The sequence below is a fragment of the Miscanthus floridulus genome, chromosome 13 (assembly GCF_019320115.1).
Source record: "Miscanthus floridulus cultivar M001 chromosome 13, ASM1932011v1, whole genome shotgun sequence".
NCBI classification, from domain to species: Eukaryota; Viridiplantae; Streptophyta; class Magnoliopsida; order Poales; family Poaceae; genus Miscanthus; species Miscanthus floridulus.
Window position 1 is genome coordinate 14,785,827 of NC_089592.1, and position 71,735 is coordinate 14,857,561.

The 71,735-nt window shown below is 40.6% G+C and overlaps 4 protein-coding genes and 1 long non-coding RNA gene across 5 annotated transcripts; 2 read left to right on the forward strand and 3 right to left on the reverse strand.

Annotated features, from left to right (window-relative positions):
• Positions 1-1,932: 1,932 nt before the first annotated feature.
• Positions 1,933-7,010, forward strand: LOC136501694 (uncharacterized). Its single transcript, XM_066497218.1, has 4 exons — positions 1,933-2,087; positions 2,277-2,394; positions 3,403-6,393; positions 6,505-7,010. Exons 2-3 carry the CDS (start codon positions 2,371-2,373, stop codon positions 6,343-6,345), a joined length of 2,967 nt encoding a protein of 988 aa, XP_066353315.1. The 5' UTR covers positions 1,933-2,087; positions 2,277-2,370; the 3' UTR covers positions 6,346-6,393; positions 6,505-7,010.
• A 314-nt stretch (positions 7,011-7,324) lies between these two features.
• On the reverse strand, positions 7,325-11,289 carry LOC136500771 (uncharacterized). The gene is made up of 10 exons (XM_066496198.1): positions 11,061-11,289; positions 10,545-10,623; positions 10,329-10,423; positions 9,499-9,603; positions 9,317-9,396; positions 9,030-9,120; positions 8,849-8,956; positions 8,339-8,425; positions 7,960-8,028; positions 7,325-7,848 (listed from the first exon to the last, which is right to left on the reverse strand). Exons 1-10 carry the CDS (start codon positions 11,277-11,279, stop codon positions 7,672-7,674), a joined length of 1,110 nt encoding a protein of 369 aa, XP_066352295.1. The 5' UTR covers positions 11,280-11,289; the 3' UTR covers positions 7,325-7,671.
• Positions 11,290-28,900: 17,611 nt separating this feature from the next.
• Positions 28,901-31,151, forward strand: LOC136500325 (uncharacterized). The gene is made up of 4 exons (XR_010770007.1): positions 28,901-29,032; positions 29,544-29,671; positions 29,764-29,842; positions 30,864-31,151. It is a non-coding gene; the product is annotated as an uncharacterized lncRNA (long non-coding RNA).
• Positions 31,152-37,342: 6,191 nt separating this feature from the next.
• LOC136501381 (uncharacterized) lies at positions 37,343-49,874 on the reverse strand. The gene is made up of 28 exons (XM_066496894.1): positions 49,554-49,874; positions 49,377-49,469; positions 48,881-49,053; positions 47,738-48,014; positions 47,348-47,415; positions 47,192-47,261; positions 46,785-47,102; positions 46,188-46,267; positions 46,057-46,108; positions 45,399-45,552; positions 44,124-44,211; positions 43,947-44,049; positions 43,772-43,862; positions 43,496-43,593; positions 42,686-42,874; positions 41,964-42,215; positions 41,352-41,447; positions 41,159-41,253; positions 40,986-41,048; positions 40,822-40,910; positions 40,665-40,735; positions 40,368-40,453; positions 40,202-40,292; positions 39,796-39,869; positions 39,264-39,370; positions 38,863-38,981; positions 38,706-38,783; positions 37,343-38,058 (listed from the first exon to the last, which is right to left on the reverse strand). The coding sequence occupies exons 1-28, from the start codon at positions 49,737-49,739 to the stop codon at positions 37,828-37,830; spliced, it is 3,492 nt and encodes a 1,163-aa protein (XP_066352991.1). The 5' UTR covers positions 49,740-49,874; the 3' UTR covers positions 37,343-37,827.
• A 3,402-nt stretch (positions 49,875-53,276) lies between these two features.
• Positions 53,277-59,753, reverse strand: LOC136499497 (disease resistance protein PIK6-NP-like). Its single transcript, XM_066495128.1, has 4 exons — positions 59,723-59,753; positions 59,412-59,576; positions 58,889-59,049; positions 53,277-54,923 (listed from the first exon to the last, which is right to left on the reverse strand). The coding sequence occupies exons 1-4, from the start codon at positions 59,751-59,753 to the stop codon at positions 53,277-53,279; spliced, it is 2,004 nt and encodes a 667-aa protein (XP_066351225.1).
• Between the last annotated feature and the right edge of the window lie 11,982 nt (positions 59,754-71,735).

The window sequence follows — 71,735 nt, forward strand, 5'->3', positions numbered from 1 at the left end:
TGTAAAACTGGTATATCAGCCGTGCTCACGGTCACGAGCGGCCTTGGAACCCTTATGGAATAGAGGAATACTAAGTAACTTTTGTTTATGCTATTCATTATTTATGATTACATATGATCATGTGTTCTGCATTGGGAATTGAAACAACTTGTTGCTACTCTTAAGCTAAAATTATGACAACTAAAAGCTGCACGCTGTTAAACCTGTGTCAAGCCTTTTGAGCCTCATGAACCCCGTATTACACTTGTTGAGTACGACATGTACTTACGCTTGTTTATTTTTATTATTTGGATAAAATCCCGGATGGGTAACAGATGACTTTGGGCATGATGATTTCCCTGAGGACTACTAGACTTGGGGTCAACCAGTCGACGTCCCTGTGATATGGAGCTTTCGTGAGGGATCTTTCATTATTCCCGCTATACTTATGTGATAACTCTGTCATATTCGTGATGTAATAAACATTGGTGATGATACTATTCATAATTTGTCGGCTTATGTGCGTGACTGATCTCTGGGCGCATAAGATTTTGCACTCCATTTTATCCTTAAAATTGGGTGTGACAATTTTAACCCATTAGCGGGCATAGATTCAATAGAATGCCAGTAAATGACCTTCCACTGACGTGGCATTTTGTTTTGCAACTATAATTGCTCGCAGATAAAAGAAGTAAAGATTAGGCCGGTTGGCAATACTCACAATGGTTGTGGCGTCGTCGGGGAGCTTCATCATGCAGAGGGGCGGCAAAGCTGAATGGTAGTGCTCCCTGATTCCAGCCGGTTGCTTGGTCCGGATCCTGGTGCTTTCAAGTAGCCACTATCTACCCCCTGTGGCAGTCATTCTATTTGGTTGAGCAGTAGTACCGAGATTGTTGGTTAATGGGAAGCGGGCGAATTTATCTTTGACCACTGTTTTCATATATTTACTGTGAGTTTGTAAATAAGGGTCATAGCCTAGTGCACAAAAGGCGAAGCCTGAGCTGGATGCTATGCTCTTCTTTGTTGTGAAACCTAGCAGGTGCAGAGTTGGGACTGGAATAGGACATTGTAAAGGCCTTGTCATGGCTGCCTTGGTGTCCACTTTATTTATGTAGAATGCACTGACAAAGAGGTAATTCGTGTCTGGTGGGCGAAAAGTGCAGGACCGCAACTCTTCAAATAGCATGGTTGTAGCCTTACCCTTTGTCAAAGATACAGACTTACCGCTGGGATTGGTAAAAGCGTGGGTAGGTGCAAAAATGGAGCCTAGTGATGGTCAAGATTGGTAAAGCAAGATTAAGGCAATGGAACGTGACATACCATTATGTGCATCTCTGCCATGCTGATTTGATGAGCATAGCGAGTGGTACTTGTTACTTTATTAGTCTGGCTCGATACCCTCTCACGTTCCAAATTATAGTTTATTTTTGCTTTATCCTAAGTGAAACTTTCAACTTTGATTAAGTTTATAAAAAATTGTATTAGTATCTATAATATCAAATTAGTTCCCTTAATAAATTCCTTATGAAGTATGTCTATATAGTGTATTTATTTGAATTTATTGATCCAATAAATATAATATTCTCCCTCTAAAAATATGGTCAAGGTAAGAAAATTTTTACTTGGGACAAAGGTGAAGTGAAAATAAGATTTAAAAAGTACAGACATGCATGAATGAGCCAGTAACTCGGGCAAACCAAATATGGGTCATTCTTAAACTGTGGTCAAAACGTTAATTAAGCTTAGACTGTGATCAAAACGTTAATTATGCCGCATTTGAGATATGTCATCTGTGCAAGCTACGTACTTGAGTTTGCACTTTGCAGGACAACGACAGCTATACTTCCATCTTTATTCTTTGGTTCCAGCCCCAAGCAAAGAGCACCCGGCTGCATATTTCTTTTTTCTTGATGCCAATGCCAATAGTTACAAGCTTATCGCAGGCAGAGCACGCATAGTACTACCTCTCCTCTGTCCGCTACCTCTCGCTGATCAGCACACACCTCAGAAAAATATACACAGCAGACAGCACCACCGTTTCTTGCATTGTGTTCTCCGATTCGCAGCTCAGGATTTTGTATATACATACACTGTAGCTTGTTGCCAAGGTACGAACAACGACTTCTATGCTTCTTAATTTCATATATGGTTGTTACTACTATTTGGCACCATTTTTTTTTCTCTCCCTCTATACATGCTTTTGAAGAATATACAGAGAGAGATGTGTGCATGTTCACACCGGCGGACACGCTTATAATTAACTTTAATTTGTTCTTGCAAATGGGCTTGCACATTAGGGAGTGGAGATCCATCTAGAAGCCATGGGGTAGAGATGTTCTAGACCTCTGGAGCTTCTTCATCTTGCTAATCATTCCTATACAGAGACTCATCATGGCAGAGTGGAGAGATGAAAAGGTATCCCCCACCCCCAACACCACACACACACACCCACTCCATTGACCATTGGAAATATAGATTGTGTGCTTTAGGAAAATACACCAGAATAATCACTAATTTTATTATCAGTGGTTTTGTTTTTGCAATAATCACTTTCAAAATAAATCACTAATTTTATTATCAGTGGTTTTGTTTTTGCAATAATCACTTTCAAAATATGAGTGGAGAGATGAGAAACATATCTAGTATAAATATTATCTGTAATTTCGTATTCTACTCTATTTACTCCGGCATTTATTTTTGCTGTACATGATGTAAATAAATAGCCCCAGTTGTGGGCTAGCTGTCCTCAACTCCCCACGCCCTTTCCCATCCATTCTTTCCTCTCGCAAGCTCTCTTGTCTCGCTCCTAGCTCTAGATCAAGTACGGACAGCTAGCAGCCACGACCTAGGCAGGGCAGCAACACGGTGGAATGCAGCTGGATGCGCGGAGGGGGACCGGATCCCCGGCGTCGTGGACCAAAGCTGCGATATGCAGCAGCCGGCCGATTTGGCTGACCGGATCGTGTGCTGTAGCATCGACAAAGGACAGTGCCAATGGCAGCACTCAGGGCCGTGATGGTGGTCACCGTTGCCCTACGTGACGGTACAGCATTGGAGGCCCCATGCGGCAAGCAGGAGCTCGGCGGCACCCATGTGAGACAAGGGTGGCGAGCAGTACCCGTATTCTAAGTAACGTACCTGAATTCTATTTGATTTAGAGTCGGAACTGATAAGATTAGCCGTCCTAGAAAATAAAACACCTTGATTAATTCTTAAAACCTTGTGCACAAATATTTTTCATCACCGATGCAATAATTAACTAAAGATATATTAGTTCATTTGCTTTTGAGCACATGTTAAGTTCCAACCAAAGAAAAAAGAAGAAGAAAAAGGAAGATACTCTGCTGCTCATGCTAGTCATTGTGTTTGTCGCGTGAGAGTGACGTTAACTAGTTAATTGTTGGCTTCAAACAAAAAATACAGGAAATTAGGGCGGTCGACGTCAAGACGGTAGTACAACAAATATCTCCTTACTTAGAGGACACAAGCAACGATGCACCTCAGTTCATCTACTTCGAGGGATGGCTTGGACTGGGCGCTTCTGCGGTGCTTAGAGCTATTGCAGAGCAGCCTCCACCATCTTTACGAGAGAAATTCGACAGGATCATCCACATTGACTGTTCGATGTGGAAGAGCCGAAGAGCATTGCAAAGGGTGATCGCAGACGAGCTCAAGCTCACTCAACAGGTAGTGGCCATTGACGCGCAAGACGAGGAGGACGATTTCAGTGGGGTAGACCATGGCTCCAGAGCTGAGGTTAGAGGCGTCATGGCAGCAATAACTCGTTACCTAGTACAGTACAGATCTTTAGTTGTCTTTCACAATGGAAGTGATGGCATGGTTGACTTGACTAGCTGTGGCATTCCGCAACCTGAAATCTTCAATACTAAGGTATTGTGGACCTTTAGAGGACGGCTTCGTCTCAATGCAGAAATTCATCGAAAGGTAGATAATTCAGACCCTTTTTTTTATGCTATGGCTGACCATCACAGCAGCTGGAATGCATACCTTGAGGAAGATGCTAGAGAAATCGCTTTGCACATGCAAAAGCTTGGCCTTGGTGTTACACCTAAAATAGCCACAGAGTGTTGCTTGTACCTATTGTCATTGAATAACCAAGCTAAGAAGATGATTGACTACAACTGGGCAACCCATGCTTCCTGCTACTGGGTTTGCGATGGGATCATAGGAGGAGGACAGGACAACCAGACATGGGAGGTTGCTCATGCTCTGCAGCAGCATATAAGACTAGAAGACTACTCATCCAATGCAGAGCTTATGGTGTCTGTGGACATGTTGGATCTTTCCTCGAAACAATGGATTTCTATTACTGAATCATATTTCAAAGAGGTTCCTCCAGAGGCAACAACCCTGTTCTATGGATCCAAAAAGTCAAGTCCACAAGCAGTATCACTACCTAGTGACAAGTTCCATAAAGCAGATCAACTCCGGGTGCTGAAGTTATGTGGATGTACCTTCAGCTTTTCATCACCTCCATTCCATTGCTGCCACAACTTAAGATTCCTTGGACTGGATAGATGCATGGATGGACTACAACATGGGGAGGAGGAGGAGGAGGAGGAGAAAACAGGTGAACGAGCGGTGGAAATTTTTCAGCGGCTATGGGTGCTAGATGTATGCCACACGGATTGGCCATTGGCTTTTCCCCTAGAAACAGAAGAGCAAGTGTCTACAAACATTAGAGAGGTTCATATAAACAATGGGAGCATTTGGCGCAGCAACCTTGCATGGAGACGACTGCCAAACCTTCACAAGCTTCAAGTAGTTAAGCCCACAAGCCCTTGGGAGACATATCAAGGACTTCCTTCATCACTGGAATCATTCTCGTTAGACGCAGGAAGGGATCATGAAAATGAAGCAAGAATATCCCGTATCAGCTTGGCTGGTTACACAATATTATCAGACTTTATACTTCGTGGGTCATTGCCAAACCTTGAGGAGCTGGACCTCTCGCACACAGCAATCAAAATCCTTGACCTTGGAGCGGTCGTTGAAGTGAAAAATCTTCAGCGACTCTTCTTGATGGGATGTGGGCAGCTCCGCTCAATTTCATGGCCCAAAACCAAAATGTACAAACTAAGGCTGTTGTGCATTGACACTCGGGCAAGAGGAGGAGAGGTGGACAACAGAAAACCAACATGGTCACGTGATTGTTCTTTGATGGTCTACCAGCAGGACGAAGTAAAGGAGTATTGCCATGCATCTATTGCCGTTGCAGACATGAGGTTCCTTCAGTCCTTGGAGTTTCTTTGGACAAGGGAAACCATTCGATGTGATAAGTGGAATCTCTGCTTGTCATCTACCAGCGATGATGATGGAAGAGGCTGCCACAAGGAAAAGATGGGCAGTCATTATAGCACTGGACAGCTAGCTGCTGCTCTGTCTCTGCCCAAGTCATTAACCTACCATGACATCAGCAATGAACAGATATCTGCAAAGATCGATATCAGCAGTAGCAGCAGCTCAGCGCAATTTCTGCCACTAGACTTGCACATGGACATTGGCGAGGGAATTAGTGACGTCACCGACAAGTCCAGCAAGCGGGCAAGGGATGCAATACGTAGTGTGATGAACAGTGTGCAGTCGTTGCACGTACACGACAGTTCTTCCATCACCAGTGTTGCCCCTGAACACACTTTTGGGACAGATATAATGAATGGGCTCGAGTGGTGCTGCGTGGAGAGATGCCTCAAGTTGGATACTGTCTTCGCCACTAACTATTACTGGGAATGCTTTGCTAATTTGGAAATCTTTTGGGCGGCTCATCTCTTGATGGCCCGTTCTGTTTGGAGCAGACCAAGAAATCGAGGGTTGGTGTATGTGTATGCACGTCAATTATCGTTTACACAACTGCGGGCTATTCATCTGCACTTCTGCCCGAGGCTCAGATATGTCCTCCCGATGGCTTCGAACAATACCTTATCCATAGTGCTGGAGACTCTCCACATACACTGCTGCGGTGATCTCAAGCAGGTCTTCCTCGTGGAGCAAGAGTTTCTGGAGAAAATAGAGGCCTTGCATGAAAAAGGCATGCTGGAATTCTCAAACCTCAAGAGCTTGTACCTGTATGAGCTCCCGAATCTACAACAGATCTGTGAGGCAAAGATGTTTGCTCCCAAGCTCGAGACCATCTATATCAGAGGCTGCTGGGGCCTGAGGCGTCTCCCGGCCACTGACCGTCGCCGCCGTGAAGATGGCCGCCCTGTGGCCGTGGACTGCGAGAAGGATTGGTGGGATAAGCTGGAGTGGGATGGGATGGAGTCTGGCCACCACCCCTCCCTCTTCCAGCAGAGCCATTCCAAGTACTACAAGAGGCGTCACCTGAGGAGCACGGTTCTCCGCTGAGCTAGCCGACGTGATCACCTACTTGCTGCTAGCTTCCTTCTTCTCCTGGTACGTCCACGCATGATCAAGCATCTTCCTCCCCTTAATTATTTGTAGTAATTTATTTCAAGTTAATTTCATTTCTTGTTCCGCGTACTGATGTTGGATCACTCTGTGTAGATTAATCTGGTGTTGGATCGACAGGGATGATGACAGACAGTGCTTTCTTCTGTCATTGGGTGCTTCTTCATATATATCAGTACTGATGCTGCTGCTGCTGCTGCTGTGGTCAACCATGTTGGTTTGTGTTGCTTGGCAAGTCTTCGGTGTGTTTTCTCAAGAATGAATAAATAACTTGGTTTCTGATGCTACCTGCCTACTTGCATCAACCAAGTTTGTTACATCGGTGTTGATGTGTGTGCTTGATACTACAGGAGGTGTGAATTTGTGTGTACATGTCTCTATTGAGTCTTGAGAGACTAACTGATTGATGTATCATTTTGCTTTGGTTTGGTTTGCCTGGTTATCTGTGTGCGTGTGAGCTTGAAAATTGAAATAAGAGGCTGGGTTTGATGCCTCCACAGAACCCAACCCCATGGTGTTCAAGTGTTGCTTTTTCAGTTTCATTGAATGTATTGGACACAATGTATGTATGCTTGTCTGTGATCCATGCAGCAGCATGCTAATGCTGCCAGCAAATTATTAAATGGCTTGGTTTGATCTACATGGAGTGTTAACTGATTATTTGTTTCCAGTATTCATGCGTAGTACATGTTTCGCTAGCTATAATAGCTAGTGTATGGGTGCATTCAGGGGAGATTAAGCAATAGCACTGGCATAACAGATGCCATTCATGGGAAACTGAAGGCGTCAGGGCTGTTCATGCACTCTACATTTCATCATGTACTTCTTGTTCTGATAGACCACAAAGGCGCGGAGTTTTTTCACACAAAACTGTCAAGAGTGCAATGGAAGCGCGCACCAACATACAAGTGGAGAATAAGCAATATAATGCCACAACTTGTATACAACTTCACATGTTTCATTGTGACAAATGTCTGTCTCACAACTATACTGGGAAAATTTTGCTAAGCCTTACAGTCCTAAGTTCATCTAGCCCACTCCATGTTCAGGATAGAAGTATAAACAAACACCAGAAGTTTATTCTCGCTCACCTTCAGCCTAGGACCATCAGCAACCTAGTTGCCTACATGAGTATGAGCTTTGACAGAGACGCCCAGGATTAGGAGCTGATGGCCAAAAAAACACTAATGCTTTACAATGGTATGAACCCTGGTTAAACACGGGCAATGTTCATAGGATAAGCAACTTTTCCTCCTGAACTTTTCATGCTTTGGTTGTTGAATCTGCCGGCGATGAACCTGTTGGTGAGGGGCATGTATCCCGTTTGCCCTTTGATTTCTTCATCTTCGCTTTGAACCGGGACTTAGCCATCAAGGTGTCTACTGTGTTTGCAAAGTTACCAATTGCCATTGCAATCAGCAGGATCCCGCAGACCACAACCTGTGACACAACACAAAGCTTATAACACGGATAAAATACTACAGAATCCTGGTTGCATTAACAACTAAAATACAATGGGATCCTAGTTCATTAACAGCTAAAGTCTCTGACCTGCCACTCAGGGACGACGCCAGTATGAGCTGTGCGAAGAAGTAAAAACCCGACATAACCCTCAAATCCCTAAACAAAAAGGAAAAAGAACAATCAGATATTTCCTCCAGGGGGCATATGTTTATGAGAAGATTGTAACATCATGTTGCATGATGCAATCATGAACCAATCAATAGTAATGATATTCGATATAGAAGACTTGGCACTATCATCAAGAAATTCTCACAAAAGCATCGTTTATTTATTAAAGAATATGCAAAGATAATTTCACGACATTGAATAGGAAAACTAAGTTTGCAATGTATAACCCTAGATGAGGTTATGCAGTAACTGCTGGTTGTCATGTTCGGCAGCATGCAGCTATCAGAAGAAAGAATACCTGCAAGAGAAAAAGGAGAGGGCACAACAGCAACAATTGACCTTCAACGCCAGCAGTCTCTCCCCATACAACATCCATTCTTTTAGCCTGATGGCAAAGCAAAATTCCAGTTACAAAACATTACTTTTACTGAAGTAACTGCGCCTGCAATGTATAGAAAGATGGGTAGGCCATGCCAATTGTGTGCTTCCTCCGATCACAAGTATAAGTCCATTTAGGTTTGCCCTAACTCCTAAGTCAAACTTCTTCAACTTTGACCATCAACATCTAAATTATATAAAGATTGGTAAAGCAAGATTGACATTGTTAGACTCGATATAAGAAACACTTTCATAAATTTTGAACCTTGTGTTTTAAATCTATATAAAAATTTAAGATAGTGATGATCAAAGCTAAACAAAATTTGAGTCCGGACAAACCTAGATTATTTTATATTTGTGATGGAATGAAGTAAATTCTCTCAAGACAAGGGTGAGATACTGAGATCCTCCATTTTTGTCAGAATATTACCTTCCCCAAAGCAATCCTAGTATATAATCTTTGACGCTGATATCTATTCTGCAACATCATAACAAATCCTTGCATTATGGCCCAGCACAGAAAAAGTTCAACGCCTCTCTGTCAAAAGAAGAAACAGGTTAAGCACAGGCATTTGTATACATTGCATAATGGAAAGATCTAAAATGCATACCTGCTTGCGTGCACAATTAGGTTGCCCCTTTATCTCCCATGTGAGACTTATAAGAGACATCAGCATGGCACAGTAGTGATGAAGTATCCACCTTAAGGGAGAAAACAACAAGAAGAGACAGTCACAATATGGAACCGGAAAAAAACAAGGCAAATGGAATAGTGGATAAATAGGTCTTGGAAAACAGAAGTTATCCCACATGCGTTAGCTTAAAAAAGCTTTTACAGGCCACAACACTCTTAGTTTCTGCAGATATGATTATATGCCAGAGCATCAGTGATCCTTACCAAGGACGAATATCACTTCCATTAACTCGCAGTATGTTCTCACGCAAAGCTAAACTAGTATACAGGAATAACAACCAAGCCTGTACAAGGTAAATTGAGATATCAGTGTCTTTTGGCATGGCACGAAACATAGGATTAATTCAACTATTGCTGCATTGACACAAGCAAGCATTAGAGTGTACCTGGTATAGCTGAACTGGCAATGCTGGAAAGCATCCATTCCATAACCATTGTCGAAGAAACAACAGAATCACCGGAAAACCAAGAAACAGCAAGGCAGTTCTGTCCTGGAAACAGGGGAAAAAGGTGGATTATAAACAAAATAAACTTTCTAGCTAGTCTGGATCTATTATCCAAGGATCTAACATTGATAGCTAAACTAAGATTCCTTTTGCAAAAGCAGAGAGTAAAAGGATGCATCTAGTTTCTTGTTTGTATACTTAACGATGATCAAACATAACATAGAACGATCCAATTAATGTTGATGGGCTACTATAGAGGTAGGGGGGGGGGGGGGGGGGGGGGGGGGAGACTATGTTTCACTAGGAAAAAGTGAGGGAATCAAGAGGGATGTTGTCTTAGCTATTTCTGTAAACTTACATAACTCGAACCTACAAGGTTATAGTTTCAGAGGAAAATCAGAGTTACATTAATTTAAATTTATTTACTTCAAAATTTTATATGTGGATAAAAACTCCCACAAGTTAGACCACTATGTTCACTGAATAGCATTAGATACAAACAGAATTATTATAACCTGATGTCTAACAACCTTTTGTGCTAAAGATTAATTACACATTGTGACAGTGCAAGTTTTCACTTAGTGGAAGCTTTGAGTGAACTTAAAATAACATTGTTCCCAAGATACTTGGTTCAAAGAACAAGCCAAATTTCAAAACTCTAAATCAACTAGTGCCTCCAGCACGATTATATGATTCACCCAAAGTCCTCATTTGGAAAACACAACTTGACACCAAGAATACCATGAATACTAGTACAGTTTGACACATACCCTGTAGCTATTGTACTCCTCCTTCACCTTGAGCTGCACCTCCTTCCTTGTTGCCCGCAGATTTACTGGTCCCAAGAACATCTTCAGAAAAGCGCCTGCAAACCCAACAGAAGTACAGGACATTATTACAAATAAAACACAGGCTTCACTCTCGGAAAAAGAAAGATGACAAAACCCAAGAACAAGATGAACGAAGCTTAAAACAACTCAAATAACCTTGCGTCTTGCTCGGGAGCAGCGCGGCAACATCGCCGTCAGCAATGAGGCACGTTGCTCGATCCAAGTCCTCCTCAACCTGGCCAAAACCACACCCACATCAACACGAGCAATCACGCACATTGTGAGGATCAATCACGGAAAATGGCGCAGCGATTCAGGAACCCAAGGAACACCAAGAGTTCCCCCTCAGACACCCAGACTACACAGCGCATTGACGCTACCAAAGCTGGCACTTTTTTACAGCAGGCCGAATCGCAGTTCCACAGAAGCAGACCTCCCCGGCGATCCCGGAGCCACCCACCGCCCAGCGACGCAGCATGCAGAGCCAAGCCAGCAGCGCGCGGAACCCTAGGCGCAGCCGGGGACCCGCGTGGCGAGCGATCTCCTCAAGCGTCTCCGCGCACCGACACGCATCCGCCGCCGGGCGCGCACTCACAAACACACAGGGGGTTCGGGAGGCACGCGCGCGCGCACAGACACACAGAGAGCGGGAGTGCGTCGGGAGGAGCGCACCTTGTCGCTGTCGGCGTGCGCCGCGGCGGCCTCGTGCAGCCACCGGAGCTCCCCCTGGAGCGCGGCGGCGCGGCGGCGCGGCGCCTCCTCCTCCGCCCGCGTCCGCGTCAGCAGCGCCGCCGCCGCGTCCTGCAGATCCCGCGCCTGCTCCGCCGCGCGCGCTGCCGCCACCGCCGCGCCGTCCTCCCCTCCTCCCCCTCCCTTCCTCTCCTCCCCCATCTCTCTCCTCCTCTGCCCGCGTTGCCCCCCCCCCCCCCTCTGTAGAGCGAGCGGCTGCTCTGTCTATAGGGGCCGCGGGAGTGCGAGGCAGACGCATGCGGCTGGAGGCTGACGGCCGGGGCCCACGGCGAGGTGGGTTGGTGTCGTGGTGATTTGGTTTGTGCTGAGCTTTTAGTTTAATGGAGTGTGTGAATGCGATTAGATTTTTGGCAGCATTTAAATCAGGGGATGTAGATGTAGTAGATTTGGATGGGATTCGTGTGATTTTGGCTTCTTGCACTTACTTTTTTTTGGGGGTTTGTTTGGCTTTTAGGGCTTTTTGTAGGCTTTGGTTTACTTGTGGCCTTGTGGGGAACGAGGAGAGTATGGCTCTGTTCGGCTTATCTTATATTCGATTTGTTCGGCTTTTTTTTTAACCGAAATAATGTTTTTCTCTCACAACAATTCAGTCAAAATAGTATTTTTCAGTCAGTTTCAGCCAAGTTTCAGACCAGCGAACAAGGCCTATGTGTGGCCATTTTTTTGGTCCGTTTGTGGGATGTGTCATCAATTCATCATGGTTTAACTTTTATAAGATTGTCGTGTTTTGTGTACGGTATAGTGCACGCCATCATGTAAGTTTCAATACTTTGCGCTTTAGGATGACGTGTTATTTGTGTTTTTCTGATCACACGTGTATCAAATTAATACGAAATTAATTAACAAATCTTTAGGTGGTTTATTACACTTTTATACTGCCGTGGCATTTGTATTCTTCAACTATGGGTAGTAAATTATCATAGGAATTTAATAGAAAATAGTTTTCATTTTTCAAAAAAAATCTCGCATTCCAAAATGGCCCTAAATATAGCTAGGGTCAAATGACATTCCACCGTGTCCATAATAGTTTGATACATCCTTTCATCTCATGCTAGTTGGGATTACTTTTGTTGGTGTGCTCTATTACGGTATTATGATCGCTGACCTGGGTGCCGTGACGGAACCTGGAGTCCCTTGTGGTGTGTGCTGCAGCCATGCGTGGTGCTACTAGGTGCGCACAGGCATCGAGGAATATGTTGTCATGATCCATCATGGACCCAACGCTAGTGAGCTGTCCTAACTTGCATAGCTATTCCAAATTTCCTTGATGACCAACATACATCATTGTATGTCTTGGTCACATCCTTGCATTCTTTTTTAAGACTTGTTGCATTGCTCTTTTCAATAAGATGTTTTATAAATAGTGTGCCTTGCAATGGTATGAACATCTCTCCTTTGAGGATGCAAGGGAACCGAGGCTCCATGTGGATTGTAACCACATGAGTAGCTTATGGATGCCCCCGAGTATCAAAGAAATTGTCACTACCATTGTAACATCTCATCAATGGACATTCTTATTGAAAGTGATGCCCCTCCCAAATACTCTCCTTGCTGCGATAAGTGACTCCGACAAATCCTTCATTGATGTCTAAGGTCCATGCTATCCTTCTTACATGGATGATACGAATTTGCTTGTCAATTCCCATACCAATTCGTGCTTAATGCACTCTCCTTTGAGAGACACCCTTGTCCAACTAAACTCTACTCTTAAAGTCACCTTGTCTAACCTTAGAATTCTTGACCGATGTGTCCTACTCCAAATTACCTTGATGTCTTCCCTCACCTCGGCCTCTTTCAAATCTCGAGGACGAGATTTCTCTAAGGGGGGAGATTTGTAACGACCCAAAAACCGTTACCGTATAGGCAGTCATTTTTTACCATCCAAGTGTGCATGTTTTAATCCAAATTAGGATCTGACTTGTGCCTAGGCCAACCCAAAACCGAGCACTGCTAGTTTTGGTGGATCGTCCGACATCACCATCGGATCATCCATCAAGACATCTCACAAACTTGGGATAATCTTGGCCAACCTGTGCACTGACGGAGTGTCCACGGTATCCCGTGAAGTATCTGATGAATTATAGAGGGCAGTAACCCAGCAACCTGAGAGTGACCAGTTCATACCGGAGTGTCCGTCACTCGCGGTAGAGTGTCCGTCAAAACCGTAGCACACTCAACCAATCTAGCGGAGAGTCCGTCGCAATTGACGGATTGTCCGATAAAACACATCGACACATGTCTCATGTAGTTTGATTCGGTGTCACATACACCACATATGGTCTCACTTGTCATTGGCACCACTCACACACAAAACCCCCACTAGCCTCTCCACTCTCTCCATCTCCCTCATTCTCACATTCACGTTTAGCAACAAAGAAGAGAGAAAAGAGAGAAAGGGAAAGGAGAGAAGAGAAGAAGAGAAGGAAGAAGAAGGGGAAGGGAAGGAAGGAAGAAGTAGGGCGACTAGCCCATGGCTGGAGGACGTCGTCGGCACCGTGCTGCACCTTATCCACGCCGTCAAGTTCACCGGAGTTGGAAGAGAAGGCCACCCCGAGCACCTTCTTCAACCTCGAGTTTCCATGGAACCCAAGCTCGATCTCCTTCCATGCCGCATCCCCGACCGATCTGCTTCATTTGTAGCTTCCCCAAGGCATGGTGAGAACCCCCACAGCGTCCATCTTCATCCTCGCTAACCCTAGCAACTTCCCCCATGAACTCCATGGCCGCCCATTGTGATATTCATCATTTTTGGTGGACGACCTTCCCGCAGCACATTCATGGCACATCCATCACTTGTAGAGGCTTCCCCACATCACTAGTAAGCCATAGAAACAAACTGCACTTGATTTGTAGCCCGGATGCCCCAGGAATCATCTCCAACGTTTTTACACCTGAGCTGTTCGTCGTTTTACCGGATGGTCTGTCATTCTAGCAGACTGTTCGTTGGCGCCAGTGTTCGTCCCAGCAGAACACTCTGGGGCACGTGTTTGTCCCTAGCGGACTGTTCACCACTCGTGGACCGTCCGCTGTACCACAGCAGCATAGCCCCAACTTGTAAAGGTCATAGAAGATGCATTTTAACTTAAAAAATTATGAAACAAGTTTTGTTGTGTTCTTTAGGATATTCTCTATCATCTAGACATGATCTTGACACCAAAAAGTATATCTTAATTTTGATGTAGAATAATGCATTTTTTTAGTGTAATAAATAGACAACTTATTCTCTAGGTCTCTTAAAGTCATAAAACTTGCTTTGTTCACTTGCTTTGAGCATATGATGTTTGTGAGACATGTTTTGTGCACCATCTCATTACGTTCATGAACATAAGATTATCCTTTGTGTCTCACATAATATAATTTGGCGGAGTGTCCGCGCTCACTGCCGAAGTGTCCACCAAATTATAGAGCTTGGTCTCTAAATAACCCGAGAGCCCCTAATTCTTACCGGAGTGTCCGTTGACTATCATGGACCATCCGATGAGGACTAAACACCGAAGATGTTTAAGTCCCAAAACTAACGGAGCATCCATGAGCTATGACGGAGTGTTCGTCAATGCATACTGACAGCACAATAAGGCTATGTTACACACATGTTACACACACCTAGTACCATGTACTTAGTAGTTCACTATTATACTCGTACCTTTCGTAGCCGCGTTATAACCCACACCGCAGTTCAATTTTGGCCTCGGCAGTGAGATGTCAACAGTGATGGCCATAGTCTTCATCGTCGCCATCTAGGACCGACTGTGGTGTACACTAACACTGTCGATTGGCTTATGATCCGTCCGTGATTAGGTCCTTACTTCAGTCGCATTGGAGCACGACCCGGCTATGGATGTACACTAACACCGTCGCATTGGCAAATGATCCGACTATGTCGAGGCTATCAAAACCATCGTGTGGGCACATCAACCGCCTGTGTAGTGGTCACTAGCATCGTCACCTTGTATGTCGACTCGACTATCAGCGATGCGGGTTCACTGTCGGTTCAACAGCCGAGACGCCTGTGTAGAGGTTAACACCACTGTCACTTCAGCATATGATCCACCAGTACAAAGGTCATGGTCACCGTTGCCTTACACCACTATCTGCCTTTGATGATCATTTAGTCGGTGTTGGGTTACTAGAAGATTCGGCGGTGATATACTTTTGATCCCTGCCGCATCATACCTATAGCGACGGTGACAGAATTTCATCCCGTTTCACAATAGTTACTAATTCAGCTAGGCCCTTAATAGCTTAATGAACACAAAGCATATATATATATAATTATTACATCCATAAATCATATTCACAAACAAGAGTACTTTTTACAATAACAATAGACGCTACCATAACATCTTTCTCAATTGATGTCCTAACACAAGCGGTATATAGAGCATACTAAAGGTACTAATCTATATAGACTTACATAACGAAACAACATAGTTGTGCTCCTTATATGTGGCACTCCTGCTTATAAGGCAAAATGAATATAATTAGTTCATCCTTCGGATTGGTAGCCAATGCACCATGGAACCCCTCTTATTCATCTTTGATCCACAACCTGAATAAAGTAGCAGAATTAATAATATTGAATACCATTCCTTTAATTAACAAGCCAAAATTGGCCTGTACGTACATAGAATGAAAACAACTGCCTATCAGAACAAAGATTGTTGTGACGACGAAATACAGGAAATGCACCTTTACCGCTCTGCTAATGACTCCATGAACAAGGGAACATAAGAAAGATAGTAAGGCTTGTTCATATGAAAACGCCCTCTTGATCTACAAAAGCGGATGACATGGGCATGAATGACATGAACCTTTCTGCGATCCATGTCATATGCAATCAATGTTCTATCCTTCCCAACAAGGAAAATGAAATTCCATTCTGGGTGAACTGTAATCACTCTGTACTCCTCATCACAAAACTCAGAACCAACTTTAATATTCATGCATCCAAACAGTTCCTCTGTGTCCACAACATGCTTTAAATTCCAGTTATTAGTACTATAGTCTTCAAGTATCCACACTAAAAGCCAAGACCTATTGCGAAAATCAGCACAGCACACACACAGGTGACCCTGAGCTTGATGGATGGATATTTTAGCACCACCAGGTTTACAAATTATCCTCCATGTCTTTCCCTCCATATCCACAGCAACTATCACAGAGTACTCAACCATGTGCATAAAACCATTAAGAAAAACACTTCTTGATTTTGAACGTAGAACAATACTACCCTCGCCCCATTCAGATTCTTTAAAGGTCCATATTATAGTTTTAGATGAGTAGATCTCCACACCTACGCACGCACCCTCTATCTCAACAAATTCAATCACATGAAAGTGAGAGGACGTTGGTTCAAAACCTAAGTGAGCCTGACCAACAAAATGGATGCTACGTGACAGTACATGCCATTTGTCGATCGCCGGATTGCATACAACATAGCGACGTAATCTATCAGGCCTAGCACACCAACAAAGGACGAGGCCACTGCAACAATCTAAGACTAGGACTTTTTTAAGGGGGAAGGGCAAGAAGGACAAGGAGGGTTGTTCATCGGTGATGCTGGTGAAGTGGCGATTGCCCTTCCACCAGCTGCCATAGAAGAAGCCGACGATAGTCTATGAAAGCTTCTTACGTTGATAGGAGTCAGAGATGATGCACCTCCAGGAGCGATAGACACACTTGCAGCAGCACAAGGACCAGGCGGGGAGGTAGCTAAAGATGTCGGCAAGCACATCGTCTGAGAGGTTGTCCACTGCGTTCCTCATGTTGCGGGCCTCCATCATATGGAAGGACACCACCCACCGAAGAGATAAGGGCACCCTGCCATGGAATTGCATCAATAAACATTAGTAAGGAGATGAGTTTCGAGGAGAAGGGACGGCGATGCAAGTAAGGCCTTATTATACTTGCCTTTGGATCTCGCGGTGGTGAGCACGAGTGGCAACGTCGGTGACAGTAGCAGTTCATGTGCCGATGGATCTGTGCGGGCAAGCCGGCGATGTGCACCGACGCGGAGCAAGAGCGGAGTAGTGGTGATGAGTAGGAGCGGCGATGACAAATAGCAGCAATGAGGACAAGAAAAGCTATGTGTGTGGGAGGAGGGAAGGGGGCGATGGGGGGAGGGGGAGGGTTAGGGGGGATGTTGGGGTAGATGTTGCTTGCTCTCTGCGTAACTTTTATGCCACACAGGAATTGAACTTTCATCAGTTCCGCGTGGGAGGGTTAAAACACGGGATTGGAAATTTTATAACTAAGCGGCGGTGAATGCACAGTACCATCACCAGCGGCTGGGTTCTATTACCACCCAGAGACTGTCATATGATACGGTGGTGAACACTAAGGCACATAATCTTAACGTTTGGCATTGAAACAAAGCGAAACTGTGCACTTAGAAAACTAAGAAAAGCACAATTCCAGTACTCAGATTGAAAGGAAGCCAACTTGAATTCGATGGTGAATAATAAGGCACATAGATTTACATTGAAAGAAAGCCAAACTGCGCACTTAGAAAACATAAGGAAAGCACAATGCTAGTACTCTCGGATTGAAAGGAATCCAACTTAAGTTCCATACATTCATACCGAATAAATAGGTGGACACTACCAAGCTAACAAGCATGCCAAAAGCTAAAATGCAGATACTAATTAGGCCGACACTATGCAAAAGTTAAAAGGCCTTCATATGTACATCATTGGTTGCATAATTAATCATTCTCCATGCAGATCCTAATCGACCTCTATGGGATCATTGTGAATCTCCATAATATCATAAAGATCATTGTCGACCTCCACGGGATCATTGTCAATCTCCATGTCATCCCGAGTCTTGACCACTACAACCCTGTCCACATCCATTGGTACACCTTCATTTAGCTCATTGACTTTGTTCACAAAGTAATGATTTAGAGAACCAATATTGAGGACAATAAGGCTCACAAGCTGCACTCCATGAATATACAAGGCCACAAACACCAGAACAAGAAGATGCATTTTCATCTACAGATCCAACAAAATTACTGTAGCAAGGTTGGAGGTGAAGGAGTAGAGAGCTCGAGAGAGCAATACAATGGAATATAGAATCCGGTGAAGGAGCAGATCCAATGCAGTTACCTTAGATCTAGATGGAGCAGAGAAGCAAGGACAGCGCGCTGAAGATTTGTGCGTCGGCGAGGCTGGAGGTGAAGGAGCAGTGAGCACGCGAGAGGCTGCCTTTCATCCGATGCTAGCTGGGTGAAGCAGAGTGGGGAATGGATGGGAGGGTGTGGTAGGACCATAGGAGTGTATATACACAGTTCAATAAATTGGTTGCCCCTGTACCAGGGCCTAGTATTTAGGGAAGTAGGATGCCTCCAACACATCAATTGATACTTGGATCTACTATCATTTATAGTTCAATAAATTGAACACCTGGTTAATCATCTTGCATTTAGTTCAACAATAGTTGTACAATAGTGATAGATTTCAGTCCGACACATCAATTGATACTTGGATGTACTAGCATTTACATTTCAATAAATTGAACACCTAGATAATCACCTTGTATTTAGTTTAATAATAGTTGTACAAAAGTGACAGATTTCAGTCTGATACATCATAAATTGATACTTGAATCTATTGCGGTAAACTAAGCAACTTGCCAATGAATATGCCAAGAACTAATATAGTACAAAATTGGTGAAAGAAGAATAGGAAGCACATTTCTTTCTCAAAGGCATGAAATCTTCCATCATCTTCGTTGGAACCCTGGTCATTTCTTCAATCTGTGGCATAATCTCTTCCTTCTCCTGTAGATGTTCTTCATTTGTTGTAACATTAGCCTCCGCCTTCAGCTCTCAAATCTTGCTACGTAAATCCAAAATCAAAGTCCTCGGAAATTTTCCATATTGGGGATCGTGCCACTTAAATAACCCGCAATCTAAGCCAGGCAACAAAAAACAAATTACCATAAGTACAGCGAGATTTCAGCATTTGCATTGTGAAAATAGAATGAACAAGAAAGAAATCGAGTTACATTATTTGCCCTGCAGCATCTGTGGTACCGACGTCCTAGGTTTCCATCACTCCATGAAATCCACCGAGGCATCTTCAAGCCACAGCGACACAAAAGTGGTGGCTGGTATGCGTAGGGGTGGTTCTCGACACGACACGCGATGGGCAGCCCCCTCCCATTGTAGCCTCCTCCACTGGAAGCCGGTGTTCTTCTCGCGACAATGCCTTGGGATGGTGCCGACCACTGGGAGGAGTTGGAGCTAGATGCAGCCATGGAGCAGTCAGGGTTCAAAGTGTAGCACACTCTGAGTGAAGAGGTCGACCCAGGTCTTTTGTCTACGCTTTTGTCACTCGCCAAGGCACCAAAACGTCCTTTAAAACCCTCACACTCCCGCCAAGATGAAATGTTGTGTTACCGCCGGTTTAGGGTACTATCCACCTATAGAAGAATGCCTGTTTTGGATCCTCTGTGCTTACATAGAGGTGTACACGTGGACCACAATCAGGACCAACTGATTCAATTAACAGTTCAACCAAAGTAATAGTTCAACGATTATGCAATACTCATACATACTAATCCAGAGGTTTCATCAGTACATATAAACTTCATTAACATAAAAGTTCCATAAATTCTAACACTTAATGTCGGATGGGTAGGCAGTTGCTAAGGCACTCAATTGGTTGATGTGGTCCCAAAAGCCAGAGGTAGTGAACCATAGCGAAGATGACAGCATCTCCGTCCACGGACACATTGTATCTATAAAGTATGTCTACTTCCTATCCAGTCCTGCAAAGCACAGAAATCTCTCCACAAACAGGGTCTTGAACGATTCTTGTCAAATTTTGTGGTCTGAGAAGGTGACGAACAACGGCTTCAACAATCAACAGTCGATCTAGGTGAATGCTCCGTCCCCAAGTAGCAAACAACATCATCTGGGGTCCTGGTGCCACCCCTAGCTACCAAAACGCAAGGTTGCTCGCATTGAAATGGCTTCTTCCGAAGTAAGACATCTGTTGCAATGAACAAATTCCTAATATGAATAAAACTAATACCGAACCCAAAACCAATTGGAACCAAATGCAAACAAGGGGAGTGACCGAATCTATCTGACCTTCACGGGGCGTTGTCCACGATGACAACGCAAGGTGCTCAAGGTAGGTCAAGTACAGGCAACGGGTCAAAATGAAGATGAAGCAACGGGTAGGGAGAATGAAGATGAAGCAACGAGTGGGGAGAATGAAGATGAAGCAACAATGGGTGGGGAGAACTAATGGTTTGGTATTGGGGTTTTTTAGTTGGTCGAACCGCCACCAAGGCGCCGCTAGGACCCGAGGGGAGTTGGGAACCGGCCGGGTGCTTCTAGGTTTCTTGCTAAACGGACGGTCCAAATTGATCGGCAGCGAGAACGGACGACACGGGATAAGTTAAACAGTGTCCGTATTAAGCTGACCATTGCCACGCTAATCCAACGCAATAATACGGCGATTGTCAGCAGTTAAAATACTTTTAGATTCTCCTAGAAATAAATGCAATCGTACATGACAGTTTTTCCCTTTTTATTCACAAAAAATATACAGAAAAACAAAAAAACATTCGTCGAGAGATCAAATTCGTGCACCGTCATTTTGGAAGTAGTATTGGAAAGAACTTACTTTGCATTTCATATAAAAAAGGTGGCAATGAAGAGATCAAAGCTGCACGAATAGAATTTTTTTCCTTGATTCATTATGTATATGTAACATATAGATACAATTTGGACGAGTACAACGGAAGCATAATAACTAACCTAAACTATTAAAACTACTTATACTAACTATAAACTACTTAATCTAAACATATGATCATGCTCGCCTTGCTCGCTTGGGAGGAGGCGAGGCGAAGTCGGAGTCGGAGTCATTGGAGTCATCGTCGTTTCTTCGGTGTCGGCGTTGGCGTCGTCCTCATCCTCGTCCTCCTTCTCCTCTGGGTCCTCCTTCTCAGAGCTCCATGGAGGACTATAGTCAAAAGGCCTCCAGTCGTCGGAGATGACGTTCTCCTCAAAGGATTGGCGGGCTAGCAAGTCGTCCTCGCTAGATGACGGGCAGCGTAGAAACTTGATGGGGTTATCTGACATTTTCTTTGTAGATTGGAAGAGAAGGGGATGATGGTTGAAGAAGAAGGGTGGTTTCAGAGGGCACCAGGCTCGAAGTATATGTACCACAGTGGGTACGGCTCTTAGGCTTCAGACGACGGAAGTAAAGGTGATTTGATGGCCTTGGAAGTTAAGGCAATTCAACACTCACGCTGAATTTTCTACCGCTTGACCAAACGCTAGTTTAGGGCCGGTGGACAAAATGCGTATCCCAGTCGGCCCGGCTTTTCATGCAACGGAGCAAATGCAACCCCAATACCACTGTCGCATCTTACGTTAACCCGTTGGTGGTGGAAGTCTGAACTGCCGGTTTCATTCCCAGGAGGCCTCGCCATCGTTCCAACCAACGGTGGAAGTATCACACGGTCGCTTCTATCGCTAGGATAGTGAAAGTGGCGACAGTGATAAATCATTTTGGCAGGTCTTTCCCTATTCAATGAACTACTAAAATGCTACACCGGGTTAATTAACTACTAAAATGAATGAGGGGATTAACTTGATTCATAGGTAATCAAATATGACTAGGATAATTATAAATCCTTTTGGCAGGCCTTTCCCTATTCAAAAGAGAGGCTCAGTCCTTTCCAAAATCGATTTGTTTCCAAAACAAATTGCGAACGATTTATCAAACAAAAGGCTTGCGTAAATGTTTTGTTTTATAAAGTCTTGATCCCTTCTAGTTTCAAATGTATCGCTTTAGAAAGGCTTTGGGAAAACCAATTTGTTTGCGAAAGCTTTACCTTTCAAAAGGAGAAATGGTTTCAAAGCAAAACAAGTATCAAAACCCTTTGATTTGAACTCGTTTCTAAAAATGATTTGTTTTACTAAACAAAGGTTTTCGAAAAGACTTTAGTCTTTTAAACCTACCTCAAGGGACCCACCTTAACTTAAGATATAATCTGATGGTCACCTTGTTACTTTCTAATCTTGCAAGGGGTAAGGTCACTGTGAGTGTGGGATCTCAAGTGACATAGCTCACGGAGCAGCTAAGGACCGTTCATTGGGATAGTGAGTCCGAGTAACCACTCGTACAGATCACATGTCGCAGATGGGGTCGACAAGCCAAGTAACTAATTATGACCGGTTTATCCGTGAAATTGGCAAATGGATTGGCGTCGGTCGGGAATGTCCGGGACATTGACCGGACAACCGCTCGAACCTTTCGTCAGATATTCTAGCCGGATTAGGGAAAGGTTGGGGAACGTGAGGCAACCCTCACCTGTCGCTCGGGTATGGTGGTTCGTCCCGTTCTCCGTGTGGGTACAGTTGTACCCTCTACACAGAGTCTTTCGAAAGCCTGAAGTCCTTCGGTACAGAACCGGTTGTTCTTACCTCTATACCCATTGTAGTGTTGATGATGGAACTTGATGATGATATGAATTACATATGTTGATTACTTATCTTGCTATCATGAACCTTTAATGCTAATACTTTTAATAATGAATCATGGGCATGTCATTCTTTTAATGAACCTTGCGTTTTTATGCAAATGTACAAATGCCTATTAATTCTCTTGCATCCACCAAATATTTATATGTTGGAATTAAGTCATACGAGTACGCAATGTACTCACGGTGCCGCCGTTAAGTTGTTTTGCAGGTAAAGGACATTGGCGTCATATATACATATATTAGTTTTTCACATTTTGTTGAGCAATCACGTATATATGTGGCCAGATTGAAGGAAAAAACACATCAAAGTATGAGTGTGTGTGTCACATGGTGGATAACCGAACTTATGTACGAGTGTGATGCTCGATCTCCTTTTCTTTTCCATAATAGCTGGTTATATATTTTTATATGCAAAGTTATACTTAGGTCTATTTGTATCCATTAGCACTAAAAATTAGCAGCTAAAATTAGTACTATTAGATGCAAAACCTGCTAATTATTAGCGGGAGAGCTGCTAACTATTAGTTCCATTAGCAAGTTTGGAGTTGCTAAGTAGATGCTAATAGCTCATCCACCTTCAACCCACTATCCAACCACCTATTAGCAGGTGGATCCAAACAGTCTCCTGCTAAAAATTAGCTAGCTAAAAATTAGTAGTTATTAGCTATTACTCCCCCCGTTTTAAATTATAAGTCGCTTTAACTTTTTTGGTACATTTATTTTACTATGTATCTAGATAAATAATATATCTAGAAACATAGTAAAATGAATGAACTAAAAAAGTTAAAACGATTTATAATTTGGAATGGAGGAAATAGCTATCTAATTTCTAGTACTAATGGATCTAAACAGAGCCTTATATTATCTTAGGTTCATAGCCACATATGTGGGGGTTTTTTCATGTTTATTTTTCTGAGAATTGGACAAAGAGTTTTGCCACTGAATGAGGCGAAATGGAGCTAAGCTGCGGGTTTGAGAGCAGCCGACACAAGAAGCGGGTGTGGAGGTTAAACAACCTCTCACCACGACCTTGGCCCATTTAATTGGAGCATGCATGGATATTTTATTTTACACATGTATTATGTTGCCATCAGATATTTGTCGGAAGTCAAAGCAGAAGACACTTTGACCGCTAATATATATACACAAAAGTTTTGATTCGATAATAACATAATAAAAATAAGAAAAGGCATGTTATGTGAGAAGTCAAAGCAGAAGACACTTTGCCTCGCATTAATTTAGGATTTCGTTTACTTAATTTCGAGACAAAAAATGCAGCACGCCGTTTACTTTCGAAAAAAAAACAAAAAAAAAATACAGCATGCCTCGCATTAATTTAGGATTTCGTTTACTTTCCAAACAAAAAAGTACAGAATGCCGTTTACTTTCCAAACAAAACATACAGCATGCCTCACATTAATTTAGGATTTCTAAAAAAAAACAGACGGCTTCGTCGCCTCAAGCTGGCAAGGAGTTCCCCGGTCACCGATGCTGCCGCACATCATAGTCTTGTTTTTTATATGTACACGTCATCATGCAAGTTTTCTTGCTTTGCAGTTTTAAGCTTTCGTGATAATTTTGGTCTTCAATCGCGTGTGTACCAGATTGATATGAATGAAATTGACAAACTTTTTAAGTTATTTATTTGCACTTCATATTGTCGTGGCATTTGTACTTTTCGATTGTGTGGGTACTAAACTGTGAAACGAAATGGATAAATCTTAGACCTTAGTTGCCAAACTTTGGATGTGCAAAATTGGCAAAATGTACTGTAGCACTGTAGCATTTCGTTTGTATTTGATAATAATTGTCCAACCGTTGACTAATTAGGCTCAAAATGTTCGTCTCGCAAAGTACAACCAAACTGTGCAATTAGTTTTTAATTTCGTCTACTTTTAATATTCCATGCATGTACCGTAAGTTTGATGTGACGGGAAATCTTCTTTTTGCATAGTGCCAAAGTTAGGAGTTTGGGAGGAACTAAACAAGGCCTTAGCCTTTATGGCACGACAAGGAACATGTTGGCCATATGATTGTACAGGTAAATCATACAAATTTATAGGTTAATGTCGGAGAGACTAGCGCCCAGACGTCCGGATGCGGCGTTGGTTTGGACATCCGCATCTGCTGCTCACCGTTTTCAATAATGATACCCTCAGGATGTTTATGGATGCAGCTTCACACTCCACTTCGCCTCGTGCTCCGTACGTACTGCCTGCCCATGCATGCAGCTTCACACTCTGCGAGGCGTAAGCAGTGCGAGGTGAGAGCAACGTGTGACACGAGGCACAAGGCACAGGTAGGGGCGCAAGGTGCGAGGCGTGGGTGGGACGCGCAAGGCGCGAGGCCGTGGCTGCGCGAGGCACAAGACGCATGGCGCGCGAGACGTGAGGTGTGGGACAGGCGGGTCCTTCCCGTTCCACCGGACGGACGCTCGATAGAGAGCCAGACCGCAGTCCGTCGTGTGCATCCTCGCCAGGAGTTCCCCGGTCACCGTCTCACCGATGCTGCAGCACATAGTAGTCTTGTTTTTGTATGATATATGGTAAACGTCATCATGTAAGTTTTGTTGCTTTGCACTTTTAAAGCTGTCGTGTTAATTTTGGTCTTCAATCGCGTGTGTACCAAATTGATATGAATGAAATGAAATTGACAAACTTTTTAAGTGATTTATTTAGACTACTTTATATTGTCGTGGCATTTGTACTTTTCGATCGTGGGTACTAAATTGTTACGAAATGGACAAATCTTAGCCTTTGTGGCACGACAAGGAACATGTTGCTTCTGACATGGTCATATGATTGTACGGGTAAATCATACAAATGTTATAGGTCAACAACAAAAGATTTATGTTTATTAGATTCATTATAAGAAATGGTTGCATAATATATAATTCACACGTTGTAAAATCACACGGATTTCTTAAAATTTCATGATCAAAATTATAGAGTTTTTCTCTCACAACAAAACAGCATTAGCCGGCTTATCAGCCGTAGAAACCATCAACCGAACAGCTTGTTAGTACAATGTAAGAAAACAGAGAGCGTGTTAGTTTTTTTTTCATATTTTGTTGAGTAAGCACATATGCGATCGACGAGAAACAAACACATCAGAGTACGAGTGTTTGTGTCACATGGTGGATGACCGAACTTGAGTAGGTACGAGTGCGATGCACTCTCTCTCTCTCTCTCTCTCTCTCTCTCTCTCTCTCTCTCTCTCTCTCTCACCATATATATGGCTAGGGTTTTTTCTGCGAAACTATAATTATTGTAGGTTGAACGGTGTTTGGTTCAAGGAATCGCTCCATCATCTTAGATAAGGTGGTGCATTATGAGTTCATTCCTTAAATTTGTTGGCATGACTCTATTTCTCATACTAGTACTAGTTGTTATTAGCTTATGAGGAATAATGCGTTGATGCATCAACCTGTTCCATCCCATATGCCAAACCAAAAAGTGAGGAACGGGAAGTTGATGAACTAAATTATTCCTCAAGCTAAACACACGCTTAAGTTCATAGCCGCGCGTGTGGTGCCACGAGGAGGCGAGAGAACTGTCCAAGCAAGCGGACACATGCATGTGTTGTTCGTCTGTATTTATTTTTCCGAGAATTCCGAGAATTAGAATGTAGGTATGCCATTGAATGAGGCGAAATGGACAGTGATGTGATGAGCTGGTTTGTGAAACGTGGATTAGATAGAGTGGATTGATCTAACATGGATTAGAGTGTAGCCAAATAAACAAGCGTGCATGCATAATTCTATCGAATTCATACTTCGTTTTACATATTAATAGATGATGATGAGGTACTTGTTCCATGCATAAATAGATAGATGTCATTACATATTTGTAGGGAGTCGAAGCCGGAGAGACTTTTGCGCAGCAGCAGCGATCACTTTACAAAAATTCCACAGAAAGACGTGCGCTGATCTTGAGTTCTTGGCACTGCACGATGACCTGCTACCTGCCAAGAAGGAAAAGCCGAAACGAAACCAAGAGGACGTCACAAATTTTCTTGCCACTCGATCGATGCGAAAGTCACGGAAAGGTGCATCTACCATGTACTCCTATATTCTACGTATGTCCGGACCATACGCAATTGCAACATCGACGCGTCGACAGCACGTCGATAATAAATAAAGAAGAGTGACACCGACCGCACGTACTGCATGACTCACAGATTTTTTTCTTTCTTTCTTTCTTCACAAATATTCAATGTATCTGTCACTCGTAGCGGACCAAGTAGCTAGCAACCACTCTTATGGACGACAGTAGTGTCGGCCGGCCATTCAGTTCAGTGTGGAGCTATGTCAATGACTAGTAGCAGCAGGTGCAGCATGCAGCAGGATCGGAGGAGGGTGATGACAACATGAGGATGGTGTCGTTAGCCGACGGATCACAGCAACAACAAATCAGCATGTGAGTGAGGAGGCCGTTGTTAAACTAAGGGCTTTGGCTTCTAGTACGTACACGTGGAGGATTAATGGAGGTGCTAATATTTCGGCGCCCATATTGCCTAAGTTTGAACCCGAGTGAGTATGGACTCTAGTAAGTGTGAGAGATTAGAACCCTGTTCGCTTGATCGTTTCTATGGCTTATAAGCCGGCTAATGTTGTTTTGTTGTGAGAGAAAAACGCTCAAGCGAACAGGGTTTAGATTAATCTACTGGAATGGAATTCGGGTTGCCGTATTGAATATTGCCACGGATTGATGGCGGCGTTGGTGTGCATGGCTCTCCATTATCTTGCCTGCAGCCTCTGCTTGTTGTTATCCACAAGTTATGTCCTCCTGGCTTCCTCCTGCTGTTCAATGAAAACATGCATCTAGTCTATAAAGCTGATGGAGAATGCATGCATTTAACACATAGTTGATAGGAATTGAATTATCATCATATATAATTGATAAAGTTGCACATTGACTTACTGTACCTTTGACTTTGTTTTCCTGGGCGTTATTATGCATTAACTATTTTTTTTCTTAAAACAATCTTATGTACGAACTTACGAAGCATGGGAGTGAATGTGAAAAAACTTAGATTACTCCTTCTGTTTCAAATTATAATAAGATATCCTGGCTTTTCTAGATACATAGCTTTTGTTATGCACTTAGATATACATTATGTTTAGATAAATATATAATAAAATTAATGTATCTAGAAATGTCAAAAAGTCTTATAATTTTTTGAACAGGGGGGTATTTTACAAAAGAAGCTTCGGTAAAAAAAAAAAATAAGGCCAACCTTGTTTTTGTATTAATAAGTAACCTGAATAAAAGTCAATTTACTTCCTTGTCAAGCAGTACAACCTATCCAACCTAGACAAGCATCTCTTTTATAGGTGCAAGTAACGGTTCGCACACCCTGTACTGGAGGCCTGGAGCAACTAACAACAAACTCCATTAATAAGGTCTTATTTAGTTCATCTCCTTAAAGTTTACTCACTATCACATCGGATATTTAGACACATGCATGCAGTATTAAATATAGACTAAAAAATAATTAATTGCACAGATTGCGACTAATTTGCATGACGAATTTTTTAAGCCTAATTAGTCTATGATTTGACAATGTGGTGTTACAGTAAACATGTGCTAATGACGGATTAATTAAAGGGCGTATCCAGTGCAGAGAGCTCCTGCTCTATGCGGGGTCTGGGGAAGGGTGTTAGTGGCAAGCTGTCACACCCCAAAAATTCCATTTTGGGTTGTGAATAGTTTTCACTGAATAAAATTAATGCTTTTATCATTTTCTAAAGTTTCCAATATTTAATTAGGGTTTTTGCAATTTATAATGTGAAAAATATTGATTTTTAAATAACTTTTATAATATAATGTGAAGGGTGTTGCATTCATGCCAGTTGCATTTGGTGTATATGAGTGCAAATAGTTTTGAAATATGATAGAGCGATGTTTCTTTCTCTCTGGGAATTTTTTTCGATCTTTTTTGGAATTAAATTTCTTTTTCCTTGGGCTTAATATTTTTCCTTGATCTTTGCAACAATCTTTTCGTGAGCTCAAACAACTTTAGTTGAGTTCCTCATCCTTCGATCAATCTATCTCCAGGATTTTTCCAGAGATTTTTCGGAGCTTCTAGCTATTTTTTGTGGCTTAAATAGCAATTCTGGATTTTTTAGAATTATTTTAATTCGCGAAATTAAAATAATCCCAAAACCCTAATTTTTCCACCGACCCAAACCCTGCCTATAAATACATGCCGGTGTTCTGCTCGACGCCCTCATTCCAAAAGTATGATCAGTTTCGCGAGCCGCCAATCTGTTTGCCCTACATCTATCGCCGAAATTGTGACGGCGAAATTTTCCGGCGAAGGTTCGGCGAGCTTTTCCGGCCAACTCCGGCGTCCCCTGCGAATTCCGAGACCATCCAGAGGTAGATCTCTTCGTTCTCTACACCGTGGTATATCCTATTTCACGAATACATCACCGTTTGACACGTTCCCCATCCTTTCTTTTATTTCTCCGGCGAGCATCTCCATTGTTGGCCGCCGCTGCTACTGTATAGTTGCTGTTCGCTGGCAGCCAAGCCGCCCAGGCTCCCTCTGGCCCCTCAGCGCCCCTCTCTGCCCTGGTGACCGCGCGCCCTGCACCCAGCCCCTGCCCTTGTTCTCCCACGGCCAAGCCAGCCTTGCTTCCCCCTGCCCGCGTGAACAGTAACCCGCAAGTCTACTGTATCGATTTCGATCCAAGGAAGAAGAAGGACTATTTCGCGATTATTTATTTTCTGAAATCGCAGATAGGTCCCTGATTCATTTAACTTCTGTCCTTTTCATCTATTATTCATCCGTATGATATCCAAATTCAATTCTTTCAGTTTCATCTCTCCAATATGTATCTCTATCATTGTTTAATCCCGCCAATACTAATTATTTTATTTATTTCAGCGCTTTTCATGTGAAATACCTGAAATGCCCCTCCTTCCGATAAATCTTCTGGAGTCCGTATCTTTTCTGTCCGATCTCCGTTTTCAGCGGTTCTTGCGCTCACGCGATCGTAGAAACAAGACCTACGCGTAAGTAACCTTTTCATAAGTTGTTTTATCATGTTTGGTGTACTGCTTTTATTTATTTGTATATGTTTGCTTGTATGTCTATGCGCCCGAAGATTTGCCGCGACAGAAGAGAAGTCATCGGTGGATCCCGAAGACCCAGAGTTCGAGTTATTATGCGTTTCTAAACCTAAGGCAAGTGTCCTTGACCATACTTGCTCCTACATTTGTTTTGATTTGAGTTAGTTTAGTTAGACCATTAGTTGCATGCTGAGTCATAATTTGAATCCTATCTTAGGGTTTATTAGAACTTGATGTTATCATCCTTGTAACCTGGGTTGGTTGGGTAGCTGTCTTGCTTAGCTTGCAGTCTTGGGTTGGAAAGGTCATCATTAAATATTGATTAATGATTTATGCAACTTGGGTTGGTAATGTTTATAGCAACATGGTGAATAGGAATCCGGCATGATGGTTGGTTTTGGTGGAGGTGTGTGCCAGATTTTGGGTAAATGTTTTTCTGGTGGATTATTGGAATTGGTGGAATGGATTGTGCTCGTTCCTGCTTGGATTCTAAGGACCGGTTCATGGACAAGTAACTCGGCTTAACAGCGCAACCTCGAGGGCTATATGGCTCTGGCCCTAGCCAAGTAATTAGTTTCCTCCAAGTTATGCTACATCAGGTCGGTTTGTGTGGCACAAGAGGGGGCTTCTGCAGTGGTGTTGGTACCCACTGTTAGCGGTTAGAAACCTTAGTGAAGGTGTAAAACAGACTTGGAGAGACTTTATAAAGGCCTTGTAGTGTGACCTCACTGAGCACCTAGGTAGTGTGAAGCGTGATGGGGAAATATGACTCGTGGTGAAAGTGTGCAACCTCTGCAGAGTGTAAAACTAATATATTAGCCGTGCTCACGGTCAAGAGTGGCCTGGACTTCTTGATTAGATGGCTCTGGTTCAGTTGGGAGGCTTGGATGGTATCCAGGTGTGGTGCTCGGATGTGATTCGAGTGTTGGTTACAGTGGTTCTCTGAGGTGAAGGAAGATCTCACCTAGTTAAATAGGTGCTTAAGGTTTAAGGTAATAGGTGTGTTGCTTAAGGGCTTGTGTTAAACCCTGTTAGCCTTTCCTTGTGTTGGCCCGCATGTCATACTTTTCTACACTTGCGGAGTGCATTTCGATGTGCTCACCCTTCTCTTTGTCCCCTTTGCTACCCCACCCAGCGGTTCAGACTAGAAGATGGTGTTTCCTGAAGACGGTGTCGATGCTAGGCTGGTGTACCCCCGGTCAGCTGCCTGAAGGGATGGAGACCCTGCTCTGCTAGAACTTTGATGTAATTTTATGTTTAGACCCTCTGGTCATTTTTTATATATGTAATCGCTTTTGTAATAAACATTGCAATGTATCATTTTGTCGTCGCATGTATGAATAAACAGATCCTGGCATACATGTGACGTGCATTCGGTTTTGTTTTATGAAACCGGGTGTGACAAGGTTCGCCTGTGCAATGTAAGGAGACCGCGACTCGAACCCGGGACCTTCCAGTCACAGGCGATAAGACTCTACCGCTTGCACCAGGCCCGCCATTCTAATGACGGATTATTAGGTTTAATAAATTCGTCTCGTGGATTACCGAGGACTTCTGTAATTTATTTTATTATTACTATCCGAACATTCCCATATGACACCGCGATGTGACACCCGACATGACATCCTAAACTTTACTCCCTGGATTTAAACAGCACCTAAGTAAACCTCGAGTAGCTATTAGTTGGTGAACCCAAAATACACTGCTGCAAACAGCTTACTCCAGGCAGTAGGAATACCCCATTTACACAAGGAATCTCCGAGGAACATTTTTTCTGTGCTAAATTCCAGATGCCGTATCTATCTACCATACCACCTACTCTCTTCCAACCACTACGATGAAATGCAGACCATGCATGTTACATGTATGAAAGCCCATAACTCTTATTATGAGTAGTTATGGCACTTCACCACCTGATGATATGATATGCATCAGTGCATGCATGCATATCAAAATAGTTTCGACAGGATTACCTGAAGTCTGTTAGAACACAGAGTTCTGCTGGAAAGATGAATTTGGCCCGAGAGCAGTAATGAGTACTTGCTAGACGGATGTGCAAGTAAAAAAAATGAAAAATTGAATCCTATGTCCTGCTAGATGAGTGACCATCCACTGCATGGCAATAACTGGCGTATACTCCCTGTCCCAAAAAAAAAGTTACTCTCACTTCAAAAAAGTCAGCAACTTTTAACTTTGACCAAATATATTTAACAAAATATTAATATTTATGGTACATAATTAGTATCATTAGGTAGATCGTTGAATATACTTTTATAATAAACTTATTTAGAGATATAAATGTTGCACGTATTTTCTATGAACCTAATTAAAGTTGAGAAAGTTTGACCAGCATAATTCTCGTAGTGACTCTATTTTTGAGACAGAGGAAGGGAGTAGTATGCAGCAGCTAGCAGCATCCGATCCATTTACGGGGTGTTTGCCGTGTTGCGGTATATATATTGCCCCGTTTTGTGCTAGCAAGCATACGCGGCGTACGTGGCCCTTCATAACTTAAAAAAAACGTACTCAGTGCAGAGAGTTTTCGTTTTGTGTGGGGTCTAGAAAAGGGTGTTAGTGATAAGCCTTATTCTCGCCTATGTAATGTGAGGAGACCGCGACTCGAACCCGGGACCTTCCGGTCATAGGCGATAAGACTCTACCGCTTGCATCAGACCCGCCCTTCCCCTTCATAACTTTTCAATTCAAAAAAAAAAGATGTTGGGCCGGCCTGGACTGGACCATCATCCCTTGTGTACGTACGCTGTCTGCTGGTGAACTATTGATTGTTGCCATTTTGCCAATGCTATTGGATAATAACTTTTGCCATGTTCGTTTAGCTGATAAGCTATGGCTGAAAGTACTGTTAGCCGATTTGTTGTGAGAGAAAAATAATGTTCGTTGGCTGAAAAAGTACGGCTTATAAGCCAAGCGAACATGACGTTTGTATTGCATTGCATTTAATGAGAGCTAAGAATGTGCCAAATCCTATATCCAATCAACCAAGAGAGTGAAAATTAAAAGATTGCATATCACTAAGGATTGCAGTATTTGCTTACTTGGTTATCACTTAACTAATGAAGATGTTCTTGGAGATAGTACTAGTGCTTGGGAAGCCTGCTTTCAGGAACCAAAAAATAGAAGGTTTTCAATCAAGGGAAAAGGAAGAGAGGAAGGAAAAAAGTCACAAAAAAAGAAAAAAAAGAGAGCATATGCATCTTTCCAAGGGAACCAAGTGTCAAAATATCACACTAACCTCCACGGGGAAATTTTGGGCAAAAGATATTTTCATCTGGCCCACAACCGACAGTTCCCCAAGTAAGCAGTAAAGAAGGCACGCGAGCAGTAAATGAAACTATAGGGACCCAGTGAACACAAACAGAGAACAATTGAAGGCGGGGAAATGGATTAGTCGAAGCTACAGAGAAAATGGCCATGAAGCAGTGGGGGCCTGGCAGTAGCACCGAAACAAGCCCACGAGAACCCATACAGTAGTTTACTACACACGTGTTAGATTGATCATCACCAGTTGTCCCAACGGTTAATTGGGGCCTTGATCTGCGTCCTGATCGAGGGCACCCAACCGTTCTCCTGGCTGATGGGCCCTCGTCGCGCAGCACAATAAATAGGAGGTGGGGGTTGGGGCTCGAGATACGAGGTTCACCGCAGCCGCCAGCGCCCCACCATGTCCTAGCCCTAGTCCGATCTAGAAGGGCGCGCTGTAAGCGACGGGAAATGCCATGGCCTTCATCGCCGCCACTGGACCGCGCCTCCACGTCGCTACTACCTCAGCGGCGGCGCCATGGCCGCGACTGCCCTTTTGGTGAGGTATATCAGCTAGTCATACCATCTAAGTCAAGTCTTACCCACTCATCTATGCACCTAGACGTTCTATTATATCTATCAATGGTACCAGAGCCATGGTTGCTAGTGGGTAGATCTAGTTTGGGATAGAAAACAGAAAAGAAATCAAGAAAGAAGTGATCCGTTTAGGAGTACACTTTCCTTATTTCACTTCAAGAACTCAACGAGGTCTTTCATTAGCAGTACTTTTGCAAGTCACGCTTACATCTTTTCTTATCTTTTGGTTAGTATTGACCATGACGATGCAATTCTCTAATGATATCCATAGTATTGACCGTGGCACAATAGAAATGCATCGTCATGGTCAATACTAACCAAAAGATAAGAAAAGATGCAAGCCTGACTTGCAAAAGTGCTGCTAATGAAAGACTTCGTTGAGTTCTTGAAGTGAAATAAGGAAAGTGTACTCCTAAACGGATCAAGAAGTAACTTTGTTTACATGACATAATCATGTGAATGAAGTAAGTTATAAGTGTCTCCTCGTTCACAGTTTTCTGAATAGTTCTCGAAATTATGGCAGTATAGTTCATGCCATATTTCGAGGGGTAGAATATTAAGATCAATTAAGAAAAATACTCTTTATTAAGAGTGAGATAATGATCAATTAAGAAAGATACTCTTCATTAAGAGTGAGATAAAGATTAATTAAGATAAATGCGATCGTTGAAGGAGTACAACGGTCACAACAATGGTACCCCTAAGCAGAGAAATAGCTAAATTCCTGGACCTTTTAAAGTTCTGACAGGAAGATAGCGTAGTCAGCCTCAAAGATGTTAAGGTGATGCTTAAAGCGCCATATGAGGTTTTAACAGATTAAACCCAAAATAAGATATTTGAAGATACACTATCTTTAGAAAAGATGGGAAGATCTGGGGGAGCATGGTATGTAGAGGTATGTAGAGACCTAAGACTTGAAGAGAAGAGAAACTGCGTGCCCACTCTAGTGACTCAGGAGCAATAAGTTTCTCAATACCTGTTGATGTTGTATGACTAATACAACACCTGTTGTTAGCTCTTCGAAGAAGATGAATAATGAAAATAAGGATCTTGTAATACAGGACCCTGTAGAATCAATTGCTTCTAGGCAATGAAGAGCAACAACAGCCCCATATGAAAGTGCCAGTAGCTGAGTCCACAGAAGGTCTCAAAGAATTAGTAAATCAGTTTTTCTGATGACTACGAAGTCTATATTAGTAAAGAAATTCAAATGGAGGGTGATCCCACCTCATTTGAAGAAGCCATGAGAAGCGTTTACTCGTTTAAATGGCAAGAAACTATAGAAGTTGAAATGAATTCGATGAATACAAACGATGTTTGGGACTTAAAAGAAATTTCTAATGGAGCCAAAACAGTAGGCTGTGAAAGGGTCGACAAGACAAAATATGATTTCAAAGGAAATGTAGAAAGATATAAAGCATGACTTGTAGCAAAAGGCTTTACGCAAAGAGGATGAATAGATTACGATGAGAGTTTTCTCTCCAGTCTCATGCAAGGATTCTTTAGAATCAAAATGGTGTTGTTGGCACATTACGATTTAGAGTTACATCAGATGGATGTAAAGACGACATTCCTCAACGGAGATTTGTATGAAAATGTTTACATGGCACAACCCAAAGGTTTTATCGTGGAAGAAAAAGAACGTATGGGATACCGCCTGTAGAAATCCATTTATGGGTTAAAATAAGTCAGAAGACAGTAGTATTTGAAGTTGATGAAACAATGAGAAAGTTTAGGTTTTAAAGAAAATAAGAAGGACAATAGCGTTTATGCGAAGTTCAAGAATAGAAAATTCATTTTCCACATCCTGTGAATAGATGACATTCTACTCACTAGTAGTGATGTTAATCTGTCATTGGAGAAGAAGTTTTTGTCCTCAAGTTTCAATGTGAATGATCTTAGTGAAGCGTCATTGGTTCTAGAAATCGAAATTCACCGAGATAGAATAAAATGGGGTATTAGGACTTTCGCAAAGGCATACTTAGAAAAGATTCTAAAAAAATAAAGTATGCATGCGAGTAAACCTACGCCTGCTCCTATAGTCAAGGGTACTAGATTTAGGAACTTTAAGTGTTCCAGGAACCGATATGAGATCGATCAAATGAACATGATTCCATATGCTTTAGCTGTTGGAAGCTTGATGAGTGTACAAGTACAAGTAAGAACTTACCCTGACGTAGTTTACATATCCAGGATATTTTGGCAGAAGTCCAGTCCAGATATAGATCACTGAAATGGAGTTGTGAATGTCTTGCAATTTTGCAAAGTATCATAGGCCTCATGCTGAGTAAGAAAGAACAAGTACTCTCAAATAGTTGAGGGTACAAATGTTAAGTCTTGGCGAGATATGTAGTGAAATCCGCAGTAGTTGCTAACACTCGCAGTTGGAGTATTATTGTAGAAAAGCTCTAAAGAAACAGTTATAGTGTCATCAGTGATGCATACCATAGTATAGCTTGACATGAGGCTTAAGGAACAGGCAAAAGTGGTTAAGGGAATATGTACCCAGATTTAATAGTCAACAGCAATAACCATTTGAAGTAGATAACTCCTAAGACAACAAGTCAAGTGTGTTGCCAAACACATTGACATTAAGTTATATGTTGTAAAGGAAAAAAATCCAGAATTATTTTGAAAGCATTGAGCATATAAGTACCAAGCAAGTACTTGCGGATCCGCTTACCAAAGGCTAATCACCCAGTGCGTTCAGAGAACACACAGTCGACATGGGTTTACGGGAAAGCCTATGATTTCTGGATACTAAGGGCCTAGTTGAGAATCTGTTTCAAAACAGAGATATGCATTGTAGTTGTTTAATCTAATGGCAACTGACCGTGACGATGAGGCACGCTCTATGTACAGATCTACGATGGAATGGGAAAAAGATAAAGTAAGTTAAGTTTAAGTCATAAGGTGAGATCAAGGGGGAGAATGTTAGATTGATCTCCACCAGTTGGTCCAACGACCAATTGGGCCCTTGATCCGCGCCCTAATCAGAGGCGTCCAACCATTCTCCTGGATGATAGGCCCCTGTCGCGCAGCACAATAAATAGGAGGTGGGGGTTGGGGCTCGAAATACGAGGTTCACCGTAGCCGTCAGCGCCCCACCATGTCCTCTAGTCCGATCTAGAATGGCGCACTTTAAGCGACGGGAAGCACCATTGTCTTCGCCGCCACCACTGGACCGTGTCTCCACGTCGCTGTTACCTCGGCGGCGACGCCATGGCCACGACTGCCCTTTTGATGAGATATATCAGTAAGTCATCCCATCTAAGTTAAGTCTTACCCACTTATCTATGCACCTAGAGGTTCTATTATATCTATCAACACGGACAGAAACACAAGCTGACTGTCAACTCGTCGCCTGTTCACCACTAACCACCCCCATCAATCAGAGCTCAGATGCTCGACACGCGTACTGACGATGACCAGAGGATGCAGCTGAGAAATGCACGCAGGTGTACTGACGATGAACACAGGATGCAACACGCAAATGAAGAGTATATAGCACCAGGCACCCCAGTTCAGCAATGTTAGGACTAAAAGTCTAAAACTTTCGAACTGATCGAACAGTGCAGGACGTCAAGCCATTTATGAAGGTTGGTACATGAATAAAAACCCACACACAAGGGCTCAATAACAGTGGCGCTAACGACAGACTCAACAGATTTGGACGGCATTCATGATCCCTCTTGGGACGAACAATCGTAATATTGTCCACGTGATCTGATAATATCAACCTTATCAATCAAGCAGTAAACCCCAGGACCAGGAAGGCCCATATACATAATAGTATCATCCTGTTTATCAGGAATGACAAAAAGGTAGTAAGAGATACCCAATGTTTGTGGTCACTCTGGGCTTGGAAGGCTGCAACTTATATATTCACAGTAATAATGTTACAAGTAACCAACCGAGGTCACTATTTTACACAAGGTGTACAAACATGTCCACGCCTGCAAGATGCAAGGAACTGCTCTACAAAAAAAAATACAATTCGCGAGTGCGATATTGAACCGATCAAACCGAGCTTCAATGCGCTTGTGCATGATAGCGACCCGTGACGGCCAAGATCCGAAACAACTGCCGACTGGCAGCTTCGTTGGAGTTCATGGGATTTGGCAGAATTTAAGGATCCCACTACGTGATGGGTTGTCCATCCTGAGGGGGTAGACGACCAATATCTTGCTGCTTGTTAATGGAGTGTGGAGACCACAGAGCGACTGTTCACCGTTAATCATTCACGCGATGCTTCTAGCTAGTTGCTCAAATCTCTGGGTAATGACTTGCTGGTTTCTGCCCGTGTATATGCCAAGCAAGGACTGCAGGGCAGAGGAGAGCATAACTTTCTGAGTCACGTTTGGGCTGAAACCATCCTCACCATTTATGGCCTCCGTTGGCAAGGGCTGGTGCTCATTATTATTGAATGATGTGCATAATGATTTCAGCCAGTCTTCTAGAAACGACGCTTTCTGCTCAGGTCAGGTGGCGGATGAGTTAGCTTGGGTAATAGGCCAATAGATCCATCAGACTACTAGAGAACAGTTGCAGCAGTCAATATTACATATTTAGACCATAGAAGAATTTGCAGTACACAGCAAATCTACATGGAGCAGGAAGCACCTTACATTACTTTTTTATTCCTGCATGGATTATGGAGTGTTCCGTTTATGCATATGTTACAAAAGCTACAGTACACTGATATACCTGTACATCTAAGTGATTCGGACACATTAGGCGCACCTTACAATCCACTAGTCATCAGACCAAGACAAAATATAGAATAGTACTTATTCTGTTTGTTGTTTAGCAAGTATTGCAATGGTATTATCATCATATGCTTTCATTTCCAGGACATATAATATTATTTATTTCTGTTTGTTGTTTAGCAAGTATTGCAATGGCATTATCATCATGTGCTTTCATTTCCAGGACTTGATAATAGTAAACAGACTCAAGTACTCAACTTATGTGCTCTATGCTTGACGAGCCCATAAACTTATCTGCAATATCATTTTTACCTGAGTGACAATTGCCACTAAGAATATTGTTCCATATGAGACTTATAAATAAAATAAAACACACACTAATATACATGGTATAAAGGAGAAATCCTTACCTTTGTAAGAAAATCTTTCAGGCTTGGATCATCATTTGGTGACACAAAACTAAGCAAATGAAGAGCAGTAAATGCAAGCTGTAAAAAAGAATAGAGCAAGAGCTTCAACAATGCTGCCGAATAAGTAAGTCACTATATGAGCATCAATGACACTAACCTGCTTCTCAAGGTTGTCTTTCTGTTTGAAATTTGAAGGTAATGATGAATTGTTTGAATTCAATGACTCGAGAGCATGCACAAGGCCTCGAACAACATCTGGAAATGAGCTACCGTAATCTGTAAAGAAGAGAGAGGATAAGCTCCAGCAGCTTGATGGATGTAGTGGTGGGATGTGCACAGTCAGGAATCAGGAAACTGCTATTACTAATGTCCAATAAAGACGATTTGAGTTTTGGAATGTTAATGATCGAGGCACAAGTTTTACAGTACATATACGTGGGTAGATGCAGAATCTCAAAATTGTGGGAACAACGCTTCAAGTCCAGGAATGTCATGGTATTTCCAAAATGTGGAAAGCCAATACATTATAAGGTGGAAAATAGAAGTCAGGGGACTAACCAAGCCTTGACACTGGCACTGCTAGAGCAACAGCTGCATGCATCTTTATCTTATAGTTGTTGGAGTCACGGATTAGAAGTAGAAGTATGCTATAAACACTAGATGCCCTGTTAAACAGAATAATTGAAGATCAGAATCATCAAATATTAATAAGTTCAAGCATATACCAAGATATTACCATGATTGACAGGTTTTGCAAATAAGACAAACATGAACAGATAAGAAACTATGTGAAATCTAAATGCCTATGAAGTGATAGTCATAAGTGTGAATCACAGGTAGTCAATCAAAAGATTCTGCTGCGTGGTATCAGTTACACCCAGTGTTTTCTGCTGTGACTTGCGCTCGTGCCATAGGCAACTAGGGACCCATTAGTGCTATAGGCCATAATATGGAAAATGAGAATTTTTAGAGAAAGCGACCCTGAGGCATGGCTTGCTCCTGCATGGCAAATTTGGGTGCAAACCAAAAAAAACCTAGTCGTCTGAAGCAATTGGATGAACAAGGTTTTACTCTGTGCACAAATACGTACCAAGGCATGTCTTGAAGTCTCAAGGTATCATTCATGAACAAGTTGCTAAGGGCATGGCAAACATTCCATTGGACCTATACAAAAGACATGTCAAAGTGCAGCCAGTTATTCACCTCAAGAATCTTAACATTCCACAATGAATTCTACCATCCCATAAATTAGATAAAGATATATACTTTTTTTGCTAAATGTATAACAACCTATATTTTTCACTTCTTTATGGCAAAATAATACATGTGACAAAGGGGAGAAATCCTTCACTTCCCATTTAATGAGGTATTCCTCCTAAGGATGATAACAAGGAGGCAAAGTTGCATATTTTTTTCTCTAGACTTAAAACACAAGAAAATGACTCAGAAATTAGGCTAGTGCTTAAACTGTTAAGTAAAACTATTTCTTGTAGTACCTTTACATTCCCAGTTGTCACACAAGACACCAAAGCCTGCACCATTCTTTCGAGCCACACCGGATCTCCATAAAAAACTGAATCACTGTTACTAAAATCTTAAAATTGTGAGTTGGAGTAACCAGCAATAAGAATAGTGATTGATCCATACAGAATGTTCTGCTACCTTGGGTCATTTATTGTGGCAGCCTGGTAATTGAATCTGATAAATCTTGAAAGATAACCAAGAGCTCTAACAGCGTTTGATTTTACCTAAATGAAAATCAAAACAACTCTTTTCACCACGCATACAAGCAGCTTTGATTAGTTTACTTGTTTCACAGCTTTGATTAGTTTACTTGTTTCACAATGAACATCGATCTCCAATTATCTCTGTATTCCTTGTGGCTAAAACTGACAATCTGGTATGGATGCTGCCGAACAAACATAAACAAAATACATAAATTGGCTAAAGCAATCTTACTTTTTCACTATCTTTGGCCAGACGCAAAGCAACTTCAACCAAAAGAGATATGCTTGATTTGTTCAGTACACCTACACTTGACAAAAGATAATAAATGCATAAGCATGCTTTATTGGCATATACACTGGCACTGTAACCATCAAAATGAAATATGTACCTGCATAGGGATCTGTATGCACTTCCAATGCTCTAAAACGAATACAAGAACAGAGATTTGCCAAAGCCCATGCAGCAGTGACACGAACATAAATATTAACATTTACAGGTAAGCATAACTGAGAGAGAGGGAAAGGGAGGGAAGAAAGGCAGGGAGATCATACTGGAGTTGATGAATTATGTGTATTGAACTCAATGGCATCTATGAACTTTCCTGGTAGGCTAGAGCTGCATGAGAAAACAGTGCATCACGCACTATTAAGTAGCTTCACAAAAATGCTTTGAGTTTAGCATTTTTTTAGGAGAGGCTGCAATGCAATCACATTTGTGAAAATTACCTTGACAATATCTGAGGAAAACATGCAACAATGCCAATAGCTCGACACGCAGCTGATCTTACACTAGGAACCATGTCATTTAATGCCGCATGAACCTAGACAAGAACATTTCAATACAAATATACAATGTTTCTGAACAGGGTAAGAAAACACAATCAGATACAGAAATAGACTAATGAGATTCCTGACTTACAGATGAGGAGGTCACATAGTCTCTTTTATTTTCTGGCAGGGAGAAGAATACATCAGAAGTCATGCCAGCAAAGCATGTGAGGGATGCTGTCCTGACCTAGAAATAAACAGATACTTTATCAGTCCAGGGAAAACACAAACAAATAGGTCCTAGTGCACATCTAGCTTTCTAAGAAGTCAATCAATCCTAAGCTTGATTAAGTTTATAAAAAAAATAGTATCAACATTTATGTTTACAAATAGGTTTATATGAAAATATATTTCATGATTAATCTAATGATACTTATTTTGTATCAATAATGTTAGTCTTTTTTGTATAGATATGGTCAAACTTGAAATTGGTCGATTGCTTGGAAAACAAGATGTGCACTCTTTTTGAGAAGTAGGGAGTATAAACAATAGCATATGCACGATGTCCATTCAACACTTTGATGATTATAAATTAGCTGGCTTCTGTAGGTTAAGTGGCAGCCATTTGTTGCCATTCTGCTTCATTAAGTTAGGAACATAGCATCAATAACTTAGACTATTGATAGACAATGAAATCTCATGGATGTTTTACTGCAAATAACAAAAGAAAATGCAGAATACAGGTTCTAGAGTGGTAAAATACCATAGCAGAGCCATGGGATAATCCCTGAGGGAGATGAGTCTCTATCACCTCGATCCAACGGCTAGTTCCAAGTGTTATGTCCAAAGAGCAATTCTGTGATGATCCAGCAGCTTCCATTTCAAAGTGAGGTGCAGACTTAATAGTTTTATTTATGGTACAATCAGAAATTTGCTGAATATCCAGCAATCTGCATTCTTTGATGTCATCTGCTCCTTTGAATCCAGATGAAACACGCAGACATTCATCCATTACCTGAAAGGGAGGGTGGAAATCTTAACCATATATAAATGTATAAATGATAAAAAGGTTATTTACAGTACATCCATCACTAAAAGGAAATGGTCTACTCACACTACTGACTCAATATCTATGTCAATAATAGCATACCAATACATAAAAAATGGAAAAGGATAAAGCACCAGTACATGCTGCATAAAGCAATCAAGTTCATAAGAACATGAGCATGAAAATTATACAAGCATAGACACAATGCAAACAATGGAAGTCTAATGTTGGACGAAAAAGCTTGTGTATACATACAACTTTGCGTGTTATATCATATGTAGATTAATACAACTTAAAGGTTGATAGTAGCGCAACATCCATAGTTTATCGTGCTTTCCTAAAGGAGTTAGGGTTGAAGTTCAGAAATGCACAGCGGACACAAAATGTGATATAGCACAAAAGTACAGATTGTTAAGCAATATCACAGAAAACATTACCTTTATTCCAGCCACAAGACATCTTTCCTTGATTGATGATTCTTCTTTGGGTCCAGGAGGCCCAAAGTTAGCATCATACTTTTGGTCTTCAAAGCTTTGTATTTGCAACAAATTAAGAACGTTGTCTCGAAGTTTTTCCCAAATCATGTTTGCACAGCTTGGGTAGTTGTGAACCGCTGATCTCAGCACCTGAGCACACATAAAAGGTGGATGAATTATGGACAAGAATGTCGACTTGTATGCAAAGACAACTAATATACATATGGAAAAATGCATTTTTGTAATTTGCGATAAGCCCTACAAGGATGCTGGTGCACAGCAATTTATTCCTATGGATAAAGCCCACATGCATAGGAAATTTATGTTATGGTATCTCGATTGGTGGTCCATATGTTCTTATTCATCATGCCTGGACTTGTATCTTCAGTTGATGCAACAGGTGGTTGTCGAATGAAATATCATCATTTAAATTGTACAAGCATGGAAAGGACAGAATGTTACTTTTATTTAAAAAAAGGATGAAGCTCAACTTTCCTGAAAGCCCATTAAAATCAAAAATACAAACAAGATAACCAGCATACAACTTAGAAGGATGATACAATAGTTTTCAACAGCGCCAGTGGTTATAATAATAAGACCATAATATAGGAAAAGCTTATAACAAGGGGGCCCGGAGTAGAGGGGAGGGAGCGAGCGACACTTAGCAATGGAAATACATGATATGTCAACAGTCAAGTCTGTCAGACAGTTACTGGACAAACAAATGCAAAAGCAATCTGTAAGATTCACTGGATCAGAATGACAACTTGCCTGGAAAGCTCCATGTCTAACACTGTAATACATTTCCTCCTCTATACAATGAAGAAGAATAGCTATAACATTTAATTCTTCCTGATCATGTGATGGTCCTGAAAAGCCCATATTGATACAAAATGTGATAGCTTAGTACTTTTCAAACCCTTTTGAATAAGAACAGCTTTGCTTGCCTTTTAAGAAGACAATACAGTATATTTGTGCAGTATAAATGATGAAAAATGAGAAAACCAAGGAAGAATATTATTTAAATTCAGGATTATAAGGCCTAACCAACACAGCAATCCTCAGTGAGAACCACAAAGACATCCAAAGTTGGTGGCACTTTTGAAAATGCTGTCTCCAAGCAACTTAGAACATTAACCTGTTGTGCACTCATGTAAGGAACAGAGCACCCAAGACCACTGGTTCTTCAATAAAGGAATTAACCAAAAAAAAAAAAACTAACCAGCAAGGCATAATGTTCAGTCTTGTTTGAGTGCTTGTCCAGTATTCTACTGCACAATACTTTAATGACTGTTGGCAACAACTCCTTTGGCATCCGAGTGTACCTGTTCGTCTAACATATTATTAATTATACAAAATCGAGTAGAGAAAATAGAAAACAGGCGTGTCAAGATCATACGGTGTAGCAGATATCAAAAGAATGAGAACTCTGAACAATGCCACAAGCAAAGTAGCTTGAGTTTCACGCTGTATCAAGTATAGTGCTCCTGCAAATCAGAGGGAGCCAAAAATGTAAAATGCAAAACTTCAACAGATCTCTTACAAAGTGGAGGGATCTAGTTAATTGATCACAGATGGATAGGAGAAATGGCTGAACAAAAATATTCAAGTTCCACCAAAATAAAGGGACAAAATGCTGGGATTTTAGTGCTCAGCCGCAGAAATGAGGCTATGGATAACTTAAGTACTTAAATAAGTTAATAGTGGTAGTGATAGTGATATGAAAGATCTGTTCTAGAGTGCTTTTTGGCGTGAGAGCTCATATTTTTTTTAAAGTGGATAACATAAGTATCTGGAACTTGTGGGCCCAAAAAGACATCTAATCTGGTGTGGCCCATTGTTCCTAGTCATAACAAAAGTTTCAGCTCAGATGAGTACACCGTCACTGCTCACAAATTGGATCAGGCAAGTTCAGACCAGAAGCAAATTACTGGAGATGTTCAGAAGACTTCAACCAGAGTTTACTGTGTACTGAGGTTGGGCATCAACAAGCTTAATGTAGCAACCCGTATTTGCTTTATGCTATTAAGCTCATGCAGTCATGAGACTTGTGACCCTGACACCCGGTTACTGTGTTTTTCTTTGAGACATACCTCTTCTAACTGTTTTAGCTTGTGTAACAGATGCCGGACAGGTTTGGGAGCCAAGAGGAACATAAGAATTAGAATGGTACGTAAACAGATGCCGAACCAGGAAATTGAGACCAGGCACCACTGAGTTTCTCCTGATTATTCTTTCCTTGATTCCAAAGAGATGACCAGTTGGCATATAGATATAATAGATGCAAGGTAATCTTTGGCCTAACGACTTTGGGGTCATGAGTTCATGACCCAGCATCCCAGCAAACTAACAGCCCTATCTATCTGACCTGGCGTGTAGAAGCTATGACCTGACAACTAATAGGGGTTGTTTACTTGTTTTCCATAAAAAAGTAATAGAGGTCGCACAAAATCCTGCTGCTACAGTGGTGCTCCTTGGGCACATACAACCAGCCCAGTCAGCATGTCATGACAGCTTGAGCTGAGCATAGTTGGTATTAGGTAATGGTGCAATCAATTACTTTAGGATATGATTTTCTATTTGGAGCAACAGTTGTCAACCACAATCTCCGGTGGTAAAAAAAAGTCCAAGATATTATAGTATTGGATTCTGAAAATATCAGTAACTCCCCTACCTGTATGCAGTTGCATCAATATTTGACCAAGTGAGGAAGATAATGTGGTGAAAGATCCACGCTTGGACGACTCCTTGTACTCTGCAACTTGTATCAAAACTAATGCTTGCCCTTCCAGCATGGTAGCAATGGTTGATGCTGCCTCAACACGTACCTGTGCATATTTAATTCAGGCCATATAGATAATGTACATGAGAGTTTCTAAACTGAAAATTAACAATTTGATGTGACTATAAATTGCATGTTCCATCAAATTCGAAAGACGGTGAAAGATATTTAAATTGAGAAAGTATCATATAGAGAAATTCCATAGTGCCTGCCCACTCGGTCAAACATAGGAATCACATTCAGACTAAGTTTGCTGTACAAAATTACATCTATTTCGACGGAGGAGATCAAGGAAAGGTGAATGCAAAGTAAAGTTTGGATTAAGTGCATCATTTATCAATTTGGTTACTGCATTAGAATTTCCTTTTTCCATAAAGCACATAAGTCATAATGGCATTACGGCAAATAAATGCCTTCATTCGCACAGTTCAAGGAAAGCACAGCTTTGTCAAATGCAGAATAACTAGAAAAAAAGATTGTATAATGATGATTATGGGCAAATTTGAGAAACTTCAAATCAGGATATAAATATGTAATTGAAGACTTGTACCTTTGTTATAGGATCAAAAAGCAAGCATGTCATCAGAGTTGCTTGATATTTCCTGTACAAGCAACAAAAAGTAACATCAGATGATGTTAAGGTGTGAGAAAAGCTGTAGTGTTGTATGAGGAAAAGTTTACCTTTGCTGGAGAACATCATTCTCAGGCAAAAGTATTGGCCATTGTGAAGTAAGTAACTTTGGATCAGCACGGCAGATATCCTAAAAGAGGTGAGAACAGGATAGTGAGATGGTTACTTCAACAATATGAGCATGTTGAAATATTTGATGTTGCATTCGATATTTGATATCTCATATGGCATAACTTCAGGAAGAAAATGACATCAATTAGTGGAACTATGCAGATGCCATCGTAAGATGAGCTATCAAATGATCATTTTTTGAGCTCCACAATTTAATTTAATTTGTAAAATAAAAATCAAATCATAAGTTTTTTGAATTGCCATAGGGGAGTTAAGTTGCCCAGGTTATCTAATAGGTCAGACAATTTGCCTTCTGAAATCAGTAGATACCTATTAAAGGGTACCACCATCCCTTCATATATTCAATAAAAGAAACAACCATCCTAAAAGTTAACTATGAAGGACATATCCCATGATATTTAACTCCACTATACAGCTCAACCTAAGCTGTACAAATGCATAAGGAAAATTTGACTAATGGATGTATCAGAACTAAGAAGGGAAGCACGATTCAAAGCATATGTGTAGCTACATACCTGTACACAAAGGATGGCAGCTAATCTAGCCTTTGAACTCCGGAAGCGGTCTCCACTTTTTGCATAACCATCACTATCACTCAGGTCTGAGTCTGATGAGCTTATATCATACCGAGAATATTCACTATCTGAATTTCGACCTTCCAGTGAATCATTCTCTCCTCCATCCTTGTTCCTCAAATGAGGTGGTCTATATCGTCCATGTGAAGCTCTGGGTTTTGAATCTGTTCTAGTTTCTTTTGGAGCTAGTGTAGGAGGTGAAGATGACCTCAGCCCATATATGAAAAATATTTGCAGATTTGCCACAAACCCTGCAACCTTGAAGTTTTATGGACATTGTTACAATCAGAAAATACATGTAGAAATTTTATTTAAATGAGAGGACTAAAGTTTTATTTTATACTTACATGCCCTAAAAGTGGTCCTTTGGGATCCGCAAGAACCAAATGTAGACAACGAAGAAAGGAAGTATAAAATCTGTTAAATTGGTGAGGTTAGATTTGAATTTACCATTCATTCAATTCACTCTGATCTGTAATCCATGAAATAATAAAAGTACTAACCTTGACATGACGCTACTCTCTATAACAAGATTCCTTGCTGTGACAAAATCCATAACTTTCCTCAAGACCTAGAAAGTACAAAACTGGAGTTTGGGTTAAAACAGAAGGCCAGCGCACACATTGATAATAAAAAAACTCAATTCAAGCCACAGAACAGATGTGCAATGTGGATCAGGCAGTGCTTGATGTGTTAGCATGTAACAGTGCCAAACATCAGCAGAAGTCTAGGTGATCAGTCACAGATGAAGCTCTAAACCATTGATGACGGTTGTGTAATAAATTCTACATTCTTGCAAATTTCTTTTGCTGTGGTACTTGTTCGGTCACTCAATGCCCCCATGTCATAGCACCAAGCAGAACAACAAAAAGATAAGATCAAAAATCACTAACCTCAATGACAGACTGCCACAGATTTTCTGTCATATTTGATGCAACCTTAATCAGTATATCTTCCACCATGGAAAATGCAGATATCTTCATATCCCAAATATTGGAATTTTTACTATTCACAGATCCAGAATTGCGGGAAGAAATGCCAGTGGCATTTGCTGGTTTATCAGAGATGTTCAGTTCGGCTTGCAAGTATGATACAATCGAGACGAGCACTGTTAGTGAATGTGAACTTTCAGTTAATGAAACGCTTCTTCCATAATCCCTGCTCCAGAACCTGGCCATCAAGAACAGAAAGCATTTAGGAGCAATATAAAGATCATACTCCCTGATGACATTTGAATTAATTATGAATGCAGTAACTTTAGTATCACATACATACAGTAGAACTAAAGGCATTTTCCTTTTCTCCAACGTGTAGGATAAGTGCACATCACTAAAGGCAGATTTTTCAAGAACCATTGAAAGGATTGGAAAATAATAATAATATTAATAATAATAATAAAATTGTCAAAGGCTGTATGGCCCCACCCTTGCTTCTCACTTTTGGCAATTACACCAGCATTTCAGGATTGATGCAGATTATCACTTTCAGTATTAAATTTGGCATTTTGCCTCTCTGAACTTTTAATGTAGCCTGACTCATTCGCCACTATGCCCTAAAATTGGCATTTGTTTCCTCTTGATTGAACAATATGGGTGCTAAATTGCTGAAACTTGAGGTGCATGAGGTAATTTGCATCAAATTAAAAGTATGGATGGAACTGCCAAAATCTATTCATGGGGGTCTGGAGTATCAGGCAAGTACAGGTGGTGCAGCACAATTTCTTTAAGTAGCCATAGAGGTTTGCTTATCTGGAATAAAGGGAAGAACTTCAGCCAAAAAAAGAAGGGCTATGATAGCAAATTCATCATTTAAAAGTCCTTTAGGTAAGGGTATGTTATATTGGTATAGTTATAAATGTAGAAGTCGTTGTGCTGACTGTTGATAGAAGCAAGAAAGAATCAGAAATTTTTATGTCACTGAAGGTTCAGTCTGTACATGAATAACTAGCAAGAAAACAGGCCATTTCTTCTTAATTCAAAGAGCACAAGTGCAGGAACAGCTTCTCCAGTAGTATTTTATAATAAACAAAACCTAACCTGAGGATATGTAAACATTCAGATGTTGTATTCAATGCAGCTGTCCTACTAGAGAGGCCCTTCATGCATGCGCCCTCAATCGAGCATTTGACAAGTATGTCAAGAAACTTCAACATTGCAAGCCAACCAGAAGAGTCAATCTCCATATTTGTTTTGCACATGACATCATAAATCTGCAAAAGTACATTTTTTCATGAAAATTAATGCACAGATTTTTTTTCAGTTTATCCAAAACGTATAGATCTCACACTGATAGAATATTTGAATCTTATCAGTAGCCTAACCCAATATGATTGGACTAAAAAAATACATGGTGAAACTGAATCGAACCACATTATCCTTATTGATCATCACAGAACACAGCCGATCTACAGTTATATAGACACTATAATAGTCGGTACATATGCATTCCACCATGTCCTGCCATTGACACCTATAATAGGTCGACCGTTGCCACCTATAATAGGTCGACCGAGCGGAAGCGCAGAACCATTACCAGGTGGCAGACACCGCGCAGCGCGTCGTCGGCGCCGGGCCAAGACGCCACCGCCGCGGCCGTGTCAGCGAGGAACGCCACATCCGAGCCCACCTGCACAGAGAGGCGAAACGCCACAGCGAGTGAGATCGAGCCGAGCCAAAGCGGGGCGGAGACAGAGGGGATCAGGAGCCGCACCTCGTGAGGGGAGAGCGCGGCGGCGGACGCGGCGAGCGAGGGCGTGGCCGGGGAGAGGAGGACGCGGCGGAGGAGCTCGAGGAGGGCCGTGGGCGAGGGCGAGGCGAGGGACTCGTCGCGGAGGGTGAGCAGCGCGGTGCGCCACGGACGCGCGCCGCCTCCGGAGGTCGAGGCGGAGGCCATCATCGGCCGCCGCCGCCGCCGGTGAAGTCGCGGGCTTTGCTTTGGCCTTGGGTTTGGGTTTGGTGGCCGAAACGCACGTAGAGGAGGGAGCCTGGGAGCGGGATTCTTCGCGTCCGAACGGCCGGACGGAAGACGTCCGCCGAACAGCTCTCCCGCCCACTTTTCCCACCGAAAGCCCCGTTCTATATTCAATCCAAAGTGGTACCGTACGTCTGTACACATCGGAGCCCGACGCGTTCAGGTGTCAGGGTCCCACGCAGCAGCCAGTCCCGTGTCCATTTTTTTTCTTCGCACTGTGCATCAGCGATGCCCTCGCACTATGAGAAACCTGGAGACCTGGAGTATTACCTCTCGAATAAAAAAGAAATATGGAGTATTTACGTGAGATCTGCCTCTTTTTTCTTTTCTTTTCTTTCTTTTTCCTTATTTATTTTTTCTGCATCAAATTATTTTCATTTTCTTTTTGTTTTATGTGATTTTTTATCATTCTTTTCATTTTCTATAATTTTATCATTCTTTTTTTATTATTTTTCCTTTTCATTTTCGTGCTTTCAGTTTATTTAATTATTTTTTGTTTTATGTGAATTATTACTATTCTTTTCATATTTGAATTCTTTATCTTTCTTTTATTCCTTTTTTCTTTTCCAGTAATTAATTAATTTGTTTGTTATTTTATTTTTGTTTTATGTTTCATTCTTTTTTGTTTTTCTTTTCTTTTTTTCTCTTTTGCCTTGATGTTTTCTATAGGTTTTTTTACCTTTTTATTTTACTCTAATTAATTAATTTCTTTTAATGTTTACTTTTTAATTTTTCTGTATTTAATGAGATGTTGTGATGTTCACATAGTATAAAATAATGTTTTATGATGTATTTTGTGATGCTCTATATAATGTTCTTAGATGTATTTTGTGATGTTCACGTGGAGGGAGTATATGATTTCTATGATATTTTTGTGATGTTGATGTGGCATACATGTGATGTTCTAGGATGTATTTTTGTGATGTTCATGCAATATACATGTGATGTTCTATAATTAATTTTGGTGATGTTCACGTGGTATACAGTGATGTTCCATAATATTTTTTATGATGTTCACGTGGTATACACGTGATGTTCCACAATGTTTTTTTATGTTCACGTGGTATACATGTGATGTTCTACGATGTATTTACTGATGTTCATATAATATACATGTGATGTTCTATGATGTTTTTTATGTTTATATGGTATACATGTGATGTTTTATGATGTATTTTATGATACCCGTATAGTATATTCGCGTAGCATACAATGATGTTTATGATGCGTTTTGTCATGTTCACGTGATATACATACGATGTTCTATGATGTATTTTGTAATGTTCACACGGTATACTTGTGATGTTTTATGATGTATTTTTTGTGATGTTCACGCGGTGTAATGCTCTATGATGTATCTTACAATATTCATATTGTATGAATATGATGTTCTACGATTATTTTTGAGTATCTATATAGTACTCGTGAGGTGTTCTAACATCAACTATCGCGCTGAAGCCCTCAATGGTGATGGAGTGGAAGGTGGTTGCATGGCGCATATTTCTACCAATGCAGTGCTTTTTTTATTCTTTTATTTTAATTTTATTTTATTTTGTATTGCATTTTTCTTTTCTGTGTTTATTATTTTAAAATTTATTTTTTTCATTTGTCATTTTATTTATATTTTTTTCCTTCTCGCTTCTATTTTCTTTTTTTCTTTTTTTTGAATTTGTCTGTGTTACATCACGTATCAAAATATTTACCTTTGCTTAACTGTCTAGATGATTTGACGTACTTTTTACATTTGTCTAGGTTACATCACATACAAGAGTATTTGACTTTGCTAAACTACATAAATAATTTTGTACATTTGTGATGTGTCTTCTACATTTATCTATATCACATCACATACCACATCATTTGCCTTAATTATAAAAATATTTAGTATATTTGTCACTTGTATTATGTATTTGTTATGTTATATTATTCTTTTATATTTATCTATTTCTGTATTTTCATAAATCTGTCATTTATTTTTTCTATATTTAGTTCTGTTATAGATATTATAATACAAATTGCATGAATCTATAATTTTTTCTCCTAGATCTAGAATGTGTTCCTTTAAACTGAGAACACTTTTCTCGTGAAGACAGAACATTGTTTTCTTAAACTAGAACATTGCATCCGCTCAATAAAAATTATTCCATATTATATAAAAATATTCATTAATAAAATTTTATCTAAACATATCTAAGTGATATCTTGTTTTGAAGATTTTATTATAAGAAATATAATGGTGCAATCGGAATTTAATTTAGAATCTCAGTTTGGCTAATATGATATTTTTAACTTTTAAAAAAGTTTCATGAACGATGATGTCAGCCGATTTGGATTTTTGCATGGCTCCATGCACGAGTAATACACGATGGTTTCTAATCAGTTATGAAGTTGTCCAGTATTCAGCCCACCCGTGCGCGTGTTGGCTGAGTGGCTAAATTTTGTTTGGCCGTGGCTCGTCGTAAACAATCATAAATTTTCAGTCGGAATAATATTTTTTTCTCACACAAACTAATCAGTATTATTTCTTCACGAACCAACGACCAGTCAACCGAACACGCTGTTAATCATTGGCGTGGGACCTTCAAGCGCTGGCGGGAACGCATGGGCGGGGAGGCAGGCGTGGGACCTACGAGCGCGGGCGGGAACGCGTGGGCAGGAAAATCTGTCGGGCGTCAGGCTATGGTCCGCCCGCCCGGACCTTAGCAGGCCCCGCCTGGGAGAGCGACCGTTTGAGCTCCTACTGGTCGGAAGCAGCGCTCCGACATCCACCCTGCAATCCTTTTTCTTTTTGGCCCATGCGGCCCGCGGCCCATGATGTAACTTCCAAAAACACGATCTCTCGCTGCCGTGAAGGGTTTGGCATGGATTGTATGACAGAATCAATATTTTACAAATCTTGCCGCAGCCTACTCCTTATATGATCATGTCAGCATCTGCTTGAGTTGCCGATCTCCAAAGCGATCTCAACCAGAAATTCTGCATATGCAATGGTAGCATCAGATCTTGTATCACAGGGAATGTTTCCCATACGCACACAGGGTAGATGCAATTCACCATCTGAGCTAATTCTTTTTCTCCAACGCATAAAAGAGCTGTGTCTCTTTATATTAAAGAGGCAAGCGTTTCCAAGTAATTCAAAGTACTCTCAATCTCCTAGTAGATATTACAGACATCAACTCACATCACTTCATGTGACAATGTACATTGATGCCGATGCAATGCCCACATATTTAAATAAATCAAGTGAGGTCTCATTCCACACACAATTACAACATCATTTAACAAATTTGAAAGCATGACATTGAAAATAAAAGTTACACAAAACGTACAGTTGGCCGTGATTTTGGTTCAAGAGAAATGACACAGGAACAGCACCTTTACTGTATGATGACAGTGCTGAGGTCGAATTATTTTGTATGAACGATAAAACACCGTGGTATGTTGGCATTTCAGTCGATCATTCTATTCTTGAACATTTAGGACATATTTGCCTTGTGCTCTTTTCAGTTCATCTAGTATCAACTTGGTAGTCCCTTCTACTTGGCCATCAACGGTCATGATGACATCGTGGATGCTTTCAAGTTTGTCCATGCCATGAAGACCTTCCAACCTTTTGAAACGCAATTCAAGCCTTTCGAGAGCTGACATGGCCCCTTCTGAAAAATTGAGAGATGGCAGATGCGGAATGAAGATGCGAAGCAGCTTTAGCTTAAGGAACCCTCCAGCCGGCACAAAGATCTCACCCCGGTAGTTGGATTTGTTCTTCACAAGAATGGCTGTTATATCAGGATCATGTTTTGCTGCACAGACTGAAAAGGTGAGGGAAAACAATGTCCTCAACTTGCTAAGGAGCTTCAGAGTGTCTGTATGTAGAGCTGTTGCTGAAAGGTTTAATTTAACAAGCTTGCCGAGATCTGGGAGCCATTTTGGAATTTTGACCAACCTGCCAGATAGCTCAAGAGCTGTCAGGTATGCTGGTGGGGAGTCCATGGCGTCCAGCAGAATAAGGAACTCAGATGATTCGACATCAACGATGAGACTTTGGAGATAATAGCCGCTGAGGTACTGGATGGAGGAGATTAATTCCTTCAACATGTGGTCACTCTTTTTTTTGGAGGCCACATTCTGATCACTGATTGGGAGCTTGTAAATGGCCAGCTTCCTGAGTCCAGTAAAATGGTTAAGTTCAGATGCAGTATTTGTTCCCTCAGCAATCTCAATCCCTGACAACACGTGCAAGGTCTTTGCTGTCCCCTTGATCTCTCTGGGCACCTTCAGGGCCGTCCTTGTTCCCTTGTCTCCACCAAGTATGTTTCTGATTCGTTCCAGCTGACCTACAGATGGCGGCAGCACACAAACTTTGGTCTCTCTTACATCCAGGGTTTCCATGTACTTGAGATCCCCAATGTTGGAGGGTAATTTCTTAACATCTGTTCCTCGGAGGCTGAGGTACTTGAGTAGGGTCATTTTACATATGTCCGAGACACTGAAACGATTCTCATTGAATCCGCCACAGCCTTCGAGGTCCAGTACCTGCACAATTCCAGCCTTGAATGATTTGAGATGCAGGTGGTCCAGGCTCCCAAACACCGTGAGTGATCGGACATGAGATAAGTTCATGCGATCTGTTTCCTTTGCACGCTTGGAGTCAGTGCTGTGGAGGGCCAGCCTGCGGACCTTGTTGCTTCGTGTTGGCATGAACCACTGGCTGCCAACCACAGTGGCAAAATTCTCGTCGCTTGCCTTGGAGATGATGTACTCGAGAACCATGTCATGGACTTGACATCTCTTTACCTTCCCATCGCTGCTATGCTCTACGGGCCGTATTATCTTCCTCTCCACGAGTTGGTTGAAGCATGTCTCTGCAACATCCTCCACACTCAGCCCCTGCTTCTCACTGACAAAGCCTTCCGCTATCCATCGCCTGATCAGCCGCTTCCTTCCAATCTTGCGGCCCGTAGGGAATAGGCACAGATACAGAGAACAAGTCTTTAGATCACCCGGCAAAGCAGTGTAGCAGTAATTGACTAATACTACTGCAACAACAACAACCACCACCACCACCACAACAACAACAAAGCCTTTAAATCTCAAACAAATTAGGGTAGGCTAGAGTTGAAATCCAGCAGAAGCAATCAAGGTTCAGACACGTGAATAACTATTTTTCAAGCACTCCTATCTAAGGCTAAGTCTTTAAGTATATTTCATCCTTTCAAGTCTCCTTTTATTGCCTCAACCTAAGTCAACTTCGGTCTCCCTTTGCCTATATTCCATCCTTTCAAGTCTCCTTTTATTGTCTCAATCTAAGTCAACTTCGGTCTCCATTTGTCTCTCTTCACGTTACTATCTTGATTTAGGATTCCACTACGCACCGGTGCCTCTGGAGGTCTCCGTTAATTGGCTCTCTACAGTGAACCCCGCTGCTGACAACGACCTTGTTGGCAGTGACATCCCGAGTGGGCAGACAGATAGTTAACTGCTACTTCCTTTGTCCTAAAAAATGATTGTAACTTTAAATCTGGTTGAAGTCAAATTATTTTAAATTTTACTATGTTTATAGAAAATATAATATTAAAATTATGATTCTAAATAGATAGACTATGAAAACATATTCCATTTTAATGCTACTTATTCGATATCATGACTATCAGTAAATTCTTTTGTAAAAATTTGATCAAACTAAAGATAAATTGACTAAGCACTATAGCTACAATTACACTCTTTTTTGGAATAGAGGGAGTACATCATTATTCATATTCATATGGTGCTCCTCTAAGAGTTCTCCTATCCAACTTTTTTAGGTTTACAGTTGTAGGATCGATTCACATTAGAATAGGCTTTAGAGGGGATCGAATGATTGCAGAAGCCAAAAATAAATTTTAACACTTCCTCCAAGCACCAAATCTATAAGTCTCGTTTAAAGTTCTAGACAGAATACTATGCCTCCACTAAAAATAATCTCGGAAAAAACATCCATAGCTCCGGTTGAGAAAAAAAATTATATGCAAAGGCGCCGCACAATATCTTTAATGCGACACATGATCAACACGTGTGCACACAGGAATGCCCTTGTTGCAGTCTTGCAGATCATCTGTGTGAGAGAGCAATCCCTGAGTGCTCGGCTGGTCGTTCGCCCAAGGACGAATGTGTGTTGAGTTCAAGATGCCATGCAGAGATCATTGGAGTGGTGTTGAACGGAAGCCGGATGCGACACAACTGCGGAGAATTTTTTTTTCCTCTGAATGACCTCAAACTTTTACAAATTAAAGTAAATGAAAATTTGAACTAACCCAACTGGAATCATGTCAATCGGAGGTCTAGAACTCGAGATGGTGATGAGAATTAATCAAAACCTAACTTCGAGATTAAACAAAAAAATGTAAAAGATTAGTCAATCAAATTTCTCAGATCAATAACACGGTGCCCTAGCATAGTTTTAGGTGGATCAAAACAAATCTAAACTCGAGAACAAGAGATGAATCTAAAACCAAAATCCAGGCATGCAAAACGACAAGCAAAGAGTGGAGCCAGAGATTACTGATACATCAACTTGAGAGAATCAATCCTTATTGAATATGTGTCCAAAAAATGCATCACATAAGCATCGCACAAGGATTTTCTCTGAATCCCTATAAACCCTAAACAGAGCGCCGTCCTGCTGCCTGTTCTTCTCATCTTCTGTCCTGCCGTTTTCTAGGAAGATCTCTTCCGCCTTCTCCTTTTTATCGGCCGAGATCTCCCTCAGTCTTCTTTTTTATTGGCCGACAGCCCGACACCCAGGTCCGGCACCTGTTGCAACTCAGCCATGCCCGGGACCAAGCCAAATCCGGCTCCTGCATCTCGGTCACGTACCCAACCAGGTCACGGCACAACAGCACCAAACCGTGTCCATCTAGGACAGTACACCTTGTTTGGATGTCCATGCACCATGCATGTGCACATCTCCATGGACCTTGAAGCAACCGGTCCTTTTCTATCTTTTATATATACTCATAGTCCTTAACCACGTGTATAGTGATATATATACATGAATTTACATTCTACTGTAAATTTTACTTTGCAGAAGTAGATAGCGAGCCTGTATTCCCGGAAAATGATAGTGAGCTTGTTGGAATTGAGAAGCCACGTGAGGAAATCATCAAAATGCTAATGTGTGGCCAAGACACGGGCAAGAAACAATTACAAGTGGTGTCCATCTGTGGAATTGGAGGTTTAGGCAAGACGAGTATCGCCAAAGCAATCTACGAACAGATTAGAAATCAATTCGAATGTTGTGCTTTTGTTCTGGTGTCACAAAGACATGCAGATAACAAAGGGATCATCGAAGACATATTTGATCAAGTTGGACGTCCTTATCGCAGCTTCGAAGAAGATGTCAGTCAGCAACCCATTGAGCAACTTATCGCTCAACTCAAAGAATTCCTACAGGATAAAAGGTACAAATTATAGTATCTCTCATGCTATGGTACTCGAACTTGTTAAGTATATGAAGGCCCATCTAATATACGCCAATGTGGCCCTTCTAATATACGCCTATAAGGCTCTATGTATAGCCATCTCCACTAATGGAGTGATTATCTTCTCAAACATTTAAGGTTAGTATCGTGGATTCGATTCAGCGGGTGATTAGCGATCCAATCGGTTGGATCGATGCGTGTGACTTCGGTGATTTAGCACTCAAGACACAAAGGATCAATATTGACCCTGGACAGTGCATGTTCTTTCAGTGCTTGAAAACCTTCTGTAGAAACTTTAATTTTCACTGCCCAGCTATCAGCCTAGAGCCTAAGCTATGATGGTTGCCAACCCAACACCATCGGAGTTTTCCATGTATCAGGGTCTATATTAACCCTATTATCCGATGCTCTGCCAGGGACACCACTAGTTTTCCTGTGTTCTTGTGGAAAGCCCAAACGGCTCTCTTCCTTCGCGTCTCCTCATATCCGGGCTTCTTCTTCATGCATGTCTTCTAAGGTCTTCAATAGTGTTTTATGTCCTTGCTTGAGGTGTTGATCACTTGATCTTCACGTTGCCTTTGTCCACGTCCATCCTTGTATCCATAGGACTAAATACCTTGTATACTAGCAAACAATGTTAGTCCTATTGAATATTGATCATGTGTTACTCAATCACAAAAATCACAGATGACCCTAGCTATGTGCCATTTTTCTTACCTCACTCATTCGTGGCCAGATCTTGCATGGTCGGGGGTGCCCTCCCACCCTCCGGTGTAGTGGCCCTCTCAGGAGCGAGGACGGTGACAGTGACGTGGGGGCCAGGTCGATGATGGGAGCATGGGCAAGGCATGCATGGCTAGTTTTTAAATTTTTTTATTTGTTTTTCACCACCGGTTTGTGATGAACTCCACTTTTACTATCCACCTTTCACCGTCGGCGAGCAAAGCCGACGGTGATGAAGGGTTGAGGCCCGGCGGTTGAATTATTGTAGTAGTGCACCTTTGCGAACTGCTCGTTAATGGTGTGTTTTAGCGTCAACAATCCCATCTGTGCGAATGGTTGTAACGTGATGCTTTCTCGGGCTCACGGCTCCATGTTAATATAGCTAGGAACAGCCCCTAGCGTGGCGCTTACAACTTGTACAACAAGGATCTACTAACAACAAAAGATTACAACAGCTTGGGGTATATCCTATCCTATTTCTATGGAGCCGTATCCTTCTGTCTTGGGGAACAAACTAATCACGCCAACAACAGAAGCCAACGTGCCGTGCATCACCTGGAAATTCTGGTCTCACCTATCAGATATTCCAATCCCCCCCCATCACAACGCATCAGTGAGGTTGAGATTGTTTCTAAACAAGACAGTTTGCCTGATTGGGAGTGCTTTGGTGAAGCCATCGACAACTTGATCTGAGGTGCTGATGAATCGAACATCTAGACACTTGGATCCAACTTGTTCTCTTACAAAATGGTAGTCTATCTCAATGTGCTTTGTTCGAGCATGAAACACAGGATTAGCCAAGAGATACTTTGCGCCAATATTATCACACCATAAACGAGCTGCACAAGGATATGAAATACCTAATTCATCAAGTAACTTTCGTATCCACATTACCTCAGCAGTTGCATTGGCCAAAGCTTTGTACTCGGCTTCAGTACTTGACCTAGAAACCGTGGCCTGTTTCCTAGCACACCAAGACATAAGATTGCATCCCAAGAATACTGCAAAACCACCGGTCGACCTTCTATCATCTGGACAGCCTGCCCAATCTGCATCTGCAAAAAGCACTCACAAGCATTGAGTCAGACTTTCTAATCTTAAGGCCAAAACCGACGGTTCCCTTAATATATGTTAGAATCCTCTTCACAGCTTCCCAATGATCAGTTGTTGGTGAATGCAAGAACTAACAAACTTTATTGACTGAGAATGATATATCTGGTTTGGTTAACGTCAAATACTGCAGTGCACCTACAATACTTCTATACCTGGTGGAATCTTCATTTCCCAACTTTGTTCCACTGGTAACCGAAAGCTTCTCAGCTGTAGGTAATGGTGTGTGAACTGGCTTGCATAGCTGCATGTTGACCCTTTTTCAAAATATCGGTAGCATACCGTTCTTAAGTCACTAGCAACTCACCCTTCTTCCTCTGGGCCTGAATGTCTAAGAAGTATTGAAGCTCTCTGAGATCTTTGATGGCAAACTCTGTATCAAGATCATGCAGAAGAGCATCAACGGCCTCCTGAGAAGAGCTAGCCACAATGATGTCATCAACATACACAAGCATAAATATGACATGTCTCCCTTTTGATAGAAAAAGAGAGAGATATCTGCTTTCGATGGAATAAAGCCAAGACTCTGTAGTTTACACAACCGTGAATATCAGGCACGAGGTGCTTGCTTCAACTCATATAGAGCTTTGTCAAACTTGCACAAATAATGTGGCTTACCCTTGTCCTCATATCCAGGAGGCTGCCGCATATACACTACTTCTTCTAGAAAACCGTGTAAGAAGGCATTCTGAACATCAAGCTGTCTCAAACACCAGTTCCTGGACACAGCAAGTGATAGCACAAGTCGAATTGTAGCTTCTTTGACTACAGGACTAAAGGTATCCTTATAGTCAATACCATACCTCTGCTTAAACCCCTTGGCTACTAGGCGTGCCTTGTATCTATCTATCTTACCATCTGACCTTCTCTTGACTTTATAAACCCATTACAATCAATTATATTCTTCCCTTTCTGAGGTGGTACTAGATGCCAAGTCTTATTCTTTTGCAATGCCAAAAATTCAACATCCATAGCATTTTTCCAATTTTTGTCAACTAAAGCATGTTGTAAAGTATGGGGCTCTTCAGAAGTAGCAGCTAAGTGACCATATCGAATCGTACCATCGGTGTAGGTTTTTGGTTTCCAAATACCTTGTTGAAGCCGTGTAATGGGTCGTGGTGCAACAGCTAGTGCAGGCGACTCCGACGCAAAAGATCCGGGAGGCGCTCCACCAGAATCCGCCGCAGGAGATCCAGCGACAGCAGACTCCGGCACAGAAAATCCGGGCGGTGCTGTCGGCAGCGCAGTCGAGGAGGATCCCCCGCCCCCGTGCCCTCCAGTGTCAGAGCGGGATGACGCTAAGTCAGGACAGGTGGCGGAGACTGAGTGGAGAAGACCGGCGCGGAGGGGGCACCAGCGAGCGCGCGGTCGGACGGCAGCAGATAGTTGAAGATCTACTGGTCCTTAGCAACCCATGTTTCATAGTCGGGGTTGGAGATGAGCTCGTCCAGCTTCTCAAACGACTTGGGGATCTGCTTTGGCGGCACCGCTGCATCGGCATTGAGGAAGTGCGCGACTTGCGCACCACGAAGAGCAGAGAGGACTTGCACTTTCCACAGAGGAAAGTTGTTCTTGGCCAGCTTCTCCGTGACCAGACATCCGATCGGAGAGAACGATGCAGGAGGCGCGGAGGAGGAAGCCATCGAGAAGTTTGTGGACTAACCTAGCTCTGACACCATGTGCGAATGGCTGTAACGTGATGCTTTCTTAGGCTCACGGCTCCATGTTAATATAGCTAAGAACAACCCCTAGCGTGACGCTTACAACTTGTACAACAAGGATCTACTAACAACTAACTTACAGCAAAAAAATTACAACAGCTTGGGGTAACAAACCAATCACGCCAACGGGTTTTGGTTTCGCTATAAGGCCCATCATGATGACTCCACAGCGGTAGGCCCGATTGTCAATGAGCTAAATAGGCTGTGATTCCGCCAGCACCTTGTAAAAAAATCGAACATGGACCGTAATAAATTAAAAAAAATTCCTACGTTAACTTTATTATAATCTTTTTTTTTAGCGAAGTTAACTTTATTATAATCGATTAGTATTTCTGCCACAGGCCTTAACTTTGTGGGCATTGTAGCGTCCAAGCCCGTCCCACGTACAATCCATGCCTTTTTTTTTTTAGAACAATCGTACAATCCATGCCAAACCCTTCACAGCGAGAGATCGTGTTTTTGGAAGTTACATCATGGGCCGTGAGCCGCGGGCCGCATGGGCCAAAAGGAAAAGGACAACAGAGCTGGGGATGTCGGAGCGCTGCTTTCGACCAGGCGGAGCCCAAACGGTCGCTCTCCCAGTATCTTTGGTCCGAAAATATCCACATTACCTCCTCAACTTTTACGAAAGTCCTTTTTCTCTTCAAATTTTAAAATCAAACAAAATACCTTCCTCAACTTTTAAAATCATTCATTTTACCTCTCTGGCCCTATTATAAATAGTTTTGAAGACAGTTTTGTCTTTTTTATTTATTTTGACTGAATCTTTAAAAAATCATAGTAAATCACAGAAAAATTATAAAATAGAAAATCTAATTTTGTTGGACTGAGTAGATCTATATAGTGAACATATAATATGGTATGCATTAGTATAAAGTTTTTATTGTGACTTTAGATATATGCTTTTCTATAATTAAATGGAATAATTCATAGTTGTAGTTTCTATGGTCTAATTATGGTGAAATTTTTATGGTGGGCTAATTATTGTATGCTTAAACTGTAGTAAAAAATTTAATGCTCATTGGATCATGAAATAAAATCTATAACTAAGTTATACATGATCAAATGAGTATGAAATTTTTACTACAGTTCAATCATACAATAATTATCCCACTATAAAAATTTCATCACATTTGGATTATTAATACTATTGTTTTAACAATACACCACACGTTCATACTTAAATTAATTACCATATTATTATTATGGTTCTATGCAACGCATGGACATTTATCTAGTCTCTAAAAAAATTCTAAAGCTAACATTATTAGAGTTCGAGCCGTGTCAATTGGCAAACATGCTTTAAGGTCTCGTTTGATAATAATGATCATAAATCAATAATTATAAATAATAAAGTAAATAAATGATTAAAATTACTACTAGAGAACAGACTTTAGAACGATGTCCCAATTTAGCATTAGCCTCGGCATTTTTTGCCCCCGGGACTAAAGGATCATTTAGTCCCGGTTGGTAATACCAACCGGGACTAAAGATTCCTGTCCAACGGTCGTCCGCGGGACAGGGATCTTTAGTCCGACTGGTATTACCAACCGGGACTAAAGGCTAATACCAGCCGGGACTAAAGCTTTTAGTTCCGGTTTGGGTGATGCCCCGGGAATAAAGATTAATCTTTAGTCCCGGTTTGGCCCCCTAACCAGGACTAATTATCCTGGCCTATAAACCAGCTCGTTTCTTCCTCCCCGAGCCCGAGCCATTCCATTCAAACTCACTGCCTCTGTTTTTTAGCTTGCTGTTGTTCTTGCTCTCTCCCCCTCTATTGATGTTGCTCTTCGATTTTGGAGGTAACAAACTTAATCTTCTTATATTTTATCAGTAGCTTATCTCGTTTTGCGATGTAGATGCATGCGTAACTTTATATGTTGGACTTTATTATGATTTTATATGTCATTTTTAGGTCAAAATCACATGATGATTTGCATATATGTTTGCATAAACAAAAGTTAAATTAGTTCATCAAAATCACACCTCGCTCGTCCTCGCTGGAGCACGCGCCATCCTCGTCCCCAGCGGCTTACGTGATCTTAGAATTAATTTTTCCATGAAATGAAAAACTTTGAAAATAGTTAGAAAATTGTAGAAAATCCATACTAGTTGAACTTACGGACCGTGTTCAGCTCGGCGAGCATGTTCTCTGCCGAGCGGTAACGGACGTCAAGGAGGAGCTTTGATTCTACGAGGGAGAGCGACAACGGTCGTGGAAGACCGTGTTCCCTTCCTCGTAGAATCGGAGCTCTTTCTTGGCCAAGTACGGTGCCGTCCGGTGGAGAAATGCACGTCGAGATGATCGCGTAAGCAAGGTCAACTAGTACGGATGGTTATTTATTGAAACATGTTTTTGAGCTATAATTTGATGGATATTTGATAACTTCAGACCTACAAATGTCATCTATAAATGTTACTATCCTCGGCAACCTAAACGCCCACGAGCTCACCGATATCGAGCAGGTCACTTAGAATTATTTTTTCCATGAAATAAAATACTTAGAAATCATGCCTTTTATTTTTTAGAATAAAATTTTCTATGAAATGAAAAATTTAGAAAATAGTTAGAAAATTATAGAAAATCCGTACTAGTTGAACTTGCGGACCGTGTTTATCTCGACGAGCATGTTCTCTGCCGAGCGGTAACAGACGTTAAGGAGGAGCTTTGATTCTACGAGGGAGAGCGGCAATGGTCGTGGAAGACCGTGTTCCCTTCCTCGTAGAATCGGAGCTCTTCCTTGGCCAAGTACGGTGCCGTTCGGTGGAGAAATGCTCGCCGAGATGATCACGTAAGCAAGGTCAACTAGTACGGATGGTTATTTATTGAAACATGTTTTTGAGCTATGTGATTTCTATGTCATTTTTAGCTCAAAATCACATGATGATTTATAATAGTAAAATCACTTGATAGTTTGGTATTTTACTATTATACATAGTACATATTTCATGATTTAGTTAGATAAATAAATAATTTTAGTTTTGTTTAAATATATTATTTTAGAAAATGTGAAATTTACACTAGTTTGCAAAAATAAGTATAGAAAGTAGATGACAACTGGTACTGGATCCTCGGCCTCTCGTTCAGTTGCGAAACGACTAAGGCCAGAACTCCCTCTCATTATCTGCGGCAAGTGTAAGCAGAAGATTGTGATGGAGTACCGAGTCAAGAGACAGGGACCCAACAAGGGTCATGTTTTCTACAAGTGCCCGGATCGCGATGTGAGTTTCTTACGTATTTGATTATTATGGCTAATTGACCTGCTTTTCTTGAATATTTTTGACTAAATATTTTTTGGCTTTAATTTCAGTGGGAGGGCAATGGATGCGATGGTTGGTACTGGGAGGAAGATTATGCTACATACGTGCAGAATTCGGGTGCGCTTGAGGTAGCCGCTGTTGATGATGAGGCAGTGAGCCAGCAAGATAAGCTTATTGATATTCAACAGACGAATGATTTGTCTGTTTTAGTTGCGTACGGTCACGAAATAATTATATTACTGAAGTGCATTGTAGTTTTAGTTTTTTTAGTGATAGTTGTGATTGCTTATGTTGTAGCCAGGCTTAGTTAATTAATCAACCGTGTGCGTGTCATCTATGTTGTATAATAAAATACTTAATTATATAGTGGGAATTGAAGACAAGTTAGACATGTCAGAAGATTATAAAAGAAATATCCGAATTCCACCCTTCATAGTGAAGAAAGATCCAAGCATCATGTTAAATGATGAAGACACTCCATGGTTACGACAAGATCATAACCAAGGGTCATACGTCAAGAAAAAATTCACTGTTGTGCCCGCATGATACAACAATGCACAGTTGTGACATAGTTTTAGAAAGTCTATATGAGATTCAAGAATTTATGACTAGTGTTTGATAAAACTTTCTCAAATGGGAAAATGAGCTATGCAATAATTGTAGATCTTGCTGAGATGATCAAACTTGGTATTCAGAGTTTTTTCATCTGAGGTCATTTAGTGTCTCATTTGAGCAAGTTTGACCAAGTCAAATTTGGTCAAATAAAAAAACAACACTTTGACTCTAGTATTATGGACTCTAAATGAATTCAAATTGAAAAGTTTTAAATACCAAGTTTGTTAAACTCATCAAGATCTACAATTGTTGTTTTGGTCAACTTTCCATTTGAGATAGTTTGGATGGTTCAAATTTGTAATTTTTAAATTTCGACGCCTACAAACTAGTTTTCGGAACCCTAGATTGTCTCAAATTGAAAAGTTTTGAATACCAAGTTTATTCAGATCATCAAGATCTACAATCCTTATATAGGCCATTTTTCATTTGAGAAAGTTTGAACAAAATATAGTTCAAATTTCACAAGTGTGTGACATAGTTTTAGAAAAGTCTATGAGATTCAAGAATTTGTGACTAGTGTTTGATAAAACTTTCTTAAATGGGAAAATGAGCTATGTAACAATTGTAGATCTTGCTGAGATGATCAAACTTGATATTCAGAGTTTTTTCATCTGAGGTCATTTAGTGTCTCATTTGAGCAAGTTTGACCAAGTCAAATTTGGTCAAATGAAAAAACAACACTTTGACTCTAGTATTATGGACTCTAAATGACTTAAAATTGAAAAGTTTTGAATACCAAGTTTGTTAAAATCATCAAGATCTACAATTGTTGTTTTGGTCAACTTTCCATTTGAGATAGTTTGGATGGTTCAAATTTGTGATTTTTAAATTTCTACGCCTACAAACTATTTTTCGGAACCCTAGATTGTCTCAAATTGAAAAGTTTTGAATACCAAGTTTATTCAGCTCATCAAGATCTACAATTCTTATATAGGCCATTTTTCATTTAAGAAAGTTTGAACAAAATGTAGTTCAAATTTCACAAGTCTGTGACATAGTTTTAGAAAGTCTATATGAGATTCAAGAATTCGTGACTTGTGTTTGATAAAACTTTCTCAAATGGGAAAATAAGCTATGCAAAAATTGTAGATCTTGCTAAGATGATCAAACTTGGTATTCAGAGATTTTTCATCTGAGGTCATTTAGTGTCTCATTTGAGCAAGTTTGACCAAGTCAAATTTGGTCCAATGAAAAAATAATACTTTGACTCTAGTATTATGGACTCTAAATGACTTCAAATTGAAAAGTTTTGAATACCAAGTTTGTTAAACTCATCAAGATATACAATGCTTGTTTTGGTCAACTTTCCATTTGAGATAGTTTGGACGGTTCAAATTTGTGATTTTTAAATTTCTACGCCTACAAACTATTTTTCGGAACCCTAGATTGTCTCAAATTGAAAAGTTTTGAATACCAAGTTTGTTCAGATCATCAAGAATTACAATCCTTATATAGCCCATTTTTTCATTTGAGAAAGTTTGAACAAAATGTAGTTAAAATTTCACAAGTGTGTGACATAGTTTTAGAAAAGTCTATATGAGATTCAAGAATTTGTGACTAGTGTTTGATAAAACTTTTTCAAATGGGAAAATGAGCTATGTGACAATTGTAGATCTTGCTGAGATGATCAAACTTGGTATTCATAGATTTTCATCTGAGGTCATTTAGTGTCTCATTTGAGCAAGTTTGACCAAGTCAAATTTGATCAAATGAAAAAAACAACACTTTGACTCTAGTATTATGGACTCTAAATGACTTCAAATTGAAAAGTTTTGAATTCCAATTTTGTTAAAATCATCAAGATCTACAATTGTTGTTTTGGTCAACTTTCCATTTGAGATAGTTTGGACGGTTCAAATTTGTGTTTTTTAAATTTCTACGCCTACAAACTATTTTTCGGAACCCTAGATTGTCTCAAATTGAAAAGTTTTGAATACCAAGTTTGTTCAGCTCATCAAGATCTACAATTCTTATATAGGCCATTTTTCATTTAAGAAAGTTTGAATAAAATGTAGTTCAAATTTCACAAGTCTGTGACATAGTTTTAGAAAGTCTATATGAGATTTAAGAATTCGTGACTTGTGTTTGATAAAACTTTCTCAAATGGGAAAAATGAGCTATGCAACAATTGTAGATCTTGCTAAGATGATCAAACTTGGTATTCAAAGATTTTTCATCTGAGGTCATTTAGTGTCTCATTTGAGCAAGTTTGACCAAGTCAAATTTGGTCAAATGAAAAAATAACACTTTGACTCTGGTATTATGGACTCTAAATGACTTCAAATTGAAAAGTTTTGAATACCAAGTTTGTTAAACTCATCAAGATCTACAATGCTTGTTTTGGTCAACTTTCCATTTGAGATAGTTTGGACTGTTCAAATTTGTGATTTTTAAATTTCTACGCCTACAAACTATTTTTCGGAACCCTAGATTGTCTCAAATTGAAAAGTTTTGAATACCAAGTTTGTTCAGATCATCAAGATATACAATCCTTATATAGGTCATTTTTTCATTTGAGAAAGTTTGAATAAAATGTAGTTCAAATTTTACAAGTGTGTGACATAGTTTTAAAAAAGTCTATATGAGATTGAAGAATTTGTGACTAGTGTTTGATAAAACTTTTTCAAATAGGAAAATGAGCTATGTAACAATTATAGATCTTGCTAAGATGATCAAACTTGGTATTCAGAGATTTTCATCTGAGGTCATTTAGTGTCTCATTTGAGCAAGTTTGACCAAGTCAAATTTGATTAAATGAAAAAAACAACACTTTGACTCTAGTATTATGGACTCTAAATGACTTCAAATTGAAAAGTTTTGAATTCCAAGTTTGTTAAAATCATCAAGATCTACAATTGTTGTTTTGGTCAACTTTCCATTTGAGATAGTTTGGACGGTTCAAATTTGTGTTTTTTAAATTTCTACGCCTACAAACTATTTTTCGGAACCCTAGATTGTCTCAAATTGAAAAGTTTTGAATACCAAGTTTGTTCAGCTCATCAAGATCTACAATTCTTATATAGGCCATTTTTCATTTGAGAAAGTTTGAATAAAATGTAGTTCAAATTTCACAAGTGTGTGACATAGTTTTAGAAAGTCTATATGAGATTTAAGAATTCGTGACTTGTGTTTGATAAAACTTTCTCAAATGGGAAAAGGAGCTATGCAACAATTGTAGATCTTGCTAAGATGATCAAACTTGGTATTCAGAGATTTTTCATCTGAGGTCATTTAGTGTCTCATTTGAGCAAGTTTGACCAAGTCAAATTTGGTCAAATGAAAAAACAACACTTTGACTCTAGTATTATGGACTCTAAATGACTTAAAATTGAAAAGTTTTGAATACCAAGTTTGTTAAAATCATCAAGATCTACAATTATTGTTTTGGTCAACTTTCCATTTGAGATAGTTTGGACGGTTCAAATTTGTGATTTTAAAATTTCGACGCCTACAAACTATTTTTCGAAACCCTAGATTGTCTCAAATTGAAAAGTTTTGAATACCAAGTTTGTTCAGCTCATCAATATCTACAATCCTTATATAGGACATTTTTCATTTGAGAAAGTTTGAACAAAATGTAGTTCAAATTTTACAAGTGTGTGATATAGTTTTAGAAAGTCTATATGAGATTCAAGATTTTGTGACTAGTGTTTGATAAAAATTTCTCAAATAGGAAAATGAGCTATATAACAATGGTAGATCTTGCTAAGATGATCAAACTTGGCATTCAGAGATTTTTCATCTGAGGTCATTTAGTGTCTCATTTGAGCAAGTTTGACCAAGTCAAATTTGGTCAAATAAAAAAACAATACTTTGACTCTAGTATTATGGACTCTAAATGACTTCAAATTGAAAAGTTTTGAATACAAAGTTTGTTAAACTCATCAAGATCTACAATTCTTGTTTTGGTCAACTTTCCATTTGAGATAGTTTGGATGGTTCAAATTTGTGATTTTTAAATTTCTACGTCTATAAACTATTTTTCGGAACCCTAGATTGTCTCAAATTGAAAAGTTTTGAATACCAAGTTTGTTCAGCTCATCAAGATATACAATTGTTGTTTTGGTCAACTTTCCATTTGAGAAAGTTTATATGGTTCAAATTTGTGATTTTTAAATTTCGATGCCTACAAACTAGTTTTCGGAACCCTAGATTGTCTCAAATTGAAAAGATTTGAATATTAAGTTTGTTCAACTCATCAAGATATACAATCCTTATATAGACCATTTTTTCATTTAAAAAGATTGTAGAACAAAATTACTATATTTTCTTTATTTTTATAGGTTCAACAAAAATTTTCTGTCATTTTGGTCAAAAAAACCGAGAAAAAATTTAAACATTGACATTACAATAATGTGATAATAAATTTCCTATCGAATAATATTAGTTTTATTAATTTTAAGTTACAAATATATTTTTGCATTAACAAAATACTTAGTATTAGTAACATTTATATTCTATATTCATAAAAGAAATTAAAAACTTTAGGTTATAAAATTTTCCTATTTACAATAAATAATTAGTTAATCAATAGTATTTTTAAAAATAAATATTGCAAAGTATTGAAGTTGCTATAGAATTAATTAGTATTAAACAAGGAGAACAAAATCAAAATCCCAGGCCTTTTCAATTACTCTGGCGGGCTGTCAAAATTTTTAGGCCTTCAGTCCCGGCCTAGGCCAGGAACCGGGACTAAAGGGTGGGCGGAATTGTCCGCACAAAAATACCTTTAGTCCCGGCTGGTAACACCAATCGGGACTAAAGATCCTTTAGTCCTGGCTGGTAAGCCGAGCCGGGACTAAAGGGTTGGACCCTTTAGTCCCGGCTCGGCTTACTAGCCGGGACTAAACCCTTTAGTCCCGGCTCGGCTTACCAGCCGGGACTAAAGGATCTTTAGTCCTGATTGGTGTTACCAGCCGGGACTAAAGGGTCTCGGCCTATCTATATCGAACGATTCCTCTGTTCATCTTCTACTTTTCGATCTACAACGTCGATCTCGTCTCTGCCGTGCCCGGCCACGTCGAGCTCTGCCGCATCGCCGTCGTCGTCTACCACCGCCCGGCCTCGTCGTCGAGCCCCGCCTGGCGGCCGTCGAGCTCGTCTCCGTCGTACGTCGTCCTCGCGTAGCTCAGCTCGGCCCCGTGGCTGGCCAGCACGCCCGCCATCCGCCCCTAGCCTACTAGCTATAGCTCGCCATATTTTTTAGATAGTTTTTAGATAGTTTTTGATATATATGTTAGATTAAAATATATTAAAATTTAATTAGTAGTTTATTCTTAGTTTTTAGTTAGTTTTTAGATAGTTTTTGATATATGTTAATTAGATTTAAATGTATTAAAATTTAATTAGTACTTTATTTAGATAGTTTTTTATTATAGTTTTTTATATATTTAGTAATTATTATTCTATCTCTCTCTCTATATGTGTTAGATTTAATTTTGATTTAGTAATTCTATCTATGTATATAAGTTAGGTTTAATTAGATTTAGTAATTAATTCTATCTAGATATATGTATGTTATTTTATTTAATTAGATTTAGTAATTATATTCTATCTCTCTATATATATGTTAGATTTAATTTTGTTTTAGTAATTGACACATGCATATTTTATTAGTAATTCTATCTCTATATCACATGCATATTTTATTTTAGTAATTTTATCTATATATCACTTGGATATTTTATTAGTAATTCTATCTATATTACATGTATCTAGAGAGAGATTCTATATGTATACATATATATATATACTTAATTATTTCTATGTGTATTTATACATGTACTTAATTATTTCCATGTGTTGAGAGAGAGAGAAAATTGTATCTAGAGAGACATTCTATGTGTTATCACATGCATATCTAGAGATATATACATATGCACTTATTTCTATGTGTTGAGAGAGAGAGAAAATTGTATCATTCTATGTGTATATATACATGTACTTATTTCCATGTTTTTGGATCGAAAGTGTTTTTGATTCGATTCCAAAGCCTATACCTTATTATTGTTTATCCTTATGAAATATTATGTGTTATTATATTTAATTGGATTTAGTAATTCTATATATGTTATCACATGTACTTATGTTATGTGCCATAGTAATTCTAGCTATGTCTTGAAGATACAAATGGCTGCTCTGGATGATAACTTGAATGATGACATAATGGCGAATATTATCAACGCCGGCACCAATACGGATGTAGATGACACGAGTCAGTACTTTGCTGATTATGAGGATATCCTGAATATCCCGATGGTTGAAGATCAATAAATTGTCGTGCAAGAAAATACTGGCGAGGTATATTCGATTATCTATCATCTCTTATAGATGCATGCGTACGTATATTTGTTGTTAATCGTTGTATTTCTACTCATGTAGCCGGTCTCTGGATCTACATCAACCACCGACAAGAGTAGGAAAGTCCGAGGGCCAAAAAAGCCATTAGAGGGTCGTTTCATAATATCAGAATTCGACACCGACACCGGCAAACCATTGGGACCACATGCTTAGACATATATCAATCAATGTGGGTTCATTGTAAGGGATAGGATCTCAGTTAGTGCTCGTGAATGAAAGCAGAAGATATCCGCTCCTAATGTTAGTTTTGTATCTGATCGTGACAAGAACCTAGCTTGGAGAGATATCACTCAGCATTTCACATTACAAGCAGATGATGCTTTGAAGGAGCTAGTGAGGGATTAGACAATGAAGAAGATGGCAACCCTTTTCTAGAGTTGGAAGAAGACATTGTATAAAAAGTTTATCATGAAGAATGAAACGCCGGATTTCAATGCTAAGGCGTTTGTCAAGTTGGAGTCCCATTGGGATGACTTCATACAATACAAAACATCTCAAGAGAGTGAGGAACGTGTGATAAGAAATCAGCAGAATACCTGACAGAAACAATACTATCATCGCATGGGATCAGGTGGTTATAGGAGTGATATTCCCAAGTGGCAGAACCTAGAAGCAGAGATTACTGCCAAGGGAATCATACCTGAAACAATAGAGAAGAACTGGCCTCAACGCGT

What these genes read in the sequence shown, in the direction of transcription:
- LOC136501694 (XM_066497218.1), top strand. Translation starts at nt 2,371, where the DNA reads ATGGCAGAGTGGAGAGATGAAAAG. An exon ending in CAGAGTGGAGAGATGAAAAG is followed by an intron (nt 2,395 to 3,402) that starts GTATCCCCCACC and finishes CAAAAAATACAG; the next exon opens with GAAATTAGGGCGGTCGACGT.
- LOC136500771 (XM_066496198.1), bottom strand. Translation starts at nt 11,279, where the DNA reads ATGGGGGAGGAGAGGAAGGGAGGGGGAGGAGGGGAGGACGGCGCGGCG. An exon ending in AGGAGTACAATAGCTACAGG is followed by an intron (nt 9,604 to 10,328) that starts GTATGTGTCAAA and finishes CCCTGTTTCCAG; the next exon opens with GACAGAACTGCCTTGCTGTT. An exon ending in CTCTCCTTTTTCTCTTGCAG is followed by an intron (nt 8,029 to 8,338) that starts GTATTCTTTCTT and finishes CTTTTTGTTTAG; the next exon opens with GGATTTGAGGGTTATGTCGG.
- LOC136501381 (XM_066496894.1), bottom strand. Translation starts at nt 49,739, where the DNA reads ATGATGGCCTCCGCCTCGACCTCCGGAGGCGGCGCGCGTCCGTGGCGC. An exon ending in TATCCCATGGCTCTGCTATG is followed by an intron (nt 41,448 to 41,963) that starts GTATTTTACCAC and finishes GTTTATTTCTAG; the next exon opens with GTCAGGACAGCATCCCTCAC. An exon ending in GCCACAATAAATGACCCAAG is followed by an intron (nt 40,293 to 40,367) that starts GTAGCAGAACAT and finishes TTAAGATTTTAG; the next exon opens with TAACAGTGATTCAGTTTTTT.
- LOC136499497 (XM_066495128.1), bottom strand. Translation starts at nt 59,753, where the DNA reads ATGCGGCAGCCTCCTGGATATGAGGACAAGG. An exon ending in TCCTGGATATGAGGACAAGG is followed by an intron (nt 59,577 to 59,722) that starts GTAAGCCACATT and finishes TTCTATCAAAAG; the next exon opens with GGAGACATGTCATATTTATG. An exon ending in TGGCCAATGCAACTGCTGAG is followed by an intron (nt 54,924 to 58,888) that starts GTAATGTGGATA and finishes TTTCAACTCTAG; the next exon opens with CCTACCCTAATTTGTTTGAG.